The 72,089-nt window shown below is 34.6% G+C and overlaps 2 protein-coding genes across 33 annotated transcripts; both read left to right on the top strand.

Moving 5' to 3' along the window:
• The first annotated feature begins 33,714 nt into the window (after positions 1–33,714).
• Positions 33,715–37,186, top strand: LOC141667358 (uncharacterized). Of its 22 annotated transcripts, none has more exons than XM_074473804.1 (7): positions 33,715–33,986; positions 34,171–34,206; positions 34,705–34,765; positions 34,919–35,105; positions 35,496–35,654; positions 35,998–36,073; positions 36,848–37,182. In XM_074473804.1, exons 4-7 carry the CDS (start codon positions 34,982–34,984, stop codon positions 36,903–36,905), a joined length of 417 nt encoding a protein of 138 aa, XP_074329905.1. In that variant the 5' UTR covers positions 33,715–33,986; positions 34,171–34,206; positions 34,705–34,765; positions 34,919–34,981; the 3' UTR covers positions 36,906–37,182. The 22 variants fall into 22 exon arrangements, 8 of the variants coding, with proteins under 8 accessions (XP_074329905.1, XP_074329906.1, XP_074329904.1 ...); XM_074473805.1 differs by having other exon boundaries at positions 34,171–34,223; XR_012552602.1 differs by lacking the exon at positions 34,705–34,765 and adding an exon at positions 36,639–36,763 and having other exon boundaries at positions 33,715–34,206; positions 35,496–35,603; positions 36,848–37,186.
• Positions 37,187–51,031: 13,845 nt separating this feature from the next.
• LOC141664019 (CAAX prenyl protease 1 homolog) lies at positions 51,032–55,387 on the top strand. 11 transcript variants are annotated; one of them, XM_074469882.1, is made up of 8 exons: positions 51,032–51,254; positions 51,433–51,525; positions 51,913–52,083; positions 52,439–52,489; positions 52,583–52,648; positions 54,635–54,672; positions 54,850–54,962; positions 55,137–55,387. In XM_074469882.1, the coding sequence occupies exons 2-6, from the start codon at positions 51,502–51,504 to the stop codon at positions 54,647–54,649; spliced, it is 327 nt and encodes a 108-aa protein (XP_074325983.1). In that variant the 5' UTR covers positions 51,032–51,254; positions 51,433–51,501; the 3' UTR covers positions 54,650–54,672; positions 54,850–54,962; positions 55,137–55,387. The 11 variants fall into 11 exon arrangements, 5 of the variants coding, with proteins under 5 accessions (XP_074325983.1, XP_074325982.1, XP_074325980.1 ...); XM_074469881.1 differs by having other exon boundaries at positions 54,635–54,962; XM_074469879.1 differs by having other exon boundaries at positions 52,583–54,672.
• The last annotated feature ends 16,702 nt before the right edge of the window (positions 55,388–72,089 follow it).

Genomic DNA, 72,089 nt, shown 5'->3' with positions numbered 1-72,089 from the left:
ATCCTTTCCGAATACTACTTGAACTACCACCGTTCAAGGTATAAATAGTTCATAACATATATGGAGCTACAAGGCATAACTTGTATATAATCAATCTTTGAAATATCATTAAAAAGAAATGAAGTTACGAGATACTTCATTTGATGGAAACATCATTTTGAAAACTCGACCCTGCCAACACTCAACAATCGCCCAGCCGTAGCCTTTCTATCGAAGTGCTTTGGGTAGTGTTGCAGAAATATCCAACTGGATGATGAACTCATTACGGGAGTTTACCGCGCCAGGAAGACCACTTACGATGATCAGTCGTAGTAGTGCAACCCCACCATTTTCTACATGTAGAGGAGAACCTGTCGGATTTACTTGTCAACCGAACACTGGACTCCTAAGGAATGGACCGTCTTAGCGGAACTTCCAGGCCATTTGGGCCAATATAATTAGGCTGGGCCGGCGCCACTCGACCACTTATGTCACTCCTAGTTCAGATGAAATCCATGACTCTGAAATATAAAGCTCATCCCCCATTTCCCCAAGTAGAAACTTGTTGATACGGCTCCACCAAGAAGTCGTATCTAGATGGAAAAGAAAACTCACCGATATTTCCCAGGCGATGCCTGTTAATGGATTAACTTGTTCCAAGAATTTTATTTCCTGAGTGTTGGGTAAGTAATCAAAAACTCTTTTATCAAAATAGCAACCTTGTTGCGAATATAAAATACGCCACAGAGCTGGATCCCTCAGGTTTTGAGCGAGTATTTAAATCCCCTTCGAAAGGAGGATCTTAAATATAAAAATGAGTTTTAGGATCCGCCCTAACCTTTAAAATCATTTTGAAGACTCGAAAACGTTTTTAAGAATGTTTGGAGTGATGCTGATTTAATAAAATAAATCAGTCCCAATATATTAGAAAATATCTGAATATTATTATTTAAATAATATTCCCATAAAGAATAATCTTTATAAAAATAATTGAAGTAGAAGTTTTAAAACTTATACTTGAAATGAATATTAAATAACCAAAGATATACTTATACGAAAGTACTATCTTTATTTGAATAATCAAAAGTGAGTTTGATTATCGACACATTATTCTTTAATAAAATAAAGAATATTAATTAGTAAATAATCGGAGTCATAAGTCCTCGAATGAATATTCAAATAATAATATTCATTAAATAAAATAAACGGAGTCATAAGCCCTCGAATGAATATTCAAAATAATATTCATTAATAAAATAAACGGAGTCATAAGCCCTCGAATGAATATTCAAAATAATATTCATTAATAAAATAAAGTTATCGAATAAACCTTATTCGATTCATAGTTTTGAAAACTATATCTATATATATATAAATATATATAATATACTCGGGAACATCGACTCCCGGTTTTAGAAAATGTTCACCTTTGGGTCCCCTATACTAAGGGTATACGCAACTACTGCTTATCTCTAGCATAGATATTATGCAACTTATAAGCAATTGAATCAACAATATATATCAAGATTACGAAATAGACATGCATATATACCATATCACATGCTCCAATATATCGCAAGATTTGCTAATTAACCACCATGCATCTATCACAAGATAATGCATATACATATGTATACATCACAACAACAGTATAACAGTTAGAAAACTTGCCGGAGCGACTGGGGATGATAAATGGCTTGGGACGAGTCCGGTAACCTATAAATAACATATAAGTTGGAATTAAACCAAAGTCGCTTATGAATCTATACTTTAACCAATTAGACCCTAACGTTCGCTTTTGTACTTAACGATTCACTTAAGTCTCCCGAGTACCCTCGGCTCCATCATTTTTAATAAATTAACCACTAAGGTTTTTAAGGCGATTCTTTCGCGAGTACCCTACCAACTGCCTAATACACTTAAAATAATTGTTTCATACCCCAATTATTCATTTAAAGTCCTTAACCAAGGTTTCAAAGTAAGGCGAGGGGTAAGGGTTCGGTCGCGAAACGCCGTTACTTAAAACGGTCGTTTCTCCTAAACCGTACATCGGATTCAAGCGAACCACATATCAAAACGAAGCTCGTAACATGAAATATCTAATCATGGCAATGGTCAAAACCTAACAGTGAGTTCTCGGGTCCTGATGTTATGAACAAAAACAGTCTAGGATAATCGGACATTACGACGGCTATGTTTACGCGATTACCAAATTTGTACAACTCCAAATCAATCCACAATCAACCCACAATCAATATTATAACCCAAAATCCCTCCAAACCTCACCACATCAGTCCATTACTTCATGTTTTAACCAACTCATTCAATCACAACAAAAGCTACTAACCATATTAAGGTTCATTAACTAATAACCAAGATTCAACCATCAAAATCTCTACAAACCCAACCAAACTTTAAACAAACAAGCATCATGCTTCACATATACTATATCAATCATAACCATTCCTAAATACTCAAAACTAATGCTAGGGTTTGGAGTTTATACCTTCTTGAAGCTTCTTAACACAACACAAGAGCTTTGAATGCCTAAAGAACCTTGATCCTTGCTTGTATAACCTTAAACTTTCATAAAAATTCAAGAAAACTAAAGTTATTTTTTGAAAGTTACTATTCACCATCTTCTTCCTTGAATTATTAGAAGAGATTGTGAAGGAATTTGGAGCTTAAACTCCTAGGATAGCCATAACTAATCATAAGGAACCTGGGATAATTACCTTGCAATTTAACAATGGTTAGATCTTGGATTTTGAAATTTTCCTCTTTAAAAAAGAAGAAAAGCCGAGAGCTTCTCTTGAATAATGAGAGTCAACTTTGTTTTTGTGTTTTTTGATTTGTTTGCCTTGGTTGATCCACTTTTGTTTTGATTTATTACCTTTTAACTATGGTGAATTTTGTGTGGTTTATAATCAACCAACCTTCCTTCCTTTTTGGTCATGCTTAGGTCATCATTCTTATGTCATCTTCCCATGCTTGTCCTCTTCTTATTGGTTTGATGACATCATCCTCACTAACCTCTTTGATTAGCTCCTAATTACTTGGCTAATGACCGCTGATCTGTTATACGGTTCGCTTAACTTTCGTTTTCGTTTATCGTTTGAGGGATCATACCCGGGATCTTATTACTTGGGTTCCCTTAACCTTTCTCAATACATTATATTCCTTTTATGATCCTTTCTTATAATCCTTGAATTTAAATCCTTTTTATACTGTTCCCTTATACTCAATTCTTTCGGTATCTGGTGGATTTTCGGGAAAAATCAAAGTGTTCGAATTTGGATTCTGACGATCTTTACATACACTTATATCCCATATAAAGTACTAATAAGATCTCAGAATAACAATAGAAGAACCCCTATATAGTGGGGCATGGAAAGTTTTCTTATTCAACATAATCAACAAAACACTATTAATAAGGGTTACTAAAAGTTCAAAAATTTTGGGGTTATTACAGTCTCCCCTCCTTAAAAGGATTATGTCCTGGAATCGGGAAAAAAAAGAATAAGGATACTTTCTTAGCATTGCACTTTCTAACTCTCAAGTCAATCTTCCCACATTGTGGTTCTACCATCAAACTCTGACTAGTTTGATAGCCCTTCTCCTAAGCACTTGTTCCTTTTTAATCTATAACCCTTCCTGGTTGCTCCATATAGGTTACACCGGGTTGCATGTCTATGCGCTCATATGCCCCTATTTGTCTGGCATCCGAATTATACTTCCTTAATATTGATACGTGGAACACGTTATGAACTTGCTACATGTTCGGGGGTAGGGCTAGCTCATATGCTAACTTCCCAATACGTCTTAATACCTCAAAGGGTCCAACAATTCCTGGGCTTAGCTTTCCTTTCTTTCCGAACCTCATCCATCATTTCCAAGGGATACCTTTAACATTACTAGGTCCCCTATTTCCTATTCCTTGTCCTTTCGTGTCAGATCAACATACTTTTTATGTCCACCTTGGGCTACTACCAGCCGTCCTCTGATTAGATCTATTATATCCTTGGTCCTTTGGACCACTACTGGTCTGAGCATCTTGCGCTCTATAACATCATCCTATCATAAGGGAGATCGACATTGTCTTCCCTCAAGGATCTCATAAGGCGATATCTCAATACTGACATATGATCTATTGTCGTAAGAAAACTCAATCCGTGTTAAGTGGTCATTTCAAATTCTTTCAAGTCTATTGCACAGACTCTCATCATAGCTTATAGAATTATAGCTTTTGCTTCCCAATACCCATTATAGCATTATAATATTGTGAATGCTGATTTTCACATCTTTCAAGACTTTCTTATATCTAGTGAGATTGGGTTTGCTCTCACAGCTCCACCCACAATCTCTAGTGACCAGGTGTTTGCTATCTAGAAGACTGGAGTCTATGATGATGGATGAGCTAATGGGTCTTCAGTCCTTGTATTTGAATTTGATAATAAGACAAGGACTATAAATTCTCAAACTGTAAGGAATGCATTGCAGTTTCCTACTCATACCCCCTATACTAGATTTATGCGAGATAGTGAAATGAAGAGATTCTTTACTGAGATAGGCTATGACAAAGATTTGAAGAACCCTGGTCAATTAAAAAGGAATGGGCTCCGGAAGGAATGAAATTTCTTCTCTGACTGCATCACGAAGGTCTTCAACAATAAATCTTCGAATTTTGATGCATTGCCCATCATGACACAACATATAGGGTACTCTCTAATTCATGGTTCAAATTATGATTATGGTAGAGTAGTCTTGTCTTTTATAGGTGATAGGATAAATGATGATAGATATATAGTATATTATGCTTGATTTTGTCAGTTAATTTTCAATGTTTGTTTTCCTGATACCCCTATCCCCTTTAATCAAATAGTGTCAGTGTTTAAATTGAGAAAAAGGGCTTTTTCTGACTTAATTTCACAAGATGAAAAGCGGTTGAATTTAGTTCCTTTGAGATTGCCATTGGTTGCTAGGAACTTGCTCTTAGCAAGGCTCCCTGAGACATATGTTTTGCTTAACAGCCAGAGTGCTAAGCTGCAGGAAATTACCATGGGAAACCCCCCTGTAGCTCACCTTAGCACAATAAACTACACACAAACCCAAACACAAACTCAACCACCACAAAAATCTCAAACGGAATCCCCCTCAGGTGTCTCACAAAAGACACTTGTTGTAAAGAAAATAAAGATTTGTCTAAGAGAGCTACAAATCCTATTGTAGCTAAGTCAAAAGTAGAAACATCTCAAGCATTCTTCGAAACCTTCAAAATTTATCAAGAGGAAACTTGTACTTATTGGATTAGAATCAGATTTAGATGAGGACAATTGTGACGGCCTCAACCCCGGGGTCAGGAGTTGACGTCACTAAACACAATTACCAAAAATATAAACAACAGAATTATTATTAAAATATAATAACTTGACCCCAAATCAAGATCCGATCCAGGTTCAAGTATAATTCAGGTTCTCAATACTACAAACTCTTTATTCAACATCTAACACATTCTAACTTTATTCAGCAACTCCTCAGACCTTATGACTGATCTTCTAGGCATCTGCGAAATATAAATAACAGTTTGCAAGGGTGAGCATAATCGCTCAGCAGTACCAAGATATGAATAACAGAATAAAAAAAACTGGAATGTAACAATAAAAAGAACAGTACTGTAACCATGATATAAACATTTCATAATAAAAATCAAAGGTAACTGGATATCACTATTTAGCATGCTTTGTTAAAACATTATAGCAGTGTGTTGTGTAATACCAGAGTCCAATTTTAGCATGCCAATCATTTTACAAAACCGTTGTATCAACCAATTATACTCTTATATAATTCACAAATCCCAATCAGATACATAGCGGATATGTGAAGACAGCTGATCAGGCTATCAACACCAGACGGTTCTAACTGCCATCCCATTTACCTGTTCCGGAACTCAGAGACTAACTAGGTCTCTGACCTGCTGGACTAATCGGTTTTATAGTGCGCGCAACCGAATTAGCCTCTTACGCCACCTCAATAGGCCTACTCTGGCCCCAATGTATCCCATATCTGACCGTTTTATCCAGTTTTCAAAACACTTGTACCTATCTCATTTTCAAAATCATTTAGTTAACCAGCACACATATAAAATCCCTTTCGCAAATCATTCCATTCGAGATAGGTACCTTTTGAAGTTACTTTTCCCCAAAAACAATTTGAAAACAGTGAATTATAACTACAGGGGATACGTAACTTAAAACGTTTCTGTTCCATTACGAGAATAAAACATTTAGCTATTCATATGCACTGAACCATAAAAGAATGGTCAGGGGTACTTGCCTTGCAATGCTTTACAAAACCCTAAGTAGCTTTCACGCTGACTTTCCTGGAATAACTCGACTGGGATCTACAATTACAGAATACCCTAATTAGTTATACCGACATGCTTAATATCCTCATATTTTTTTATTACCCCCAATCCGATAGCCCGACTCGTATTATTAATATACCTATAATCACGTAATCACATATCCCGAGCATAAATAGGGGTAACACGTAGAATATAATTATGTACGTTTATAAAATATATTTTTAGAAAATTTTGGTAGCAACTTCTTTATTTATAAGACTACCCGTCGATTATAATCGACATCAAAATCACAACAATCCACAACATTATTCCACCATTTATATAACGTACATCCCAACACCAATCAAAATTAGTTATTTAAATTCAAACATATCTTACATAATTATTTTATTTTATTATTTATAGAATTTAGGACTCAGAACATCGTTATCATCGTCCACCGTCCGCTCGTAAAAGTCATCGCGGACGGCGGCAAAATTTCAGGGGTACCCGATAAATTCTCGGGTTTCCAACGCGAAACTTCACCGATTAATTAAAAAATTTCCCGCACATTCGATAATTTATATCATGAAATTACTCAAATAAAATCTTGCAGAAAATTAATTAAATAATGTCAAATTAACCCAACAGCCACGCGCCACACGTGCAAACAGAGAAGAACAAACAGCAACACAGGCGAACCGGAATAAGAAAGGCGGCCGGAAGTTAATTACCGGAAAACAACAGCGGCGGCTGTAAAAGAAAGAGAAAGAAAGGACAGCAACTGCAGCCAAGCCGAAGAAGACGGGAATAACAGAAGGGAAGAATCGAATGAAGGGAAAAGAAAGAAAGAGGAGATCGAGAGTGAGAGACTGTCAGATTAAACCGGGGCACCGAGATGAACTGGAGAGGGAGTAATAATAAAAAAAATATTTTATTTCCTTAACAGGTGTAGCAACTGGACACAGGGCACAAACACGTGTCCCTAACTTTATGTATAAACGTACACGTAGCTGCAAGGATAAATATAAACTTTCTAAAGTCCGGGTTGCCCCGAATTTAAAATTAACGGACCGAGGTGCACGCAAAACAATTCCCGAAAATTACGAAAATAATATCAAAATGTCATAAATATCCCAAAATTTACAAAGACATAATTTTTGAAATTTTGAAAACACTTTTTAAGGTGCTCGTTGTACCTGCTTTTTAACAAATAACGAAACGACGGTCGGGTGAAATGATTCCTGAAAATTTCTAAAATAATTTAAAAATTCTCAGAATAATACGATCTTATAAGTTCCATAATTTTTAAATATTCCCATAATTAAATATGGATTTTAGCATTTAACACACTCAGAAAAATCATTTAAAAATGAATAATTAACGAAATATTGATTTCTCAATTTTATAAAGTCCTAAAAATAATTATTGAAATTATAAAATTAGAAAACCAATTTTAAAGACAACCCAAATATTTATGGAATTAAAATTACAACAAAATCACTTTTATAAACGAAATAAAATCATATAACTCACCAATAAATCACATAATTCAAATCCCACATATCAACAAATCATAAATAATTAAATAACAATCAGTAACCGCTGCCAAAATCAATACACCCCTTTTATTTATTTACTTAAACTTTTATTACACTTCCAAATATTAGAAATAAAATAAAAATACATGAGTCGTTATATCCTTTCCCCCTTAAAAAGATTCTGTCCCAGAATCTGACTTAATTAAACAGATGAGAATATTTATCAAGCATGTCTGACTCTAATTCCCAAGTAGACTCTTCTACTCGAGGATTTCTGCACAAAACTTTTACTGTAGGAATCGATTTATTCCTAAGGACTCGTTCCTTATGATCTAAGATTTGGACCGGTTGTTCCACATAGGACAAATCTGGTTAAATCTCAATCAGTTCGTATTCTATGACTTGATTCGAATTAGGGACATAGGGCTTCAACATAGACACGTGGAACACATTATGAATGTGTTGCCACTGCGGTGGTAACGCTATCTCGTAAGCGACCTTTCCCACTTTCTTCAAAACCTCAAAGGGTCCTATGAATCTAGGGCTAAGTTTACCCTTCTGACCAAATCATACTAACCCTTTCCAAGGTGATACTTTTAGTAACACCAGAGCCCCTATCTCAAAGTCCATATCTTTCCTATGCAAATCTGCGTATTTTCTTTGTCTATCTTGAGCTGCTTCCAACCTTTTCTGAATCAACACTATGGCATCTTTGGTCTGCTGAACCAACTCAGGACCTAACACTTTCTTTTCTCCTACCTCATCCCAGTACAACGGGGACCTACACTTTCGTCCATACAAAGCTTCGTAAGGTGGCATCCCTATACTGGCATGGTAGCTGTTATTGTACGAGAACTCAATCAAAGGTAGGTGCTCATCCCAATTACCTTTAAAATCTAGAACACAGACTCTCAACATATCCTCTATGGTCTGAATCGTCCTCTCACTTTGGTCATCCATCTGAGGATGATAAGCGGTTCTCATATTCAATTTCGTTCCTAGGCACTCTTGGAATTTAGTCCAGAACCTGGAATTAAATCTAGGGTCTCGATCCGATACTATAGAAACAGGAACTCCATGTTTGGAAACTATCTCATCCAAGTATAACTTAATTAGCCTTTCCAATGAATACCTTTCATTAATCGGAAGGAAATGCGTCGATTTAGTTAACCTATCAATGACTACCCAAATAACATCATGATTCGCTCTCGTCTTTGGCAATCCCACTATGAAATCCATAGCAATCTCTTCCCATTTCCACTGGGGAATCTCCAAAGGTTGTAACAATCCACTCGGTCGTTGATGCTCTGCTTTCACCGTTTGACATACGTAACACTTACTTACCCAATTGGCAATATTCTTCTTCATTCCTGGCCACCAAAAATTTCTCTTCAAATCCTGGTACATCTTGGTACTACCAGGGTGGATAGAAAACCTTGAGTTATGTGCTTCCTACAATACTTCGTTCTTCAACTCTGTTACATTAGGAATCCAAACTCTGGACGAAAATCTATATAAACCTTGACTATCTTTTCGAGTATACAACTCTTCTCCTGTCAAAGTATCCAACTCTTGTTCCCTAACTCCTTCCTGACATCTTTTGATCTTTTCCATCAATGCCGGCTGGAAAGTAATTTCATATATTTGCTCCTGACTTCCGTTAGATACTCGAACTTCAATTTCCATTCTTTCCAAGTCTTGTGCCAATTCCTCCACAATCTTAACCATATTCAACCTTTCCTTCCTACTTAAGGCATCAACCACTATATTGGCTTTACCTGGGTGATAATTAATCGAACAATCATAATCTTTAATCAACTCCAACCACCTTCTCTGTCTCATGTTCAGATCTTTCTGCGTGAATATGTACTTCAGGCTCTTATGGTCTGTATAAATGTCGCATTTCTCGCCATACAAATAGTGACGCCATAACTTTAAAGCAAATACTATAGCTGCCAATTCAAGGTCATGAACTGGATATTTCTGCTTGTGAGGCTTTAGCTGTCTGGAGGCATACGCAATCACTTTGTCATGCTGCATTAGCACACATCCCAATCCTTTCAAAGAAGCATCACTATAAATTACAAAGTTTTCCGTCTCATCTGGTAATGCTAACACTGGAGTCGTCACTAGTCTTCATTTTAACTCCTGGAAACTCTCTTCACACTTTTCCGTCCAAACGAACTTCTCATTCTTCCTGGTCAACTTAGTTAGTGGGGATGCAATCTTTGAGAAATCTTTCACAAACCTTCGATAATACCCTGCTAATCCAAGAAAACTTCTTATTTCCGTTGGTGTCTTCGGTTGCTCCCACTTTGATACAGCTTCGATTTTTACCGGGTCTACTTTGATACCTTCCTTACTCACCACATGTCCAAGAAACTGTACTTCCGTCAACCAAAACTCACACTTGGAAAACTTGGCATACAATTGCTTTTCTCTTAACTTTTGAAGGGCAATCTGCAGATGCACTGCGTGATCTTCTGGATTCTTCGAATATATGAGGATGTCATCAATAAATACAATAACAAACTTATCCAAATACTCCTTATATACCCTATTCATCAAATTCATAAAAGCCGCTGGCGCATTCGTCAATCCAAACGACATTACTAGAAACTCGTAATGGCCATACCTTGTTCTAAATGCGGTTTTGGGGATATCTTCAGGCTTTATCTTCAGTTGGTGGTAGCCAGATCTTAAGTCAATCTTTGAGAAGTAACATGCTCCCTTAAGCTGATCGAACAAATCGTTGATTCATGGCAAGGGATACTTATTCTTTATTGTCAACTTGTTCAACTCTCTATAATCAATGCACAATCTCATGCTTCCATCCTTTTTCTTCACAAATAACACTGGAGCACCCCACGGGGAAATACTGGGTCGAATAACTCCTTTATCCAATAATTCCTGAAGTTGCTTAGCCAATTCTTTCATTTCCATCGGGGCCATTCTGTATGGAGCCTTAGAAACTGGTTCAGCTTCAGGTATCAAATCAATGGAAAACTCTATCTCACGATCAGGTGGAAATCCTGGTAATTCTTCTGGGAAAACGTCAGGGAATTCTCTTACTATAGGGATCTCATCCAAAATAGGGGTCTCTTTCTTCGTATCCACTACATGAGCCAAGTACGCTTCACATCCTTGTCTCAGCAATCTTCTTGCTTGTATCACTGAGAGGAACTTCCTATCTTGCCTCTGCCATTGGTAACTGATCCTTTTATTATCTAGGGTGTACATAACAACTCTCTTTTTCTTACAATCAATATTTGCCCTATATCGAGACAACCAATCCATACCTAAAATAACATCAAAGTGTCATAAATATCCCGAAATTTACAAAGACATAATTTTTGAAATTTTTAAAACACTTTTTAAGGTGCTCGTTGTACCTGTTTTTTAACAAATAACGAAACGACGGTCGGGTGAAACGATTCCCGAAAATTTCCAAACTAATTTTAAAATTCTCAGAATAATACGATCTTAATAAAATATAAGTTCCATAATTTTTAAAGATTCCCATAATTAAATATGGATTTTAGCATTTAACACACTCAGAAACATCATTTAAAAATGAATAATTAAAGAAATATTGATTTCTCAATTTTATAAAGTCCTAAAAATAATTATTGAAATTATAAAATTAGAAAACCAATTTTAAAGACAACCCAAATATTTATGGAATTAAAATTACAATAAAATCACTTTTACAAGCGAAATAAAATCATATAACTCACCAATAAATCAAATAATTCAAATCCCACATATCAACAAATCATAAATAATTAAATAACAATCACTAATCGCTGCCAAAATCAATACACCCCTTTTATTTATTTACTTAAACTTTTATTACACTTCCAAATATTAGAAATAAAATAAAAATACACGAGTCGTTATAACAATGCTACCTTATCTTCCCGATTTCCAAACCTTTCATCTAGTTGTTCTCCAAGACTAGTTGTTCTCCCAACTGAAGAGAGCACAACTGCCGATGCTGGTACAAGCCCCAGGCCAAAGAAAAGAAAACTAGAAAAGCATATTACAATCACCACTTGCACAAGATTAAACAAGAAATTGATGAGAAGACACATAGTGCATCTAATCCAAATCCTGAGTTCCAGACAACTGCTGAGGCACCTATAGTGTAATATCTGGGATATATCGTGTAATTATTTTTGCTAATAAATAAATATTATGCATGTTCAGTATTTATTCTGTGAATTATGTGTTAAGTGGTATATGTGTTTGGATGTTTAAAATTGATATAATTTGAGTATTTTAATTTTTATATGTCCAAAATAAAATATAGATAATTGTCGTATCTTCCTATTTATTTTTATGTTGATTTGTGATTTTATAGGAAATTTTTGGATTTAATACATTCTTTTTCCGAGTATTTATAAAATAATTTATATAATTAGGTCCCTGATATTCAGAGCATTTTCCATGTTTTGACTTTTTCGATCCGGCATACGGTTTGTCCTGTGCGGGTCCCTGCGCAATATTTTCTATACAAAATTCGTTACGGTAAGTCAATAAAACTCGTATTTTCGATAAACGGGATCTTTTTATTAAACTATTATAATTATCACCTCGTAATATGTTTAACCAGGTGCTGAGACCAAGACCGCAGTATAAATTGTACAGATTTGGATATTATCCCGAAACCGGTACCGTTTTGGATCTGTTTTTATAAATAAACGTACTATTTTATATCCGGAATGATCCAAGGGGATACTATTTTTCTGTAAATATAAATAGCCCTTACCGTAATTATTTCCGTACCGAAAATCATTTGCAAACCAGTAAAATCTTTATAAAACAGAGAAAATACTATATTTATATTTCGTTCTTCGTAATCCAACTCTAATTCGGAGGTGTTATCGATATCGGATTTTGGCGTGCATATACTCAAAACAAAGCTATTGATTTGTACTTTCAGAATCATCTATTAGAATCACTGCAGAATCAAAGGTTAATTTCCTATAAACTGATTTATATTCGAATTTCTGGGAATTAAAATTTGGGTTTTGAGTTCGAGCAACTGTTTGTATGATTTGATGATTGCATGTTATAGCTCTTCTTTTCCTGATGATTTTGGTATATCATATGATCAATTTGGAGTTCAATAACATGTTTAAATTAGGGTTTGATTCTCGAATTATATAATTAGGGTTTATACTCGTTTGAATGTTCTTGATTAAATATGGGGGTTTCTTATTTAGGGATTTGTAGACGTTCTAGAGGGGTGGGTTTTGTTCCCCTTGAAATTTGCAATCGATTCATATATAGCTTGCTAATCGATGTTGCTCGTAAAGACCGTGGTTTTGATTTGAAAGTTCGTCGGTGTTCTTGGGAGTTTTGGCCGGATTTCTATTTCAAGCTATTGTTTAGTTCGATTGTTGCTTGATTTGAACTCTAGGAGCAATTTGGAATGAAAACCCCGTCTGAATCACACGAAACCATGCTATTTTTGCTCAGATAGGGGCTCGCCGGAGTTGTTTTCCGGTCGCCGGATTCTGGGTTCATGAAGAACCCGTTTTAGTTCTTGGCGACCCGAAATCCAACCCGGTTTGACCCGGTTTTGATCCAAATTTTTGCAAAATCAATTCCTAATTCATGTTTTTACAGTTTAGTCGCCCAGGGTTTTCAAACTTTGCAAAAACTTGATTTCTGTTTCAGAAACTTTTAAAATCAGATTTCTTTTATAAATTCATTTCCGAAATTGATTTTTATTTTATAAAATTCCAAAAATCATTTATTTTAATTCCAAAATTCTTTTTTAATTCAAAAATAAATCTAAATTACTTAATTAATTAATTTTAATTAATAATAATTGATTAATCGATCAATTGATTTATATATTAATTGATTAATTAGTTTAATTATTTATTTATTGATTTTAATTGATTATTTAATTAGATTTAATAATTTTAAAATGATTTAAAAATCCTGAAAAATAGTTTCGAGCTTTAAAATATTATTTTAAATTAGTTTCAAGGCTTGATAATTAATATAAAATTATTTTAAAGTCATATTTGAGTAATTAGACTCTGTTTATTACCCGAAATTGATCCAACGACCCATTTTGACTCCGAAAAATATTTTAAAAATCATATTAAATACCTGAAAGAGTGTTTATGACCTGAGACCTCTTTATAAATGGAATTTCATTAGTTTTTTGACGTGCTATGTATTATACATGACTTGTTTGTTGGACTATTGATCTATATGTTCGGTGTTGACTTGTTTCTAGCATAACTTTCAATCCGTTAGTCGGATTTGGCTAAAACGAAGGGTAGATAGAAGTGTATACCGAATAGAATCATATGAGTTGAGTATTGATAGATATTTATGATATATGAGCAGAAGAGGCAAGGCATAGGAAAGGGAAACAAGTAGTCGGGGAGTAGGAGATTGTGATTGGAAATTAGTGAAGTATAGCAAGCTACTACCAGGCAAGTGTTCTGAACTTTCTCGAGATATATTATGAATAGCTGATAGTTTTGTCTTATATTGCAAGTGTTTTGAAGCACCGAACCCTAAACCTTGATTTCAGTTTTTGATCTTTGAACCGTAAACCTTATTCTTTCTGAACCGTAGATTACCGAATACCCGAATACAAACCACAAATATATGAAACTACTCCACAAATACATACAAACTAAATAGCGAACACTGAACCAAGATTTGCTTATATTCTCAAACCATTATACCGTATACATTGAAAGACCAAATCCTTTTAACCTTGAAACTTTGATTCTTTTGTTATCCGATTCTTTCACCAGCTGATAGCCATTCTTTAAAATTGCTATTTTGTTTCCTTGTGAAGATTAAAACCCATCTCATGATTGAAATATCCCATATTGATTATGATTTTGTTTATTGCTTTACATTTTTTATTATGTTATTGTGATAGAATTGGATTGTTTTATAAAATTGTGGACCAGATTTCTGGTCAGACCAGATTCGTGGTCAAGTTAGGCCAATGTGTGCCTTGGATCTAGTAATTAGAGCAAAGCTGTATGCCTTGCTCGAGGTTAGTACGTGACTGATCAGCTGCCTAACCTTGGTTTTTAAAATGAAAATTTAATATCCAATTTTGAATCATTATCCATTATTCTCTTGACACCTCAAATCATTTTACTTGATCATTGTTTATTCTCAGTATTGTCAATGTGACTTGCTGAGCTAGTTAGCTCATTTGTGCGATTTTGTTTATGTTTTTTTCCAGTTAAGAAGGAACCTGTTGGTAGCGAGGATCGCCAATCCACTGCGAGAGCTAGGGGTCCAGGTTGATCGAGTTAAGCTAGATGACAGCTTTTGAGATAGTTTAAGTTTGTAAAGTTTGTACTGATGTTTAATATTCAGTTGTAAGTTTGAATAGTTGAGATTTGGGCATTTGTAATATAAGTGTGTGTGTGTAGCTTGCGTACATACTTTAACCTGTTACGGTCCGTGGTAGTTGGTAAGTAGGGTCACTGCATATTATTATTATCTTTATTATTGTTATAAGCATATTATCAATAAGTTGTGTATGTGTGGACCCCAAACTTCTGACCTGGGTTTGGAGGGCGCCATATGTAGAACTGTCTGATTCTCTGATAAAGCAATATCGCAAGAGAGCATGAAAAGTTTCTCATGAGCAAGTTGAAGCTAGTGTAAAGAGGCTGCAAGAGAAAGGTCTATTTCCTGATCCAATCCCACAAGCACCTGCACCTCAAAGTGGTGTAGCAGATATTGAAGAACAAGAGCCTCTAATTGAAAAGTCCATTCAACAATGGAATGATGAAGATCCTGCTCAGGTTTCTATTACTGGTATTATAGAGAATAGTACACAAGAACCTTGTTGTCAAAGTCATCCAGCAACTCCTGACTGTTCAGCTACACAAGAACCATTGCATCAAAGTTGCAATGAAGGCTTTACTCCAGTTGCAGTTACTCTAATTATAGACGTTGAAGGCATAATTTCACTACTAGAATTCTGTCAATAGACATCGGTCCTTAAACATCGGTTGCTTAGACGACTAATGTTAAAGTTTTTTTAGACATCGGTTATTTTAAAACCGATGTTACTGCTTAAATTAGAGGACCATCTTCGGATCCACGTCCTGTCGTCCCACCAGTGTTGGCTATTTTACCTCCACTTGTGTTGCACCCATACCACTGCAGGCTATCCTACCCCCAGGCATGAGGCCGCCTATCAGAGGACCCCCCACCTGCTGATTCAGATTCCACTGGGCATTCAGTTACGGGTGCCCCATTTCAGTCTACATTGTATCTTGTTCCTTATTACCAGTATGAGGCTCTTCTACTAGAGCGTGATTTCTTGTTGGTACAGATCCAAGAGCTGTAGCATATCATCAGGACTACAGATATTGATCGTGGTGTGAGGGAGCTTCGAGAGGAGATTCATGTGACACGGAGGGTTGTTGAGGATAAATTGCATGGAGCTACATTAGGTGGCCCTGATGTATTTATGGGTGAGGTGATGGAGGATCTTGAGAGGCTAGGCGGACCAGAGTTTCTTTGGAGTTAGAGCCAGAGATGCAGAGATGGAGATGTTGATCAGTGTATTGTGGTTGTTTATTATGTACAGTAGTGTGTAGTGTGTATCCGTAGACTTTTGGGTTGTATTTATAGACTAGATCTGCTGACTAGTGAGTAGGTTTGTTGTACCCTTTTGCTTTTTCTTTTGAAGCGTTTTTACGCTTGTACTACCTAAAATTTTTGATTTATATATATTAGTACCTTTTTCTTTCCAGCATTGTCATTTCCATTATTGCACCTATTTTACTTTACTCTACTTATTGCACCAGGTATACCACCTGTGATACCATGTACCCTATCCCCTTAACTGTTTACATTCTGTAAAGAAGCATGCAATTTACTTAGTTCAACTGTTATAACTGTTTTCCAAAAGAGAGATATTTCTGTTGTACAAAACTTTTGTTTTATACAAAGAATTTGATTTAAAGGCTAAATAAGTTGTTTGATTCTTTACAGAAATTGCCTCCCAGAAGAAATACCTGCACCAACACCTAGAATGAAGAAACCAACAATAACAACAACCAAGATAATACCAACCAGAATGCAAACCCAGGAACCATAGACCCAGCAGTAGCCCAGATTCTTTAAATCTTGGCTCAACAAACAGTTCACCTGACTCAACAGCAACAAAGACAGACCAACCCCCAGGTAACTTTCAAAACTTTCCAGGCGGTGAACCCACCAGAATTCAAGGGTTTGTTAGATCCAATTGAAGCGAATGTTTGGCTAAAGGAAATAGAGAAATCATTTGCTTTAGTTAAGGTAAAAGTAGAATAGAAGGTCGAGTTTGTAAGTTATTATTTGAAGAATGAGGGCACCTATTGGTGGGAAACTGTGAAGATATTGGAAGGTACAGATGTTATTACTTGGGATAGGTTCAAGGAATTGTTTTTAGAAAAATATTTTCTCCAGTTTGTTCAGGACCAGACGGAGCTGAAGTTTTTAAAGCTAAAGCAAGGAAATATGTCGGTAGCTGATTATGAAAGTAAGTTTGAAGAGTTGTCGAGGTATGTGCCATCATATGTGGACACTGACAGTAAGAAAGCCAAGCGGTTCCAGCAAGGTCTGAAGCCATGGATCAGAGGGAAGGTAGCCATATTTGAATTGGATACCTCTGTAGGAGTTGTACAGAAAGCTATGATTGAAGAAACTGAGAGTGAGATGTCATAAAAAGAGAAGGAAAGTAAGAAGAGAAAGTTCGAAGGGAATGAAGGACAATCACAACCAGGGAAGTTTTCATGTTTTAGGAAGGGCAAGTTTCAGGAAGGAAGGAATTTTAATTTTAAGAAGCAAAATACAGGCGACGGAGGTCAAGGCAACCGTCCAGTCAATGTGAACCAGCCGAATCAGTTGAGGCTAACTTTTCCAGATTGTCAGGTATGTGGGAAGAAACACAGAGGAGTTTGTAATAAGTTGAACGTGGTTTGTTTCAAGTGTAATCAGAAAGGGAACTATTCGAGAGAGTGCCGCAACCAGCTAGCAAGAGAGCAAGTGAGCAAGGATCAGCCTACCAGGACTCCAGCAATTAAGGTTCCAGCTATTGGATTTATATGCTTTAAATGTGGAAAGCCCGGACACATAGCCAGGAATTGCAAGACACCAGCCCCAGTCAGTAATGCATTGAGAATTATGGGTTCTATTCCAGCAGTGAATGAGACTCCAAGGGCTAGAGTTTTTGATATGTCTGTGAAGGACGCTATCCAGGATACTGTTGTCTTGGCAGATATGCTTAATGTGAATTCTTTATGTGCCAAAGTGTTAATAGATTCAGGAGCAACTCGATCATTTATTTCTCAAGATTTTGTTAGTAAGTTAAATTGTCCATTTGAGTATTTAAATGAAATAATGACTGTCAAATTAGCAAATCAAGAACGTATATCTGTTAATCAAGTTTGTGGGAATTGTGAGATTGAGATTTCTGGTAATAAGTTCTGTGTGGATTTGATACCATTTAAGCTAGGAGAGTTTGACGTTATCTTAGAAATGGATTGGTTATCTAAGCACGATGCCTAGATAGATTGTCGAAATAAGAAGGTAATGGTGAAGATGCCAGACGAAAGGATAGTAACGTTTAAGGGCCAGAAGCAAGCAAAGAAGTTCTTAACGATGATTCAAGCCAAAAGGTTACTACGACAAGGATACGAGCATTTTATTGCATATATAATTGACAAAAGTCAGGAGCCCGCAAAACTCGAAGATATTCCAGTAGTCAATGAATTTCCAGACATATTTCCCGATGAGTTACCAGGACTTCCTCCAGATAGAGAAATTGAGTTTGCGATCGACTTAACACCTGGAACGGAACCAGTATCTAAGGCCCCGTATAGAATGGCGCCCGTCGAGATGAAGGAACTAGCAAAGCAATTGCAAGAGTTGTTAGAGAAAAGAGTAATTAGACCTAGTGTATCCCCGTGGGGTGCACCGGTACTATTTGTCAAGAAAAAGGATGGGAGCATGAGACTGTGCATCGACTATCGAGAACTCAACAAGCTTACAATCAAGAACAAGTATCCGTTGCCTAGAATTGATGATTTGTTTGACCAATTGAAAGGAGCCAAGTACTTCCCCAAGATTGATTTGAGAACGGGATATCACCAACTAAAGATTAAGCCAGAGGATATACCAAAGACAGCTTTCAGAACAAGGTATGGACATTATGAATTTTTAGTGATGTCTTTTGGATTAACCACTGCCCCGACAGCATTCATGGACCTGATGAATAGAATTTTCAAGGAATACTTGGACAAGTTTGTTATTGTGTTTATAGATGATATTTTGATCTATTCAAAGACAGAAGAGGATCATGCAGAACATTTGAGGATGGCTTTGGAGATTTTGAGGAAGAAAAAGTTATATGTTAAATTCTCGAAGTGTGAATTTTGGCTACAGGAAGTTCAGTTCTTAGGACACATAGTCAGTAATGAAGGGATCAAAGTGGACCCAGTAAAGATTGAAGCAATTACAAATTGGGAAAGGCTGAAAACACCGACAGAAGTAAGAAGTTTCTTGGGATTAACGGGATATTAACGGTGATTTGTTCAAAACTTCTCAAGGATTACAACACCATTGACAAAACTTACACGGAAGAATGAAAAGTTTATATGAAACGACAAATATGAAGAAAGTTTTCAGGAATTGAAGCCAAGATTAATTACAACACCTGTTTTGTAACTTCCAGATAACCAAGGGAATTTCGTAATCTATAGCGATGCTTCTCATAAAGGACTAGGATGTGTTCTGATGCAACACGATAAGGTTATTGCGTATGCATCAAGGAAACTGAAACCACATAAAAAAAAGTATCATACTCATGATTTGGAGCTAGCAGCCATAGTATTCGCTTTGAAGATTTGGAGACATTATCTATATGGAGAAAAATGCGAGATTCATACCGACCACAAAAGCTTGAAGTACATATTCACACAAAAGGAGCTTAATATGAGACATAGAAGATGGTTAGAGAAGATAAGGAAGTGACAAGAGGAGATAATGGATCAGGACCTTAATCGTTTGGTAGGTGAGGAGTTGTGTACGCAAAAAGACAATCAAGGTATTCTTAGGTTTTCTTCTAGAATTTGGATTCCACAGTAACGGAGTTGAAGAATGAAATTTTACAGAAAGCTCATAATTTAAGATATTCAATCCACCCAGGGAGTACCAAGATGTACAGAGATTTAAAGGAAAATTATTGGTGGCCAGATATGAAGAGGGAGATTGCAGAATGGATTAACAGATGTTATACATGTCAGAGAGTTAAAGTAGATCATCAGAGACCAAGTGGATTGTTGCAGCCATTAGAGATTCAAGAGTGGAAGTGGGAGCACATTGCCATGGATTTCATAGTCGGATTACCAATGAAAAAAGCCAATCACGATGCCATTTGGGTTATAGTAGACAGACTTACCAAATTAGGTCATTTCTTGCCTACAAATGAAAGATTTTCATTAGACAAGCTAGTCCATATGTACCTAAAAGCAATCGTAGTTCGTCATGGAGTTCCTGTGTTTATCGTATCCGATTGAGATCCGAGATTTAATTCAAGATTTTGGAAAAGTTTTCAAGAATGTTTAGGAATGAGACTGAATATGAGTACGGCTTACCATCTGCAGACGGACGGCCAAAGTGAACGAACAATTCAGACAATTGAAGACATGTTACGCGTTTATGCTATTAATTTCAAAGGAAATTGGGACGAGCATTTACCATTGGTAGAATTTGCTTACAACAACAGTTATCATGCCAGTATTGGGATGCCACCTTATGAAGCTCTTTATGGACGCAAATGTCGATCTCCCGTATATTGGGATGAAGTAGGAGAATACAAAATACTTGGACCTGAATTAGTGTAACAGACGAAAGAAGTTGTTGAAGTGATCCAGAAGAGATTAATAGCAGCACAAGACCGTCAGAGGAAGTATGCAGATTAATCAAGGAAAGATATGGAATTCGAAGAAGGAATTCTAGTATTACTGAAAGTATCGCCGTGGAAGGGATTGACAAGATTTGGGAAGAAAGGAAAACTGAGCCCTAGATATGTCGGACCTTTTGAGATTCTAAAGCGTGTTGGCAAAGTAGCTTACGAGTTGGCATTACCCCCGCACATGGAGCACATTCACAATGTTTTTCACGTATCGATGCTTAAGAAGTATAATCCAGACTCCAGGCATGTAATCGAATACGAGCCAATAGAACTTCAAGCAGATTTGTCATATATAGAGAGTCCGATAGAGATTCCAGAAGAAAGAGAGAAAGTGTTAAGAAATAAAGTGGTAACGTTAGTAAGAGTACTTTGAAGAAACCCAAAGGTTGAAGAATCAACTTGGGAATTAGAAAGTGATATAAGAGAAAAGTACCATCATTTATTTTCTTAGGAGATTCTGAGGACAAAATCCTTTTAAGGGGGGAAGGATGTAATATCTAGGATATATCGTGTAATTATTTTTGCTAATAAATAAATATTATGCATGTTCAGTATTTATTCTATGAATTATGTGTTAAGTGGTATATGTGTTTGGATGTTTAAAATTGATATAATTTTGAGTATTTTAATTTTTATATGTCCAAAATAAAATATAGATAATTGTCATATCTTCCTATTTATTTTTATGTTGATTTGTGATTTTATAGAAAGTTTATGGATTTAATACATTCTTTTTCCGAGAGCTACAAATCTTGTTGTAGCTAAGTCAAAAGTAGAAACATCTCAAGCATTCTTCGAAACCTTCAAAATTTATCAAGAGGAAACTTGTACTTGTAAGTCATATGTCATAGCCTATTTGTATATTCGAGGATTCAACTCAACTCAAATAAGAATGTAATAAGTAAATAGTGGATCGACCGTCAGAGAGATCTCGCAAAGTAATATCTGTCAAAGGATTCAGAAACAAGGTTCATCTACAGACTTGAGGAGGTAATTCACTGGAAGAAGTTCAAGAAGTTGATCATGCCTCAGTGATATAAATCAAGATCGTGGATTTAATCAAGTGACAGAGATCTCGTCAGAGTATCATTAATTACAAGGATTTAATCTGAAGAAAATCAAAGCGTCAAAGTCAAGACATGAAGAAACATCACGGAAGTTAGTCACTCATGAACCAGACAGTACATCGAGTGTCAACATTGAAGTGGTGGAATTGATTCATATATCTCAGTGTTTTTCAGAAGATTTGCAGAAGATTGGATGCTGCTCAAGGTTAGTATTAATTCTCTATTAATTAATTAAGTCATATAATTTAATTAAGAAAATAAATTATATCTGCAAAGATTAATTTATTGATTAATTAAATTAATTGATTAATTAATTCAGAATTAATATTAAGGATTTTCAGGTTTTTAATTGGTTTAAAAATCTATTTAAATTGAAACAAGGCAAACTGATTGTATTAGTATGACAATCGGTATGACAATCAATAGTCATACCGAAAGTCATGCTAATTCATTTAATTGTCTTGTTAGAATTTTTATTAGATTAAAAATCTGTTATTAATCTTTGCAAGACAATCTGAATTGTACTTATGTGACAATCGGTATGACAATCAATTGTCATACCGAAAGTCATGCCAGTTCAAATAGATTGTCCTGCCGATTGTCATGCAAGCTTACAGGATTGTCATTGCAGTTCATTTGCATTCGGCTGTTTACTTAAAAAGAAAAAGAAGCAGCAAAAGTTCATAATCCAGAACACAAAAGTCAAGAACAAGAACACAGCAGCCGCAGCAAATATTTCATTTTCATCTGCTTTATTCAAGATCAATTTCTAGATTGTAAAGTTAAATCCAATCAACTAGAAATCTTTATCTTGTTCTTGTGTAACAATCTAGCGGATCAAAATCCCTAGAACTTAATCTCAAATCGCGTTTAGCATTTGATTCTAATTATTGCAAAAATAGAAAAAGTTCATGTCGAATTTATTCTAAATTTGTGATAATTAATTTGAGATTAATTCCTTGTAATCGATACAGTTGTTGTAACACCTTTCAAGTTTAATAATATTTTTATTTAACTTGAATTTTGTTTCACATTTTTTATTCCGCATTTAATTCGATTATTCGGTGCTGTTTGTATTCAACCCCCCCTTCTACAAACACATTGGGACCTAACAATTGGTATCAGAGCCTTCTGATTAACGAACAAATCAAGATCCTAGACTTTTGTGATTTTTCAACTCCTTGAATTTTTATTTATTCAAAAATTCATAATGACTTCACATAAAGTTGGAACCGTTAAAATTCCACAATTTGATAAAGAGAATTATATCATGTGGAAGAAGAAGATGCTATTATTTTTACAAGTTGCAAATCCCAAATATTCAAACTTGTTAAAGAAGGGTATAAAAACTCCGATGGTTATTGAACCGGAGGTAATAATAGATGGTGTGGTGACTACTGAAGCTAGAACCTATCCAAAAGAGCCTGAAGATTTTACTCCTGCTGAGAAGGAAGAAGCCTCCTTGGATGCCAGCCTTCAATTAATATTAATTGATTCCCTTGATCCCTTGATGAATAGACATGTGATGAACTGTAAAAATTCCAAACACATGTGGGAAACTATTGAGGTGATTAATGAAGGCACAGAGGAAGTTAGGGAGAACAAGTTGGAAATCCTAACCTCTGAATATGAACATTTCAAATCAAATCCAGGAGAAGGAATTACTGAAGTGTTTGAGAGGTACAATGCGTTGATCAACAACCTGAACATCAATGGAAAGTATTATTCAATCAGGGAGGTCAACAAAAAGTTCCTTTTAACACTGCCAGCTCATCTTGAACATAGAATCACTGCCATTAGAGAAGCTAGAGATCTGAGTGAGATTTCTTTGGACAGGCTCTATGGAGTGTTAAAAACCTATGAGTTGGAGCAGATTCAACAGAAGGAAGTCTACGGGAAGGATAGAATGGTCAGCACATCTACTGCACTTGTAGCTGAAGGTCAACAACAACAACAATCTCAACAGTTAGAAAGAATGGTACAGTTTTCCAAGGGTGAGGAAAATGAGTTAGTAGCAGAATATGATCCTCCTACTACAAATCAATCAAGTGATGATTTTTATTCCTTGGAAGAGCTGGAGCAATTGGAAGATGAATCAATGGCCCAAATTGTCAAGAGATTCTCCCATGTCAGATTCAGGAGGAATCCCAAGCTTAAGTACAAGTCCAACTACAACAAATTCCAGAAAGGTGGATCTTCATCCTCTAACACCAGCAGTGGTGGGTACAAAACAGGGATGGTTGATCGAAGCACCATTAGATGCTATAACTGCAATGAGTTGGGACACTTTGCCACAGAATGTAGGAAGCCAAAGCAAGTAAGAAAGAACTCTGAAAGGGCTTATCTGGCAAAGGGAAGAAGCTGGGATGATACTGACAGTGAAGATGAAGATGAAGGAAATCTTGCTCTTATGGCTATTGATGGAAAAGCTTCATCGTCAAGAATAGAGGTAAAACTTTCTGATGCTGAAATGGTTTATCATCTAAGAGGTAACTTAGATTGTGCACGTCGTGATAATGAACTGTTAAGTTTACAGATCACAGACCTTGAGAAAGAGGTCAATGAATTAAGACTTGTGCACATTAATCAAGACAGATTAAAAGAACAGGTATCTTTTCTAGAGAATAGAGTTGACTGTTATAGAAAACTCGAAACTATTCTCAAAGATAAGATCACCGGTCTTGAGACTAAGGTTAGAGCCTACTTCAATTCTTGTTCGAAGGCTAAAGAGTTCTACAGTAAGCAAGCTGTTAATCAAACATCTGGAATAGGTTATGATTACAATGCTGCTATTGGAGAATTAGGCATAAACTCCCCTCCTCATGTCTGTGGTAAAGGGAGGGAAGTACCACATGTGCTTAAGGGTGTTGATGAACCCCTCTATAAAGCATCAATTGCTGAACCATTTGATGTGACCTCTTCTGTTATTCAAGAAGAAATACGTGCTGAAGATCTTGCTAATGAGAAGGTTGTTTCCAAGTCAAGTGTGTCGAAAGTTCCAGTCAAAGTTGTGAAAGCAACTGAGACTAACTCAGACACACATGAGTTGGATAACAATAATGCCATGTCTACCATGCATAAATTACCTGCTGTTAATCACTCTCATAAAGCATGTAGTGTTGCTAATTGTATGTCTTGTGCTTTTAATATGATGTATGCTTATTTTAATGGTAAGCATGTGTCTAATGATAAGACTACTCCTCGTCAGCATGTGAATAACAAGAAGCATGATAGGTCTAAGACTGCTAGTCCTTCTAAGGCTAGAAAGGAGACATTTGTGCCTAAGCTTAAACAGAAATTTGTTAACGCTGTTTACAAGGTCAAATGTTCAGTCATTGAGAAAGTTGAGGCAATTAAAATTAAAAATGTTGTTTTGCCTGACAAAGGACAGTTCTACAAGTATGCCGGGCCCAACCAAGTTTGGGTTCCGAAGAAGGTCTAATCCATTTGAAGTGCAGGGCAGTATACAGGTGTAACCGGTAGTGTGGATTCTTGACAAGTGGATCATCAAGACATATGACCGGAGATAGAGCCCTGCTATCAAATGTGGTTGAGAAAGCTGGCCCCATGGTTACCTTTGGAGATAACAGCAAAGGTTTATCTGAGGGATATGGCTGTTTGCAAGCTGGGAATGTTATCATTGTAATTTTGTATATTGTGCTAGGTTATTATCAGGAAGCAGTATCCAACATATAGCACCAGTGACGAGACTTGAGAATATTACGACATATCAAGCACCTGCTGCACATTACACTTGGAATTGTACTCTAGTAAGATGTGTACAAGTGTACTCCTGGTTGGTAAGTCAAAAGAGGAAGTCAATGCACCACAGTTCATGGACTTTGCAGCTGCAGATCTATTGGACTATGCAATTTCTTCTTCACAATCTCACTTCAGGTTGGTATGAACTAGTGTACTACTCAAGCAATCGTCAAGAACATGGTATGGCACTCTAACTGAAGTTATAATGTTATATGAATAAGTAGAGTCGTCATACTAATAACTATCTTATCACTAAGCACAATCATAGTGTTTTATATGTGCAGTGGTATATTGATTATGCAACATAACAATTAGTATCTAAAGTACTTGACAAGTATCGGTCAATGATATCTTGTTAACATTATATTGCAGATATTTGTAAGCTTTTGACATGAATGAGAATTACTTAGACTTTACCCTAAGTGATCAATGTTTTATCAAAAACTCATTCATATTGAAAAACAAAAATTAAACTTCTTTCTACATTAGTGATTTCTTATTTCATGTAAAATCTTTTGAAATCACTATTGTAAATCATTTTCTCTCTATTACCATATGTTCTATGATACAGGTTCAGTCTCCAATGACTTTCTTTCATTGACAGTCATGAGGTTGAAAACCCACAACGTCTATCCCAGACTGTAAAGACAAACACAAAAACAGAACCAACCAACACTCTCTTACCACTAAATGTAGTATGAATGAGCGTGAGGGAGATAGTGCCTTAGTGCACCACATAAGGAAGGTTCTGTAGTCAACCCAGTAGCTCTGTCTCCTACATAGATGAGTAGTATTTAAACCGAGACAACTGCTAGCCCCCATACATCTTCTCAAAAAGATGTAATGGCTGAAAAGGCTCAAAAACAGTTACTAGATTCATTCTCTCAACAGGGTGAGTCTATTGAATTTTGCCTGTCGGCCAAGGTATCCGATGTAGTGTCACCACTTCAAACATAATCAATTCTTGATGCACAAGGAGAGGTTACACACACAAAGGATGAGTTGACGGAAACAAGAGTTTCGACCATTTTAAGGTCAGATTCGATTGTTCAAGGTTCGTTAGTGGACCAATTGCCTTTACAGGTGTTAGGAGAGGATACTGATCCAAAAGCCATATGTCAGTGGTCAGTGTCTACCTCCCCAGGCTTAAATCCCCTGGATGCATCTGCGGATAGTGGATCTGACATAGGTGCAGATCGGCAACTTGTTGACAATGATTCAGATATTACCTGATAAGTCACAAGGAAATGTCTTCACAGACATTAGAAGGGAACTTTGATCTTTATGCTAAATTCTTTGGATCATTGTTTACCTTCCCAGAATTCAAATCTGGAACCCTAAAAGGGAAACTAGCAACTTGTAAATTATGACTCAGATTCATCTGACGAGTTTAACAAGGATGGGGATTTGTGAACTCCCATTGCACCACCTGTGACCTCCTTTAAGGATGGCTAAGGTGATTTTCCTTGCAGGTACAGCTGGATTATGGAGCTATGAGAGAAGAGTGATACACTTGTGAGAATGAGTGTAAACACGAGTGGAGAGAAGAGTGAAACACATGTGAGGTACACTAAACAGAATCACACACTCACAGTGAGGTAGAAAGAGAAACTACTTGTTATTTCTTTTCCAACCAAGTGAAATATGAGAACTCCTTCAGACGACGGCATACATTCCTTCTTTAAGGGGGAGATAAAAGCTTAAGAAATAGTTTGGAGGATTCCTCAACTAAGGGGGAGAAATAGCAGGGAGGAAGAAAAAGATCCTAAAAATGTACACTACACCACACCATTGTTGTTTCTAACTACGGATCCTATTGTACGGGTGAGGTGGTAAACACAAGGTGATTTCCTAGTAAGGGAAGAAGCTGTTAGGGGAGTACCATTGGTTTTTATCTGCGGATCCTATTGTACGGGAGAGGTGGTAAAACGAAGGTGATCTTCTTTAATCAGTTGATTCTCATAGGGGGAGAAGCAAGAGATATGGGCTTCTCAACAGGAAATGTGGTTGTACAAATGAAGATGGAACTACTTGAAGATATGTTCAGTCTAGAGGAACATCTACTTGAAATCTGGAAAATGTTAAATCTAGTCCAGAACTTTTCTACTATTTACTTTGCATGTATGTTTATATCTTTTTCTTATTTGTTAGTTGAGTTATCCTCTAGGTATTTGTGTGTTATTGTCTAACAAACAAATAGGGGGAGATTGTAAGTCATATGTCATAGCCTATTTGTATATTCGAGGATTCAACTCAACTCAAATAAGAATGTAATAAGTAAATAGTGGATCGACCGTCAGAGAGATCTCGCAAAGTAATATCTGTCAAAGGATTCAGAAACAAGGTTCATCTACAGACTTGAGGAGGTAATTCACTGGAAGAAGTTCAAGAAGTTGATCATGCCTCAGTGATATAAATCAAGATCGTGGATTTAATCAAGTGACAGAGATCTCGTCAGAGTATCATTAATTACAAGGATTTAATCTGAAGAAAATCAAAGCGTCAAAGTCAAGACATGAAGAAACATCACGGAAGTTAGTCACTCATGAACCAGACAGTACATCGAGTGTCAACATTGAAGTGGTGGAATTGATTCATATATCTCAGTGTTTTTCAGAAGATTTGCAGAAGATTGGATGCTGCTCAAGGTTAGTATTAATTCTCTATTAATTAATTAAGTCATATAATTTAATTAAGAAAATAAATTATATCTGCAAAGATTAATTTATTGATTAATTAAATTAATTGATTAATTAATTCAGAATTAATATTAAGGATTTTCAGGTTTTTAATTGGTTTAAAAATCTATTTAAATTGAAACAAGGCAAACTGATTGTATTAGTATGACAATCGGTATGACAATCAATAGTCATACCGAAAGTCATGCTAATTCATTTAATTGTCTTGTTAGAATTTTTATTAGATTAAAAATCTGTTATTAATCTTTGCAAGACAATCTGAATTGTACTTATGTGACAATCGGTATGACAATCAATTGTCATACCGAAAGTCATGCCAGTTCAAATAGATTGTCCTGCCGATTGTCATGCAAGCTTACAGGATTGTCATTGCAGTTCATTTGCATTCGGCTGTTTACTTAAAAAGAAAAAGAAGCAGCAGAAGTTCATAATCCAGAACACAAAAGTCAAGAACAAGAACACAGCAGCCGCAACAAATATTTCATTTTCATCTGCTTTATTCAAGATCAATTTCTAGATTGTAAAGTTAAATCCAATCAACTAGAAATCTTTATCTTGTTCTTGTGTAACAATCTAGCGGATCAAAATCCCTAGAACTTAATCTCAAATCGCGTTTAGCATTTGATTCTAATTATTGCAAAAATAGAAAAAGTTCATGTCGAATTTATTCTAAATTTGTGATAATTAATTTGAGATTAATTCCTTGTAATCGATACAGTTGTTGTAACACCTTTCAAGTTTAATAATATTTTTATTTAACTTGAATTTTGTTTCACATTTTTTATTCCGCATTTAATTCGATTATTCGGTGCTGTTTGTATTCAACCCCCCCTTCTACAAACACATTGGGACCTAACAGTACTTATTGGATTAGAATCAGATTTACAATGCTACCTTATCTTCCCGATTTCCAAACCTTTTATCTGGTTGTTCTCCCAACTGAAGAGAGCACAACTGCTGATGCTGGTACAAGCCCCAGGCCAAAGAAAAGAAAACTGGAAAAGCATATTATAGTCACCACTTGCTCAAGATTAAACAAAAAATTGATGAGGAGACACATAGTGCATCTAATCCAAATCCTGAGTTCTAGACAACTGCTGAGGCACCTGTAGTGTTATATATGGGATATATCGTGTAATTAATTTGCTAACAAATAAATATTATGCATGTTCAGTATTTATTCTGTGAATTATGTGTTACGTGGTATATGTGTTTGGATGTTTAAAATTGATATAATTTGAGTATTTTAATTTTTATATGTCCAAAATAAAATATAGATAATTGTCATATCTTCCTATTTATTTTTATATTGATTTGTGATTTTATAGGAAATTTATGGATTTAATACATTCTTTTTCGGAGTATTTATAAACTAATTTATATAATTGGGAACCAGCAGACTTCACCCGTTTTTACGTTTTTATAACCCGAAACTCTTCCAAGAACTCCTACCTAACCTAATTGCAATATTTCGGGCATTTTTCATATTTTGACTTTTTCGATCCGGCGTACGGTTTGTCCTGTGCGGGTCCTCGTGCAATATTTTCGATACAAAATTCGTTTCGGTAAATCAATAAAACTCGTATTTTCAATAAACAGGATCTTTTTATTAAACTATTATAATTATCACCTAGTAATACGTATAACCAGGCGCTGAGACCAAGACCGCAATACAAATTGTACATATTTGGATAATTATCCCGAAACTGGTACCGTTTTGGATACGTTTTTATAAATAAATGTACTATTTTATATCCGGAGTGATCCAACAGGATACTATTTTTCCGTAAATATAAATAGCCCTTACCATATTTATTTCCGTACCGAAAATCATTTGCAAACCAGTAAAATCTTGATAAAACAGAGAAAATACTATATTTATATTTCGTTCTTCGTAATCCAACTCAAATTCGGAGGTGTTATCGATATCGGATTTTAGCGTGCATATACTCAAAATAAAGCTATTGATTTGTACTTTCAGAATCATCCATCATAATCACTATAGAATCAAAGGTTAATTTCCTATAAACTGATTTATATTCGAATTTCTTGGAATTAAAATTTGGGTTTTGAGTTCGAGCAACTGTTTGTATGATTTGATGATTGCATGTTATAACTCTTCTTTTCCAGATGATTTTGGTATATCATATGATCAATTTGGAGTTCAATAACATGTTTAAATTAGGGTTTGATTCTCGAATTTTATAATTCGGGTTTATACTCGTTTGAATGTTCTTGATTAAATTTGGGGGTTTCTTATTTAGGGATTTGTAGACATTCTAGAGGGGTGGGTTTTGTTCCCCTTGAAATTTGAAATCGATTCATATATAGCTTCCTAATCGATGTTGCTCGTAGTGACCGTGGTTTTAATTTGAAAGTTCGTCGGTGTTCTTGGGAGTTTTGGCCGGATTTCTATTTCCAGCTATTGTTTGGTTTGATTGTTGCTTGATTTGAATTCTGGGAGCGATTTGGAATGAAAACCCCGTCTGAATCACACGAAAACATGTTGTTTTTGATCAGATCGGGGCTCGCTGGAGTTGTTTTCCGGTCGCCGGATTCTGGGTTCATGAAGAACCCGTTTCTGTTCTTGGCGACCCGAAATCCAACCCGGTTTGACCCAGTTTTGATCAATTTTTTATAAAATCAATTCCTAATTCCTGTTTTTATAGTTTAGTCCCCCAGGGTTTTCAAACTTTGCAAAAACTTGAATTCTGTTTCAGAAACTTTTAAAAATCAGATTTCTTTTATAAATTCATTTCCAAAATTGATTTTTATTTTCTAAAATTCCAAAAATCATTTATTTTAATTCCAAAATTCGTTTTTAATTCAAAAATAAATCTAAAATACTTAATTATCAATTTTAATTAATAATTAATTGATTAATTGATCAATTAATTTAAATATTAATTTATTAATTAGTTCAATTATTTATTAATTGATTTTAATTGATTATTTAATTCGATTTAATTATTTTAAAATGATTTAGAAATCCAGAAAAATAGTTTTGAGCTTTAAAATATTATTTTAAATTATTTTCAAGGCTCGATAATTAATATAAAATTATTTTAGAGTAAGATTTGAATAATCAGACTCCGTTTATTACCCGAAATTGATCCAATGACCCGTTTTGATCCCGAATAATGTTTTAAAAATCATATTAAATAATTGAAAGAGTGTTTATGACCCGAGACCTCTTTATAGATGGAATTTCATTAGTTGTTTGACATGCTATGTGTTATACGTGACTTGTTTGTTGGACTATTGATCTATATATTCGGTGTTTACTTGTTTCTAGCATAACTTTCAATCCGTTAGTCCGATTTGGGTAAAACGAAGGATAGATAGAAGTGTATACCAAATAGAATCATATGAGTTGAGTCTTGATAGATACTTATGATATGTGAGTAGAAGAGGAAAGGTGTAGGAAAGGGAAACAGGTAGTCGAGGAGTAGGAGATTGTGATTGGAAATTGGTGAAGTATAGCAAGCTAGTACCAGGCAAGTGTTATGAACTTTCTCGAGATATATTGTAAATAGATGATAGTTTTTTCTTATATTGCAAGTGCTTTGAAGCACTGAACCCTAAATCTTGATTCCAGTTATTGATCTTTGAACCGTAAACCTTATTCTTTCTGAACCATTGATTACTGAATACCCGAATACGAACCACAAATAAATGAAACTACTCCACAAATACATAAATACTAAATACCGAACACTGAACCTAGATTTGCTTATATACTCAAACCATTATACCTTATACATTGAAAGACCAAATCCTTTTAACCTTGAAACTTTGATTCTTTTGTTATCCGATTCTTTCACCAGCTGATAGCCAGTCTTTGAAATTGCTATTTTGTTTCCTTGTGAAGATTAAAACCCATCCCATGATTGAAATATCCCATGTTGATTATGATTTTGTTTATTGCTTTACATTATTTATTCTGTTATTGTGATAGAATTGGATTATTTTATAAAATTATGGACCAGATTCGTGGTCAGACCAGATTGGTGGTCAAGTTAGGCCAATGTGTGCCTTGGATCCAATAATTAGAGCAAACCTGTGTGCCTTAATCGAGGTTAGTGCGTGACTGATCATCAGCCTAACCTTGGTTTTTAAAATGAAAATTTAATATCCAATTCTCAATTATTATCCATTGTTCTCTTGACACCTCAAATCATTTCACTTGATCATTATTTATTCTCAGTATTGTCAATGTGACTTGCTGAGCTTGTTAGCTCATTTATGCGATTTTGTTTATGTTTTATTTTTCCAATTAAGAAGGAACCTGTTGGTAGAGAGGATCCCCAATCCAATGCGAGAGCTAGGGGTCCAGGTTGATCGAGTTAAGCTAGCTGACATCTTTTGAGATAGTTTAAGTTTGTAAAGTTTGTAATGATGTTTAATATTCAGTTGTAAGTTTGAATAGTTGGGATTTGGGCGTTTGTAATATAAGTGTGTGTGTGTGGCTTGTGTACATACTTTAACCTGTTGCGGTCCATGGTAGTTGGTCAGTAGGGTCACTGCATATTATTATCTTTATTATTGTTATAAGAAGGTTATCAATAAGGTGTGTGTGTGGACCCAAACTTCTGACCCGGGTTTGGAGGGCGCCACATGTAGAACTGTCTGATTTTATGATAAAGCAATATCGCAAGAGAGCAAGAAAAGTTTCTCATGAGCAAGTTGAAGCTAGTGTAAAGAGACTGCAAGAGAAAGGTCTCTTTCCTGATCCAATCCCATAAGCATCTGCACCTCAAAGTTGTGTAGCAGATTTTGAAGAACAAGAGCCTCTAATTGAAAAGTCCATTCAACAATATAATGATGAAGATCCTGCTCAGGTTTCTATTACTGGGATTATAGAGAAGAGTACACAAGAACCTTGTTGTCAAAGTCATCCAGCAACTCCTGACTCTTCAGCTACACAAGAACCATTGCATCAAAGTTGAAATGAAGGCTTTACTCCAGTTGCAGTTACTCTAATTATAGACGCTGAAGGCATAATTTCACTACTAGAATTCTATCAATAAACATCGGTCCTTAAACATCGGTTGCTCAGATGACCGATGTTAAAGTTCTTTTAGACATCGATTATTTTAAAACCGATGTTACTGCTTAAATTAGACATCGATCGAGAAAATAACCGTTGTCTATAGTTATTTTTCAAAAATGAGAAATGTTATTTAGACATCGATTTTTTATATAACTCATGTCTTTATTTTATTGACATCAGTTGTATTTTACAACCGTTGTCGATGATTAACTTAAAAAATTTTAAAAAAACACGCGGAAACTTTTACCCCTTTATTCCCAAAATATTCCCCCCTTAACCAAAAAAAAACCAGTTTCCCCCATAATTCTTTTTCCGGTCTCTCTCTCACTCTTACTCTCTCTGCTCTCTCTCACGACTAAATTATGTTCCCCTTTCACACTCCTCTCCTCTCTTTCTCTCTTGCTCATACATCTGTCTCCCGTCTGTCTCTCTCTGTCTCTCATTCTCTTCCATCTCTCTCTTCTCTCTCTCCATATCCGTAATTAAACTATAATTATCTCATATTGTAACTAAATTAGGGTTCCAATTATACCCCAAATTCAAGAACACTTTCAATTAATCAAATTCCAGTTACGAGGAACCCTAATCTCTCGACCGACTTTTTAGTTTATTGTTGATTTGATTTCTGTTATATATATGGTTTCTGTTATATATCATTTTACTTCTTGTAAAATTTGAGTCGAGCTATTGTTGATTGGCAGCCCGCTCATTTTTCTAGAACCTTGACTAACTATTTTGTTTTCTCGTATTCAGCTTCTTTGGAATCCGGAAAAATAAATTCACTACAAGGTAATACGGAAGCCTTGGTATGCTTCAGTTTCCTTGTGCTGATTTGGGAATCTCTGCGTGTATTTGTATGTGTAATATATGTGTGTGTCTGTTTTGATTTAGTAAATTAGCTAGCTGTTTTCTCTCTAGAAAACTGCTCATTAGCACTGATTATATATTATATATGTTTATGACTGTTTTTGTGTAATGTTTACTCAGTTTTGTGCTTCAATCGTGCATTATTAATTAAGTAGTAAATGTATTTATCAATTAATGAGGCCGAGTTATGTTTTTGTTATTTTTTGATCTTCATCCAAAGATATGTATAGATAGGTGTGTGTTTTTGTTTTTGCTTAATTTGCGTATTTCATGTTTTTGTGTGTGTATTCATTATTGGCTTGCAAGCTTTATTTATAGATGAACATTTATGATTTATGGTGTATGGAGTATAAAGTTGTTTGTTTTAATAAATATATCATGTATGTATGTATTTGATTGGATTGCACGCTTTGTTTGTAGATGAAGTCTGCTTATGAAGATCATTATATGGTTAAAACAACCGAGATAAGTTAGATATCTTGTATGAACACAATCATGCTTCTATAAATTTCGGGTGATTAATATCTTTGGGGCTGTGTGTTTTTCATCCAAGTATAGTGACTTAATTCAGTGAAATATAAAACAAGTTTCATTTTTTATTAGTACTGACTGTTTTTTTCCATCTCTCTCTAAGGTATGAAGCTCGCAACTTCTTTACACAAAGCATACTGGTTACATTTGAATCCTCTGCTGGGGTATGCAGCGCAATGTATTGAAATTTGAAACTATAAGCAAAAATGATTTCCAAAGTTGCTTGACAATCGGGTATAACAACATACAAAGATGTCCTCCTGCTTCAGAGGCTAGCTCTGCTAATGCTGGTTGTTTTCTCAGATACGTCGATGTCTCATTTTTTAGAGCTGCATGCATCTTAATTAAAGTGTCTCGCTTTGACCCACTTTACTTGTATTGCCATGTCAACCCCCCATTTCAACTTTAATGCAGACTCCCCATCTTCAACTCAGCCACATGTAAATGTTCTGGTGCACTATATATAGCTCTGCATTTCTCTGATAATTAGTTCAAACCACTGTCAATAGTTAATATACATAAAGAGTTGTGGCAAGTTACACTTTAGCTACCAAGAAAGTCATGAAATCTTTACATTTTACATTTTTTTTCCTTCGCTCTGTGTTTTCATCAATCTTTAACTACTCCTGCTCATGTAGTATATATTTCACTAATATGACAACAATTGATATGCTTCACAGGTTTTCAAGCAAGAGGGATAAATAGCAGATCGTATCCTAGAAGGGCACTGATACATTCAACATTTATCGAATCACCAGCACCGACACCGATACTAGGACCAACATCAGGTCTGATACGGACCAATTATGGTTTATGTGGAGTTTGTTCTTGCCCAGAAGGTGGGCTATATTGGTGTTGTCAGCAATAAATTATCTTCTATTATTAGTCAAAGGCCTACAACGTGTTGAGTTTAGCGGAGGACTGTGTCGACTACAGTTGTAGTCCTACTGATAGAATGTTTGTACAACAAAATGCACTAGAAAAATGAATTGATCAAGTAATTAGCTGAATAATCTGTTGAAAGCAGTTAATTTATATATATTTACTCATCTAAAATTCATGAGCGCCTATGTTTATAGAAGTACAAAGAGTTTAGTTTGGCCAAGTAAGCTTTCATATATTTTAATTTTTTGCAGTTTCTGCGTATGGTTAGATTCAATTATTTGGTACTATCTTGAACAGGTGTTTTCTGTGTAGATTTTTCAAGGATTCGAGTGAAGAAGAAAGAAACCATGCTGAAAAATTTATGGAGTATCAGGTACTTGTATTGTATTTTCTTTTTTGTCTTATTGATCTTGTCCACATGTTTAATTATTTTACTTAATTGGTTAGGTAAATTAGGTGGTAAAAACTTTGGTATTCTTCCTTGTTTACTTGCTAGTTCAAGCTTAACGTAGAGTCGATACAAGCTCATTAAGTGTATTAATATATGCTATAAAAAATTAATTTACTATTAAAGTGACGAGCCATTATAAAATAGATATTGTCCAATAATATAGATAATAACAATAGTAGTGATTAAAGCAAATCATGTTCAACAGAGCTAGTAAATGTCCTGGGTGACCGTTTTTTGTGTGCCCCTATCTTTCAGATGTGTATGATGTTTAAACAACTTGTCTTTAATCTTCTTTTAACACTTAACTTTTATCAGTGCACTGTCTCCTAAGCATCCCATGGCCATGGCTCTTTGACTCGGTCTATAATACTAAAGCTTCAACCTCCCTCTATAAAATCAAAGATAACAACCTGTCCCACTAACTTTTGGTCTATTCTTATGAAATTTGCATTAGCTAGTACATTGCTAACTATGTAGTCAGTAGTAGGTGGTTTATGAGAAAAAGGGCCAATATATGATATTTTGGAATGAGTTTGACAAATCAATAAAACTTGGATTAATTGAGGATGCGGCAAACAGAAACCGCCTGGCCAAACTCCTTATATTTGAGAGGTATTTGTATTGTAGTTTGTATGAATCCACAATGCAGCTTCACTCTAGGTTGTGTCTAATTGTCAAATTTATTACTTTTTGCAGCACAAAGTGGAACAGAAAACTAACTTCACTTGATCAGTATACCTTATGCAATACCTAATGGATTATGAAGACAAGAACTGCCAGAATGTTTCCTAGGAGCTGATAGTTCCAAGGAGGATGACAGACATCAAGGATGAGTTGTAGAATTCTACATCTTTGAACTATATATTTTAATTTATAATTTTTTTTCTTTTCCCTAGTTTAAGCAGGGTACCCCAAAAAGTTGCAGTCTGTACTAATTGGCTGTGAGGTTATGGAAATGAATTTTTTTTACAGTTATGAGATGACACTACTAGAAATACATAAAATATGATTTGATTCAATTTGTGTTTTAATTTTTAGGTTGTTTTAGAACCGATGTTAAAAACCACAAATATACATTAGTTTACACATATGAAAGCAATATCTTAAAATCATAAAGACATCAGTAAAAATAAAATATTCGATATTAATAAAGGGATATTAGTACATGAAAACAGGGCAATAACCTTGATTCAAAAATAAACACCCGATGTCTATTTATCATATTAACATCGGTTATTTAGAAAATGATCGATGTCTATTTTCAACATTGACATCGAGTACTTAGAATACAATCGATGTCTATTGTTCAAATTAACATCGGTTCTTTATAAATGACCGATGTCTAATAGGTATGAGACATCGGGTTTTTTATTTTTAAACGATGTTAATTTATAAATATTATTTATGTGTTATAGTTTTAAATAGGCCTAATCGTCCTAATATTACATTTCTGAACTTGACACTACACAATTAAATAACAAGAATGCGAATTAGACATCAGAAATTTTCCAGAAACGATGTGTAATATTACTTAGACATCAGTTTTTAACCGATGTCTATGAGAAAATATCTTTAACATCAGTCGCGAAAACATCATACATTATTTATATAACCGATGTCTAAGGTCTTTTTTCTAGTAGTGTTTATCCATCTCTAATGTCTACTGATGTTTTATCAGTACCACCACTGAATATCTGCAAAAAAGCTAAATCTTCAGATTCACAAGGTATAAATACTATTTTTTTCTTTATAAACATTTATTGTAAATATTAATGTGGTATTTTTAGCATTTATTATGGATGTTATAAATCCTGTTGGTATGATTATTACTAGACCTTATTCAAGGACTACCTCTAGTTGTATGACCACATATCACCCTTCTTTAACCACCTCTTATTTCTGTAGGACACATTATCTGAGCTTTTTCAATGAGTTGTGTGAAAAGATTTAGAGAAAAAGAGAATTAAAGAGAGGCAGGATCTTTCCTGGCAAAAGGTGGGGTAGATGAGAGATATGATTTAGTAATCCTTGTGAGGAAACTCTGACTTTTAAAAGTCATGAGCTGTGTGGTGTGAGGAATAATGAGAGTACTTTAAAAGAATATAAATATTAAGTGTTAATTGTTATATTTTGCAGGTGCACAAAGTACACACGATACAACTGCTGACCAACAGTCTGTTGACACTTTGATAAACTATGATGTACCAAGTGCTACTAATCTCCTGGAAGGTCTAAGTACTAATAATTTCTTGAAGTCCATTCAATCTACTATTCCACCACATGAAAAAATCCTTATTTTTGCTGATAAACAGTTTATTCACTATACTATTTCACCACATGACGTAATCCAGTTCATTTATCTAAAATTCTTGAAGATGTGACGTTAACTACTGATTTTAAAGCTTCTGAAGCTGTTGGATCACATACTGTACCAATTTCTGATTTTATCTTACATGCTGAACCTGGTGAGGAAGTTTAGCAGATAGTTCAAAATCCAGTTGCAAAGGGAGAATCTGATGATTGTGAAAAACCTAATATTGCTAATGTTCTTATAGATCCTGAGGATGATCTTTTTTTACCTGAAGATATACCTACTCATGTAAGGCAATAGAAACTGAAAAAGTTAGATGTCAAGAAGAAGCATGATTATTTTGATGCTATCTGGAATGCTAAATGGAAAGATGATGCATATCCTATTTCTAGAACAAATGCTGCTGAACATCTGCAAACAGATGAACAGAGAATTCAAAATCCTGATATGCTGACTCATCTGAAAACATCTACTCTGGTTGTCAAATCCTTATATACAGCTCAAAAAGAAACTACTTCTCAAATCAATCAGATCAAAGAATCACTGATTTCTTCAAGGATGACTACTCATTAGGAAATTTAGAATTAAATTGCACCAATTATTGCCAGACTGACTACAATTGAAGCTAATGAAGCTAGATTAAAAGCTAAGCAAGTTCAAATGTCTGATCAACTTACAGAGGTACAAAATTTAATGGATCTGATTCTTTCTCTACTTCTTAGTGATGATGCCAAAAAGGGGGATATAATTATTCAATCTAAATGCAAGCAATTGACATTGACAAATACTGATGATGAAAATCCTGATGGAGGTAATAATGGGGATAGAAGGATAATGAAAGGAGAAGAGGTGAAGAACTAGTTGGAATTAGTGGTCCATCAAAAGCAATCACTAGATCCCAATCTAGCCAAGTTGGAGATAGTAAGAGAAGTAAAAGAAGAGTTAGAGAACTGACTATGAATACAACAACTCAACAAATGTTACATGTCACAATTGCCGATGAAGACTAGGGTATTTTGGAGATAGAAGCTGGTACAGAAGCAAGTCAGTATCTTCAAACTTTGAAAGTAAAAGGTAGAAAGACAACTCTATTCTACAAGGATCCAAAGATTCAAGAATTTGACTCTGAGGTGAGTAGAAGAATCTTTGAAAGACAAAATCCTAGAGTTGATCTAGAACAACTAAGGCAAATGAAGGAAGACTTCAGGAAATCTATGAAGACAACAAATACTAATACTGCTGTTATTTCTCAAGATCTTTATGAAGATGATCCTTCTAACATACCAACCAAATGTGTAGTCATAAGTGAGGTAAGTCAGACAGAGGGTGAAAGATCTCTCAGATCTCAGGCTATCTTAACTGCTAACAGGAAACATAAAGTGAAGTCAAAGCTTTCAAAGCCTAAAGCCAAAGTTGTTGCAAAGAAGAAATCAGTATATAAGGCAACTAAATTACAAATACTGATAGGTCCAATCTATACAGTTGCTCAATATTTTGATATAGATGAAATTGCTGAAGAAGAAGAAGTCAGTCAAGCTCAGCAAAGAAGGAAAATTTATGAAGCTGACTGGGCTGAAAAATTGAAATTCACCTCTGACATTGCTCAAGTTAATAAAGAAGAAGCTATTATTCAACCAATCACAACCTCTGATTCTACTTATGTTGTTGATTTCTCAAATCCAATTCAAGCTAATTTATCAAATCCTGATTCTAAAGACATAGTCTCTAATAAGCCAAAACTTACTTTTGGAAAAAAGAAGAAGCTACTACGGGGAAGTAAGAAACCAACACCTAGAAGAGATTTTTCTGAAACATTAAAGAAGATTTATAGTGGAAGTTCTCACTCTAAAAAACCTGGAATCACAAGTGGTCTTGGAAGATTAAGTGTTGATCCATTTGTAGGATAGACTTTAAGAAAGTATTCTAATTTGACAAAAAATGGAGACAGTGTGATGCTCAAAGACTTATAGAAGATCATATTAGTCTAAATTGTTATTGATCGTGTTGAAGAGAAAATGATTTATTTTCTGGAGTCTTGGAAAAACTTAAGGTTGAATCAAGAACAGTTAAGAGACAAACCATGGCGGGAATTGGAACTTATTGCTACAATTCTCAAGGTACCTAATTCTGTAACTGCCAGATGGTCTGCATTCATAAAGAACCTGATACAGTTAAAGATGAGATGAATGCCTTACAAATCTAACTACATTCCAAAGTACATTGATCAAACTGAATATGCTGTTGATATGCCTATTGGAAGAGCCAAGTTAGAAATGAGTCTAGGGACTAAAGTTTTACCTTTAATCCTGATGGAAAGAAAGTTGGATTTCTGGAGCTGGATGATCTATCTCTAGGAAATTCAAAGTTACATAATCTCAGGGCTGCCATCTATCAGAATGATGAATCAGTAGATGAACTGAAAGAACATAAACAAAGGATACAATGGTATTTGAATGTAATGGAAGAAAAATTGGTGAGGAAGTTTCTTGAAGATTTTCCAGACTGTGTTAAAGTTCAAAATGAAGTGTAAAGTCTGATATTAACTGAAGTAAGAATAAATGTGTTTACTTGATTATTGTATTTAGATACTTTTGACCTCATCAATTGGAACTTGTACATATTTTTATAATGCACAAGTTGGGGAGATTGTTAGATATAATTAATGATATCTGGAAAGAAACTATCAGAAGTTCTTACCAGAACTTATATCAGCATTTACTGAAGAGTGACGTCATCAGCACTTATATCAGTAATTATTGATCAGTAGATGATGTCATCAGGATTTATCACTTCAGTAGATATTCGAGAAGGAAATGGAAAGCAGGAATTTAAGGCGGTGAAGGACTTTATCTCAGAAGCAATCATACATGGATAGGTTTTCTTATTATAATATAATAAGATTCCTTATTTGATTCTGTAGCCGTGCTCTATATAAAGCATATATTAGTTTCATGCTATAAGTATTGTAAACATTGTTATATCATTCGCATAACCTAGAATCTCTCAAGGATATTTGTTTAACCTTTTGAGAGAGTATGTTTGTAATAAGTTTTTATCTGTTAATATAAAATTGTTGATTCTGTTTAAGCTTTGTCGAATTATTTGCATAAACTGTATTCACCCCCCTCTACAGTTGATTATGAACCTAACAGTTGTTGAAGATAACGACTATGAAGATTTCTTTAATGGGGATGATCTTGAGGTTATCAGTGAAAATTTTCAAAATAAGAAGAAGAAAAATGTAGAAGGCGCTCCCCTCTATGAAAATTTTGGTAATGTCAATTGTTTCATCAAATTCATAGAAATCTTGTATGATGTTACCTTAAAAGTACAGGGCTCCAACTTCCAATATATTTTTTATTGAGCTTGTAAAGGTTCTAGAGGCCATTATAAGATTATGTTCAAGTGAAGATATATTGATGAGAGATATGGCTAAAAGGAGGAAGGATAAGTACGAAAGTTATTGGGATAATATGAATAATACAGATTTCTTGTTGTATGTGGCAGTTTTGTTAGATCCGAGATATAAAATGAGTTATATAGATTTTTGGTTTGCCAAAATTTATGGGAAATGATCCACTAAAAATTTTCTAATGCATGAAAAAGTATTGAAGTCTTTTCAAGAACCTTTTGACTATTACATGAACTCGAAGGGTCATGCAAATTCTTCTTCTAAACATAAAAAAAATCAACCAAATTTCTCGTGGCAAGATGAATTTGAAAAGTATATGGAAGATTCGGATGAAGGAGGGATACGAAAATCAAAACTTGATATGTACTTGTTTGATGCAAAGGAAAAGAAAAGATGAGGGATTTGACATATTAGCATGAAGGAAGGTGAATTCTACGAGATTCCCGATACTTTTATAAATAGATAAGCACACGTTGGGTATGTCGGTTTCTTCCGTTGCCTCGGAAGCCGCTTTTAGCACCGGTGGAAAAACTATCGATGCCTATCGAAGTTCCTCTTCACCAAAGACGGCTGAAGCGTTAGTTTGTAGCCAAGATTGGCTAAGAAATTCTAAGAATGTCACTGACCTTAGAGCAGAACCAAAGGAGTATTTGCAGCATGAGAAACTTGAAAATTGTGAATCGGCTAATTTTAATGTGCTACTGTTTTTCTCTTCTTATTTATATGTTGTGCTCGACTTTATTTCTACCAAATGTAAATTGGTGTTAATAATCTATTTTCTGTTATTCCCTGCCCAGTTTTTGCTGCTAAATTCAGTCTGCTAATTTATGAAAATTGTCCAGTATGATATTTTCACCTCCGCTGTTTTCTGCAAACTGTCAAATCTACTATATATTGAATTATTTTCTACTATAAACTCTCTAATTTTCTATATATTTATTGAATATATCTTATCTATATTTGCTAATTGAGTTTATGTGTTTAAATTATTACATAAGAGGTGAAAGTTATTTCAAACTTATTTAACTACTTGGACATCGATGACTAGATGAGGTAAAAAATTTCACTACATCACCTTTTAATCTTTAGGTGTGTTTATGTTAATTTTAAAATTCTCTGATTCTACTGATCTCTATCACTATCACTCTGAAATTGTATTCACAGTACTCTTTTTTATATATCTGATAATGGCAGCTCAACATTATACTAAATGCTTAAATGAGATTTAACTTTAAGGTCTGGATTCTAAAGGATCATTGTTGTCCAGGTAACTCATTTTAGAGATTGTTGTCCATGAAAAATATTTAGGAAAATATGTTAAATTACAAAACTGGAACCTTGAAAACCCATGTTTATGCAATATATAATTCAGTTACAAAGTTGTCTATTTTAATTGGGGGATGTCATTCACATTACAAACACAATTGCATAGGATAGTTAATCATTAAAGAAAAAATCATAATATCCTGTAAACATCTGATTTGACATCAAGCTTTGGGAATACAAGTGAATGAATACTTTCACATTAAATTTCTATATTCACCAAATGTACATAATAATAATAATAATAATAACAATAATAATAATAATAATAACAATAATAATAATAATAATAATAATAATAATAATAATTCAACTAAACTATCAAACGTCTTCTTTTGATATAAATGGTAAATCATGAAGCGGGACCAAGATTTAAGATTCCAAGTAGATGGACTGTTGCTAGGGATTGTCTTAAAATATATGGAGAAGATTTAGTAAACTTGAAAACGAGTTGGGCTTTTCAAAGAGTTTCTTTCGCTACAAAATATTAATTATAAGTGCCTAACGGCTCATTGGAGTAATGATGATTGGAAGACGTGCAGAAGAATTCTAAACTTTTCTCAAATTGGAAGCCATAAAACCTCAAACCACCTTATAAACATTCCTGAACTTTGAAGTGTTCTACTGTACTCTGCAATGATTATACAATTCTTTAGAAGCGTTCTTAAGCCAGTCCCGTCCAAAAAGAGTCCTTGAAAAAGACACGGTATCCATTGATAAAATCTGGAGCGCAAAAGTTACTCTATTGTCAAGAAATTTCATTATTCTGGTGAAATTTATACCAGAAATGTTTGTAGTAAATTGTTCCATATTTTTTCCGCACTTTTTTGTCCAGGTGCCATGCCTTATTATAATTCCCATGTTCCATGCATATGTAAGTTGTACCAATTAGGCGACATTTATACAATTATGTGACATTTTTCAAGGATTAGTTGATTAAATTAAATTAAGACTTCATGTATCTTTTCATAGCATTTTAGTTAAGTTATACCAATTTCATTTCATATTTGACTATATGTTTTCTCAATGGTTTTATATTATTCATAGTATTATAGGAGAAGCAGTACTACATTTATTGATCATCAATTACTTGCTGCTTTTGGGTTGCTAGTCATGGTTTCTACTGCTGGCTTGCTCCTTTAAAAAATTATTTTAAAATTTATAAAATTTTCAATATTCAGGAATTAATTTAGATTGTTGTAATTTATTATGAATTTGTATTCGTATTTCGGAACAAATATACTGTGTATTTGTACTTTGAATGCTTTAAAGTTTTACTACTTGTATTTATTTTATTAATTTTATTGCCCTATCTGATAAAAACCAAACGAGGTTTTTATAAACGAAACCGAACCGGTGGTTTCGGTTATGGATTCAATTTTAAATTTTAAAACCGAGGGTTAGCAGTTTCGATTTTATCCAAAATCCGCCCTAATCCATCCCGCACTCTCCCCTAATATCAGGAACTTACTTAAACGATTTGGTTATGATAATATCAAGTGAAAAGCAACAGCTAGGAGTGCTATCAACAAGCTGACAACCGATGGAAAAGGTAAAGATGTTGATATTCAGACTTATAGAGGTATGATTGGAATTTTATTATATGTTACCGCCTCTAGACCTGATTATGTAGAGTTTTTATATGTGTAAGGTTCCAAGCTAAACCTAAAGATTCTCATTTTAATGTTGTTAAGAGAATATTCAAATATTTGAGTGGAACTATTACTCTTGGCTTATTATATCCTATCACAAATGTATTTGATATTGTTGGGTATCGTAATGCAGATTATGTAGATTGTCAAACTAACTGAAAGAGTACAAGTGGTGTTTGTGCTTACTTAGGAAAAAGTTTGGTTTCATGGTTAAGCAAGAAGCAAAAGTCTGTTGCATTATCTACGGTTTAAGAAGAATATTTAGTAGCTGGGAGTTGTTACTCATAAATGCTTTGGATGAGACAACAACTTAAAGATTTTGGAAATTCTTGTGGTCAAACTCTTATTTATTGTTACAACACAAGTTCTATCAATAATTCTGAAAATCCAGTAAATCACTCAAGGACCAAGTATATTGATGTTAGGCATTATTTCTTGAGAGATAATGTTGCGAAAGGGAATGTCAAGTTGCTCTTTGTTGCTACCAATGGTCAAATTGTTGATATTTTTACAAAACTTCTGTCTGCAGAGCATTTCAACATGCTAAAAAGAGAATTAAGCATGCATGATATGCAAACAACAAGATGACAAGTTTAAATCATTTATTATCAACTTACTGTTATACATTGTTAATCTATAATTTTGCTATTCAATTATATTTATTTATATGATTTTTATATAAATATGTTATGCAATATGTTTTATGTTCATGATTATACATGTTTATCTAAATTTTATTAATATGATATCATATAAATACCTTTTTTATTAATAAGGGGGATAAAATTCAGGATTAAAGTTGTTTTTCTAGGGGGAGGTTTTTATCATTTTTAATTATGCTTATTACTTTCAACTTTTCGAACCTTAATGCTTATATGGTGTCACAATTGCGTATTTAATGCTTAGATAATTTCATAAGATTATGATTAACTGGTTGTGTAGAATGCTAATCATTTTGCAAGGGAAACATAAATTTAGGGGGAGTATTTAGCTCTTGGATCTTTGCGTGTATTCATAAAAAAGGTGGACAATTAAAGCCTATTGGTTTTGATGATGACACATTATAGCAAGATGATAGCTTATAACTGAATATATTTTAGCCTGCGATTTGTATTGTTATTGACTTTATCTTGCAAGATGCTTAATTGAGGGGGAACAATTACCTCAATATCAAGTTCAAATGTGATAATAAAAAAATGAGATTGTTACAGTACTAATTTTGATAATAACATACGGCAAGTTAAGAAGGCTAATTTGACTATATCAGCAAGCTATTAAGTTAGAAGTGATACATATTATAGAAAGCTTCTTGTGCATGTTTCCAACTCGTTTTGAAGGATTTACTTTATGTATATCACTAACACTATGTCATTAATATTAATTGTATGAAAACAGAGCTTCTAAGTAAGCTAACAGTATGGAAGCAGAGTATGTCAGCAAGCTAACAGTTAGATGCAGCGCAGAGTCTATCAGCAAGCTGCGAGCCTCCGCCCAAAAGTTGTTGGAGATAAAGTCAAAGTCCGTTTTTCAAGGAGATTTCATTAGACTTCACTTGTAATGAACTCTTATTAGCAATCATAATGAATACAATTTAAGAAATTCGTAAAAAATATTAGAAACAATGGAGAGAATCTCATACTTTATTTTCAAATTATTTACTTATGAATTTACTTTTTAAATTAAAAATTATCATTCCAAGATTTAAATATGTTTTAAAAATAAATATTATTGACAAAATCTTCAATTAAAAAATAATATGAAACATGTAGAGAATCTTGTAACTATGAATACATGATATTTTAGAAAATCTGTTAAGTGGCATATAAGTGATCTCCAGGTACTCGATCAATTGTGGAAATTTATTATCAAATAATATTTTCCTGTTATGATTTTGTGTCGTTTCCAGGCTATCTAGATTTTATGTCGTTTCTAGGCCATCTAGATTTTGCGAACTTGTGTTTTTTCAGGCTACAGCATTGCATATCGAGTGTCATCTGCATTGCATATGACATCATATCTACTTGTTATCTACTTGCTGTTATTTAATATATGCATTGCATATCAGGTGTCATCAGGCGTGCTGACAGCATATCCCTACGCTATAGATGGCTTTCTGCAACACACGAATAGTGCAGCCACAAGTCAAAAAAATTACCGTAGGGCCAAAAGTAGCTACGATAATATTTCCTGCATATTTTTTTGGTTGTCGCCTTTGGTCTCAAAGGCAACATATACTTCTTAGCTATAGCAACATGCAAGAAAATGTTGGCATAGAAGGCTTTGGCAACATCGTCATATCCGTACAACAACATTAAATTTATGTTTCAGAAAGAATTACATTCCAAAAAAATGGGTGCCCCATATGTGGGTCTCACATTTGGGGTCATACTAGTAACCATATGAATAATACATTTCTTCTATGACAAATACAACTCGATAATTAAAATTTACTTTTCATTTGACCGACATTGTCACTAATTGTAATACTCCAGTCTCACAACGAGGAGATTTGTGACTTCTGTTCAGTTTATAAAGCAAAGTACTACTAATATGTGCACCAACAAATCATGATCTTTTGGGGGCCTATGGTGGGCTTGTCATAACCCAAGTTGGATGCACTTGGGACAGTATGCTTCGGCTTATTTCAGACTCGTAATCAGGACTTGACATGGTTTTCAAAAAAGGCTCAGGATTTGACACGTGTTGTCACAAATGGTATCAGAGCAGACTCTCGAAAGCTTGATGCGTCAAGTTATCGGAGGTGGGGACACGAAGACTGGTGGTATTATCCCATAATGGCAAGAGGTCCAGAGGTGGGGACACGAAGCAAGCCGATATTGTCCCACAATGGCTAGAGAGGCAACGATCCGAACCTATGGGCTGTTAGTTCTGGCCTGACGAGAAAGTCAGGAGTTTAGGTGAGGGAGTTTGTAATACCCCAGTCCCACATCAACGAGATTTGGGGCTTTTGTTCAGTTTATGAAGCAAAGTACTACTAGTATGTGTACCATCAAATCATGATCTTTTAGGGCCTTTGGTGGACTTGTCGTAACCCAAGTTGGCTGCACAGTATGCTTCGGTTTATTTCAGACTTGTAATGAGGACTTGACCCGATTTTTTAAAAAGGCTTGGGATTTGACCCGGATTGTCACAATCATCTTAACTAATATTCTCAGTTTCCTATCCTACCGAGCTCCCCCGCTAGATTTAACTTCATTTCACCAGACACTTGCCGCATATGTAGGCTTGTTTGATAAACAAATCCTAGAGGACGAGGAGGAAGAGTCCGGTGGAATGAAGTTAAAATAGTAGTTGGCGATTTTCATGAGATCGGAAACTCAGAATATAAGTAAAGTTGATGTAATATTGTTGTATTTTTGCCTTAATTTGTACAAAATATAAAAGCATTAATACATATATAATGGGAGTTATAAAATTTATGTGTTAAGTGTAATGAATTATGAGTTATATGCATGCATTAAAGTAGTATATCAATATAATTTATTTGGATATTAAAATGTGTGGATAGGAGGAACTGAATTTTTAGCCTAGATATCAAACAAATATTTTACTCAACATAATTTTCTCTGTGATATTAAAACCTTTTGGAATATTTATGAATGGGTATTATTTCACTTTTTGCTAGCCTTGGTTATAGTTTGGTCTTTCCCGTGGATCTATTCTTTGTTTGGTTCACTTTATCCATCTATTAACACCCATTACTATAAAGTTTTTATTATCTTATCCTGTAAAGATGTTATCATCTTATGTTTCTCGTGATGATTTACTTTATTTCCATTCTATTTTTTTGGCATAGTCAATTATTATACATATGGTGAATGCATTATTTTTGTTTTATAAAATATTGAAATGCACCAAGTTTACCGTAAATTTTGGGTGTGATAAATGTTCGTTTATTTAAATAAAAAGAAGTATCTATTTGAAATGGCTAGCAAAAAAATAAAAAGGGGGGAGACTTTGCTCATTTGGTTACAGGAAATGGCTTTCATCCACGTTCAGAAAAGACCCAAGTTAAAATTGGTTAGGAAATAGGTGTATTGAAAATTTTTGGTTAAAAGCAAGTTTTTAAATAGGAAAATGTAAAGGGTATAAAATTAGTTCGAGAAATAGTTACAAATGTCATTTGTAAGATGTTAATTATTGGCTAAATATAAATGGACTTTAAGATTCACAATAATAGCACTAATTAAATTATTTCAGATTTTCATATCACTCATGCTTCCTTCTGTAACAATTTTTTGTAATTTTTTTTGTGCCTCTAGTATTATTCTTTTAAATATAACGAAGATTTTCAATAATAAATTTCCATTATAATTGAAAATATTAAATGTATTCATGATAATTATATTAAAGTATAATGATCAACTCAAACAACTAATGTATTCCAAAATATCCATTTATGATGCAATGAATCTAGATTTCTTGCGGCCAACCATCCAGTGGATTGGAATATGGTACATGTAGTACCCACATTTTATTCTCATTTTGACATTTTAAAGTCGAATATAGTTTTTGACTAAGAATTAAAAGATATTCAAGAATCATTTTATTAGTATTTAATTTAATCCTTATGTTAAAATAAAGAAAGCACAAACAAAGAGTAAATATTTTTTGAAACTATATAATTTTTCTAATCTATATAACTTGTTTGTCAAAAATCATGTATCATATCTTATGTATCATATCTTGCAACTCTCGAAATTGTATTTGATTAATTTTTTTTATGTAAATAATAATTTTTATATGACAATTAATTGGTGGATCACTGTGAGAGGTCTTGTATAACTGAATCTACTTGAATCTATTGTGGTAGTACTCATATTATTCTTAGTTGAGGCCAAGGCTAGTTGAAAATTTATATATCATCTTCTAAAATTAAATATAAAATTTAAGAAAAAATTAAATATAAAATTTAGTTAATATTTTTATACAATACTTACCACTTGATTTTTACAATCTTATTTTATTTACAAGAAAAAATAAATTAGGGTAACACTTCTTTCCATATAGGTTTGTAATATTGATCCAATTAATTTAAATGATACATGTAATTTACTTTGTTAAAAAATATTTGTTGTTAAAATAGAAAAATATTTTTTCTAAATAAGTAACAATAAATACATACTAATATCAAAAAATAGTTAAACTACTCATTGAAACCCATGATACATAATTGGGCTATGCAAAATAGGGGTGTATTTGATATTTTATATAAATTATAGGAAAACCCGTAATATAAGCCAAAACCTTATAAATAAGATGACTTGTACTGGATTATTTGTGTTTTTAATGAAATGGTGTTTTATTTGTATTTTTAATGAAATGGTGTTTTGATGTTGTAAGGTTAAACATATTTTGAAATGAATTGATGGAGAACTAAGAGCCCAAGATTTGGAGGTTCCCATAAAGAGGTTGTTTGACAAAGTTAAGGTAATAATTTACATTTTCTTGTTTCTTTTTTTTTTCTTTCTTCTTTATCTTATGTGTTTCTAGCATAATATATTTAAAAATTAAAACACCACAACAAGTTTGTCATTTTTCTTGTATATATGTATGTAGGTTGACATGAAATGTTAAGGTGGCTTTTATTTATTTTTACATGAACTCTAAGCCAAGAAGCATCAACCGAAAAAAAGAGATTATATTTTAAGGTAAAAAATATTTTCAATTATATTTATACTAACTTTTTTATCCTCATAAATTATCAAATAAATGATAAGATAAAAGATATATTTAAAGAAGGGCAATTTATGTATAGGAAGCCCACATATTATTTATGTTTTATTTTCATATTTGTTGAATTATATTATGAAATCTATTTATGGTTCTATATGACCTTATTGCACAAACATGTACACCAATGATCACTACAAATACTGTCTGCGACATCACCCATTTAACATGGGTTAGAAAGTTTTAACATGGGTGGCTTCAAAACCAATGTTAACATGGTTAACCAACCGATGTCTATAATCGTTTTTTATCGGTGGCTTCAAAACTAATGTTAAAGGTTAACCAACCGATGTCTATAATTGTTTTTAAAAAAAATAAAAAGGTCGGCTTCTTTCTTTCCCGTTAATACACCAAAAAATTCCCCCACTTAACCAAAATTTTATTTTATTCTCAGTTTTTCGTAACCAAAACTATTCCCTCCTCTCTCTCATTCTCTTTTCTCTCTTCTCTCTCAATGTCTCGTCTCTCTTCTCTCTTCTCCCTTCTCTCTCATCTCTCATTGTCTCTCTTCTCACCCACTCTCTCGAACCGAAAACCACTATTTGTACAAAACTATTTATATAAATTAAACTCGATTAATTCATAAATCGAGCTCGATTGGTGCTGAAGAGTCTTGAAAGAAGTCTGGACTACTTAATTATTGTGCGAAAAGTATGTTTCTTTCGAGTTTATTTTTAAATTTTAAATTTTGATTTTAATCGAGTTTATTTATAGGCCGGTTTCTTGAGATTTGTTAATCTTGAAGTTGGGTCATTGGAATTATAATTTTTTCTAGAAATATGTTTGTCAAAAAATGTCAAAATATTCTTTGACACTTGATGCTATGCAGTGCAAAGACGAGGAGGTAATTGTTGCTGTTATTGCCCATGAATTGGGTCATTGGAAGCTCAATCACACTATGTTTACATTTGTTGCTGTTCAAGTATGGTAAAAATACTATTTATTAAATCTATTGTGCTTTGCCATTGATTTATATTTTTTGTGCCTTTGTAAACACATCCAAAATATCTTGTACTATTCTTAGTTGTGTTATCCCAATGCAAGAAGGTGTCATTTGTTCAGTTAAAAGACCAACAACAATTTTTGGATTACATAATATATTTACTCTCATCGTTTAGATGTTTTCCCATTTCCCTCCAGTGTAATTAAATTGATATTTCCATATCTTAAAATTGGAGTAACATTTTTGCTGCATTAAATGTACACTGTTAGCAATCTAAGGGTTATGATTTGTTGTTTGCATATATCTTTTATGTTTGGTTTTCTGTTTCAGTAGAGTTAATTCTTAAATGAATGATTATGCTTGTAGTATCAATTTTGGAGGCATTCTATGACTGATCTTCTCACCATATACATGCCATTGCACATTCTCTCATTCTCACAGTTTGGAGGGTATACTCTTGTTATAAATTCTAAAGATCTATTTCAGAGCTTTGGTTTTGATACACGACCAGTGCTCATTGGGACCATCCTTTTTCAGGTAAAGTTTAATTGAATGACTGTAATTATGAGGGCATGAAAAGTTCAAGCATTAAGCTGGCTTGTTAAACTATTTAGTTTACCTCAACTAGTAACTCAATGTCTTGTCTGCAGCTTGTTCCTTCCTCTACTCTGCCCTTCTTCCAAATTCATTTTAAAATATTGTTTTTCTTCATGACTGTTCGATATATGAAAAGTGCATTAATCAAGCTTGAGCGTAGATATGCAATCCCTTTGATAAATATTCCGGATATATAATAATTGACCATTTTATGTCATGAAATAGGTGCCCCTCCATATAATATTTTAAAGCTTACATGTATTGTTTTTGACAACACACAATATTGCCTCTCCAGCATGTAGTAAACTTTGCTCTTAATCTTGTAAGCCGAGCTTTTGAGTTGCAGGTAATGTTATAATCTTGTAAATACAGTTGATGCTTAATGTTTCTTTCCAAATTATCACGCTACCAAATTCTAACTTGAAATCGTAAATTATAGGAGGATACTTTTACCAAGAGTCTTGGGTATTCCACCCCACTTCGAGCTGCCCTTGTAAAACTACAGGTATTTTCCATTGATCATCTACTTGATATCTCTCAGCCTATCTGTATCTTGCCTTTTTGCATTGCTAACATTATCACAATGCTCGGCGTTTGTTATTGAGGAGGAAAACTTATCAACTATGAATTCCAATGTAATCTATGTATTACTAGTAATGTATTAGTCATTAAGATAGTAATTGCCGAGAGTTATTATGAACATCTATATCAGTTGATTTTTTTTGAAATTGTTTGCAACATATGTTAATTTTATCGTTGAAGAATTTATAGCTGACCATGCTAATTCAAGCTTGCACTTACTATAGATTCCACTGTATCATCATATTAGTTTCCAAGTTTATGATTTTTTTAATTATTTTATGTTTAGGGCAGCCATTTGGATATGATATTTTTTTTTTGCTTTAACACTATTTAAAAGAATAAAGCTAATATTTCCCCCGGTTTTTAGAAAAGCACAGGACATGATTTCTGATAATAATAAAATATCATATTTTGTAAATTAATTGAAATGATATTGACTTGTGCATAAATCGGTACAAACAATATGTAGCATGGACTTCACTTCAAATTTATGTATACTAAAGTAGTGTAAACTGAAAAAGTGTATATCTTTGACCTTTGTTTGATCTATATCATACAGTTGTAACTCAGAGATTTTATGTAGTAGTATATTCAATTGTAGAAGTTGAATTATAGTTTAGTATCTGGTAATATTTTGGTCTTTCTAAACTGATTATGATGTTGGCACTCATTATGTGATTTAGCTAACAACTTTATTCTTTTTCACATAGAAAGCATTCCGTAAATTTATCGGACAGTCAGTCTCCGTGACTTACTCAACTTGAACAGTAAGTTACCAATATATGATGCTAATTGATACAAGTAAATGAAGACTAAAATTTTTTTTAGTACCGCTTGATCAGCATTTTAAATCTTAACAGGACTACAAGAGTGGCTAATCATAAAATGGACTTTGTATAATTGTATCGGCTACTTTTTTTGTCCATCTTACATGCAAAGTCTTGTATTGGCTCTCTAATATCGGATTGCTAACTTAGAAGTAGAATTGCTAGCTAAGGTGTGTGTGCTTTTTGTACTACCCGTTCATGTCTATACTATGCCTGAAAGGGGACAATGTATCTTGTAGCTGGATCTTATTCTAAGTTTATATTAAGTTCAGTTATGTTGAATATTTAAGTTTTCATTTAGTATCTCATACAATTTAATAACTGTAAATCATAACTTGTAAAAGTTGTTTTAGATTTCAGGATGAAACATGGTAAAACTCTATAAGATTGATTTCAATGTTTAGATGCACAGGACCTATTTGATCCGTGAAGTACTGGAAATATATTTTTGACAATGTCTACAAATAAATATTTTCTGTTAATATCCTTTTATATCACTTTGTTGGGCATATTTTTACCTGGCAACTTTAAGGTAAAGCCATGGAAATGTTGTTGAATAAAAAATGTTATTTAAATATTTTATGTGTACTTGGCTAATAAAATACGGACGATAATAAAAAATTAAACTTTCTGGGATACAAATGTTAGTATATAAGATGTGAAGCACACTCTTCTATGCATACCTTTTACAGCTCCTTTATAATGTTGGATTATGGATATTACTAATTCTTCCCATGTTCTACAATATTGCACAATTTTGGATTTGTAGTATATATCCATAACCCCAAGTTGGTTGGATCCACTAAGCTTCGCCAAAATCCTACTTGTAACCTTAGATATGATTTCTTCAAGTTTCCAATTGATCTATAAGATTCCCTTTAGAGCACATTATAATTATGAATACATCGTGGGAAGCCTAAATTATTTTTCGTTGAATTAATGCACGTCGGAAAATGTTATCCGACACCATTGCCTTGTAGTTCTCATCTTGTCTGATGTCAATCTGTTTGGATTTATATGGATGTTATTTTTACTGTGGCAAGATGCTGGAGTACATGCCCTATCTAATATTTTTCATGTAGATGTGGAGCGAATAAGTAAGAGGAAACCTGATGAACCAGTAAGTTTTAAATTGTCAAAATTTCTGCCCCACTTGATATTGTGTCCAGTGTCAAAAATTGTTCTGAATTCTTTCATGTATCTTATTGTTGTTATATATAAAATTCTTCTCAACAAATTAATAAGGTACCATCACATGAATTAATGCGTATTTCAAATGGTGATGCACAATCAACAGAACCATTGTTATTGACATCAATGTGTAAAGATTGTTTGTGAATAGATTTGACAGCTATATCCGAGCTATTGGAGAAGATTGGCTACAAGGACGATGCATAAATTTCCTATGAGGTATGTTTCCAGACAAACTTAAGATATTTATTCAATGCTATTTCAAAGTACTGGTTACTAAAGACAGTGTAACGTTAAAAGAACTTGTTATGAATGGTAGTCAATGAACTTCATGCATATAGCATTTTATTGGTGATATTAAGCTAATCTAAGTAACAACAATCTGGCTTGCAGCTATCTTTTCAAGTGTGGACAGATTTAATACACGAGATATTGCATTCAAAGAAGCAAGGAGATTCTGCATATAGATGGGTGGATTGGATTTTGGTTGTAGATATATGGATGTTGGTTGTTTGTTGGACGTCGGAATGGTTAGATGTTGGTTGTCGGAGAATGTGGTTGCATTTTGATTGTAGATATAGAAGTTAATTTAGTATATTTCTGGTTATTTATTAGATGTTGATTTAGTATTTTTTTTTCCTTTTGTCTGGATTTATGCACAAATGCACATGCTTATTTCTTTTAAAAAAGAACTCAAACATCGGTGCTTGTTATAAAACTGATGTGAAACAACTAAAAACACATCACCTGCTTAAACTAAAGATGATGTCTAAACTAACAAAATAAATCGAATTAAAGGAATGAAAACGATGTCTAAAATATTAAAATATATCACTTTATGCAAGTATATAAAAGTAAATCAAAAGAAAACTGATGTCTTCTAGAACAATGTACATCAGTTTAACTTACGCAACCTGTAATAACCCCAATTTTTGGGAAATTTTTGAAACCTTTATGAATAGTGTTTTTGCTAAATGAGAAAACTTTTCATGTCACACTATGTAGGGGTTCTGTTATGGATATTCTGAGATTTTATTAGTACTCTATATGGTATATGAGTGTATGTAAAGATCGCCAGAATCCAATTCCGAACACTTTGGTTTTTCCCGGAAATCCACTAGATATGGAAAGAATTGAGTATAAGGTAGCACGAGAAAAATGATTTAAATTAAAGGATTATAATAGAGGATCATAAAAAGGAATATAATGTATTGAGAAAGGTTAAGGGAACCTAAGTAATAAGATCCCGGGTATGATCCTTCGAACGATAAACGAAAACGAAAGTTAAGCGAACCGTATAGCAGATCAGCGGTCATTAGGCAAACAATTAGGAAGTTAATCAAAGGGATTAGAGAGAGTGATGTCACCCAACCAGTGAGAAGAGGACAAGGAGGGAAAGATGACATCACAACATGACATAGACATGACATGGGAAGGAAGGAGATGTGGTGGCTTTTTAACCACACAAAATCAAGGGCAACTAGGTAATTTACTAAAACAAAAACAAAATCAAACCAACCAAGCCAAGCAAATCATTTTCATCAAAACACAAAAATCAATTCCCTCATTCAAGCAAGTTAGCTCTCGGCTTTTTACTATTGCAAAGGGAGAGAAATTCAAAACTCAAGATCCAAGCTTCCTAAATTGGTGAGTTAATTCCCTAATCATCTTTATGCTTAGTTAGGGCTATATCATGAGTTTAAGCCATCAATTCCTTCTCAATCTTCTTCATTTAATCAATGAAGAAGACAATGAATAGTGTTTTCAAGTTTTTAACTTGAAATTTTTCTTGATTTCCTTGAAGATCCAAGCATTCCTAAGACTTCTCAAAGCTTCTTAAGGCTTCCTAGCTCTTCCCACCACTTCAAGGAAGGTATATCATCTCCAAACCCTAGATTCCTATGTATTATAAGATGATTTTGATTAGTAGGGTGATATTGTAGCTTAATGTTTGTGATTTAGAGTTTGGGATTGAAATGGTATTGAAATGGAATGGTAAATGTTGTTGTTTTGGTTAAAAGATTGTAGTATAGTTAAATTCAAGCTTAGGCATAAGTATGAATGTTAAAATTGAATTGGTTGGGGCTGATATGAGGTGATAAGGATGGATGTTGGTTGTATGTTTGATTTGAGGTTGAATTGGGTTGGTTTTGAATGGTTTTAAATTGGGAAATCGCGTAAACATAGCCGTCGTAACGTCCGATTTTCTTTAGACTGTTTCTGTGCATAACATTAGGACCCGAGAACCCCCTGCTAGATTATGATCATTACCATGTTTAGATAGATCATGTTACGAGCTTCGTTTTGATATGTATTTCGTTCAATTCCGATGCACGGTTTAGGAGAAACGACCGTTTCAAGTAACGGCGTTTCGCGAACAAAACTTTTCCCCTCGCCTTACTTTGAAATATAGGTTAAAGACCAAAAAGGGTTAATTAATGTATGAAACATTTATGGTAAGTGTGTTAGGCAATTGGTAACACACTCGAGAAGGAATCGCCTTAAAACTCGTAAAGGTTAAATTATTAAAAATGGTGGAGCCGAGGGTACTCGAGTGACTTAAGAGAATCAGTAAGCACAAAACGAGCGTTAGAGTTTGAGTTGGTTAGAGTATAGATTTACAAGTGACTTTGGTTTAATTCCAACTTACTTGTTGCTTATAGGTTACCAGACTCGTCCCGAGCCATTCGTAACCCCCAGTCGCTCAGGCAAGTTTTCTACCCGTATAACTGTTGTTGTGATGTATATGTGTATATGCATGATCTTGCGATAAATGCATATTTGTTATTAGCAAATTCTTGCGATATATTGGAGCATGTGATATGGTATATATGCATGCATGTTTCGTATTCTTGATTTATATATCTGTTGGTTCAAATGCTTATTAGTTGCATAATACCTATGCTAGAGATAAGCAGTAGTTGCGTATACCCTGAGTATAGGGGACCCAAAGGTGAACCCTTTTCTAAAATCGGGAGTAGATGTTCCCGAGTATATGATATATATATATATTTTTATATATATATATATATATTGATATGGTTTTTAAAAACTATTAATCTAATAAGGTTTATTCGATAACTTTATATTATTTAATGAATATTATTTCGAATATTCATCCGAGGACTTATGACTCCTTTATTTTATTATTGAATATTATTTCGAATATTCATTCGAGGGCTTATGACTTCTTTATTTTATTAAATGAATATTATTTCGAATATTATTCGAGGGCTTATGACTCTTTTATATTATTATTGGATATTACTTGGATATTCATTTGAGGATGTATGACTCCTTTATTTTATGAATATTATTTATAATATTCATTCGAGGTATTATGACTCCGCTTATTACTGCAATATATTCTTTATTTTATTAAAGAATAAGGTGTCAATAATCAAACTTATTTTTGATTATTCAAATAAAGATTGTACTTTCGTATAAGTATATCTTTGGTTATTTAATACTCGTTTCAAGTATACGTTTTAATACTTCTACTTCAATTATTTTTATAAAGATTATTCTTTATGGGAATATTATTTAAATAATAATATTCAGACATTTTCTAAATATACTGGGGACTGATTTACTTCATTAAATCAGCTTTACTCCAAACACTCTTTAAAGTGTTTTCGAGTCTTCAAAATGATTTTTAAAAGTTAGAGCGGATCCCAAAACTCATTTTTATATTTAAGATCTTCCTTTTTAAGGGGATTTAAATACTCGCTCAAAACCTGAGGGATCCGGCTCTGTGGTGTATTTTATATTCGCAACAAGGTTGCAGTTTTGGTAAATAAATTGATTACTTACCCAACGTTCGGGAAGTAAGTCCATTTATTGAGTCGGCATAAGCAACATGGGCTCAGTGGGCATCCATGATAGTGTAAGTGGCTCAGTGGGAGTCCATCAAATGCATAAGTGGCTGAGTGGCAGTCCAGCATAAGGTCCTATTGAGACCAGGGTGATGACCAGTGGGGAATTCGTCCATCTACTAGTGAAAAGGTTACTTATTGGTATCTTTGCCTGATCAGCGAGATACCTGGTTTATGCCAAAATTCTTTTCCTTTCCCAAAATTTATTGGATGTTTCAAACTCTGTTCATACTTTACATGACAGAGGTTTTCAGGAAATGTATAAAGAAGATGTATATGTGGATATATATATATATATCAGAACTTAATGAAGTATATCATAACTTCATTTCCTTCAAAATATTTCAAAGATTGAATCTATTCAAGTCTTATCTTGTAGTCTCATCCTTGTGATGAACTTTTGAAACTAATTATAACTTGAACGGTGGTAGTTCAAGTAGTATTTGGAAAAGATATAAGTATATTGGAGTATCTTGTAACTTCATCTTTTAAACTTATATCTAGTAAATGATTATCTTATGCATGACAAAGATTTTCAGAAAAACGTTGAGACAAGGTTAGATATATGTGATCACCTTGCAACAATATTTTTATACAGTTATAAACTGGAACTCTGTGTATATTATGCATGGAAGAGGACTTCCAATATTTTAAAAAGTATATATGTATATATATATATTGAATATTTTGCGACTTCATCGCATTAAGATATCAACTTGATTCATTTCTTTTGACCAAGACTTTCATGAGTACTATGAGAAGGCTCATATATTATTAATCATTATACAAATTATTTTGGTGGGCATGCTGCTCACCCTTGCTTTCTTCTTTCATCACACAACAACAGATAGAAAAGATGAACAGGACCAAGCTCCCGATTCGCAAGCGATTAGGAAACGTTCCGCAGTTTCCTATAGGCGTTGATGTCGCTGTAGCTGAGGTAGGAACTACCAATAGGCCAGGCTTTCAACTTTTGATGTACCAGACTTATGTATCTTTATCAATTGTAATAATGGCAAAGAAATGTAAATCTATTCAGAAACCTTTTTAAGGTGTATTGACATATAATTGTGGAATAAAACGACTTATGATTATTTTTGGATATTCATCTCTGAGACTATAACTTGTGGTGTGTGTGTTTATTGTGGGGTCACAGTACAGAGTAGTTGATTGTGTATTAAGATTGGGTGTTGTTAAGGGAAATGGAACTCGTGACAACCCGAATCCCCGACCCCGGATTTGGGGGTGTTACAGAAGTGGTATCAGAGCTAAGCGTTATAAACCTCAGAGATGATGTGACGTAAAGATAATAAGTTCACTAAGATAATAAGAACTCTTGCCAAGTTCATAGTCGGGCTACCTAACGTAGTAATGACAGTTAAAACCCTTACGGGAACCCTTATAAGTATCGTGATAGTAACATAGTTCGTTCTCGTATAGGGCAGCAGGGCACCGAACCCTGAGGTTCAGGAGCATCAGCATGAGAATGTTTTATTACAAGTTGGAGATCAAATTGTGAATCCGATAGAGTACCCCAATGAGGGACCGGATGAGGTTCAGATTGAGAATGTTGTGGTTGAGGATGTTATTCCGGAAAGGATTGTGGCTGAGGAGGATCTCATGGAGGATCCTGATGAGAATGAAGAGAGGACCGCTGAGGAATTGATGACCGTATTCAGGGCGACTACCAGAGCAAGAATGGCCGCGAGGGTGGCACTAGAGGATGAAGAGTTACCAAGGGCACAAAGGTTAATGAGGGCAGAAGGAGTGGGGCCTTCCACGACACCAATTATATCAGTATCAGACCCTCTTCCAGAGGTTTCTGTAGACATCCATGAGGTTCCACCAATTCCTGTTCCCTCCCCTGTACAGAGCCCAGCACATACTGAGGAAATGCCACCTTTATCTCCTGCACCATTGTCACCTGATACCGTGCTTGGTTATCCGTTTGGATCTCCTGGGACTGCACCACCTGCACCCCATGGACTGCTAGATACTACCACTCAGGCTTCTCTTATCGCTGATTATCATATGACTTTGGGTGGCCTGTCAGAGGCCCGGAATGTTAGGAGTGATCTGTTGGATCGACTTACTGCACCAAGGATTGAGGGTGGGATACTTCCGGCAGGATTAGCGTATAGCATGGAAAGGATTGAGGCTACCACCCGTGTTACAGCTAGAGGCCATCTTGAGGGTCAGGTTGATCCAACTCTACTTGCGACTATCTTAGACCTCATCACCTCTATGATGGAGCAGGTTAGGGATGTCGTGCGTGCTCGCATCTCTTAATCCATGGTAGTGTACAGAGCCAGAGCAATCAAACAAGGGTTTCATGTAGCACCGCTTTTGGAGGATTAGCCTAAGTTACGGATGATTAGTTTTAATGACTAGATGATTATCTATGATAATACCTTCGGGATAGAAGCGATCAGATCAAATGATGTAATTCTCTTTAATGTGTTCAGTTGTTGTACCCTCGAACAAATGGTTATGTATATATTCATTAATTTCAGTTCAGATCAGTTTATTGTGATAAGATCACATTGTTAAATGCTCTATTAACACTTAAGAGAGTGTCATGAAGTTTATAGAACTTGAGAATTCATAATTCGCAATCGTGCAAGGACTGAACGAGGGAAAGACTTAAGCAAAGTAAGTATGACAAATATCCAGAGATTCTCAAAAAAAAATTTCCAAGTAATATGCCCCCACAAGGAATAAGATTAGGGGCAAACCTTGAATGTGATAATCAGGGAGGTTGCAATTAAGATATAAAGAACCCGGAATGTAATAAAGTGGAAAATGAAGATTTAAATTAAAAGATGACCCCAATTATGGGGAGTAGGAAGAAATATTTAGACTAAGAAAGCAAAAGTCGAGCGAGATAAGGAGACCCGAGACGGTACTCCTATACGGAAATTCATGAACCTATCTAAACAGAACTTATATTTTATACCCAACCACCACCTTGAGGAAGCAATGTGGTGTGAAATTCTTTCAGGACCTTTAAGTCGCTAAGCTCTCAGAGTTCCAAGGAACAAGCTGACCCAGTCGAGGCAAGAGCCTGGCTAAAGGAAATATAGGAATCATTTGAGATTCTAAATGATTGACGAACCACAAAAGACTGTTTTTGTCACTTACCCTCCTAAGAGAGAGACCACCCGCTGGTGAAAGACCAAGAAAGGCACGGAGCCAGAGGTTAGAATAAACTGATTTAAGTTCAGTCAATTGTTTTCGGGAATGTAATTCCCAAAGATAAGGAGATAGTGTAAAAGCTTTGGAGCTAGAACAAAAGTGGATGAGTATGATGAATTATGAATCTAAGTTGTAAAAGTTATCAAGATTCGTTCTGAGGACACGAATCCAGAATGACGGGATGTTTGGAATCAATACTTATGTTGTGTTAGTTCATGAAATAATGATAAGAGAAAGGAAAATAAAAAGAAACTGAAGTGGAAAGGAATATAAAGGCAATAGAGTTTGAGGAATGATAAGGGAGTCGGGTATGAGGAAACCCTAAAGACTCGTAGCAATAGAAATAGAAAAGTATGTAATCGTCAGGATGAGGGTGATTCACCATGAGTTAAAGTTGATGATTGAAGGAATAAAAGATACACATATTTTATCCCCTGTAAGTTGGGGGGATTCAAGGAAACCTTTAAATGGTTAGAAGGATAAATAATAAGACGCGGATAGACTAAGGAGACAAGAAAGTAAGAAAGTAGGAAAATTGGATGAAGGAAGTGACCTTCAATAATGTGAAATGTAAGACCGGTGGCTCGATACCCAGAAAGGGAGATGCCAGGTATGAGAGGTATCCCAACATTGAGATGACTGTTGAGATAAACAACAAAAGTAAATAAGGAATTATTAAGAAGAAGTTCACGTTGAACATGACCAATATCTTCCAGAACATCCATGTTATCATTACCAAATCAGGAAAGAAAAGCGGATGACCATTGTTATCTTTTGGAGGCCATATGGATTGACCTCAATTTGAATAAGGATGCTATTATGAAGTTAGGTATAGACTATCGAGGTGGGAATGATGAATAAGATAATCTATCAAGGATATATGACTTGATTTATCCATGGATGGATGCAGGTACCTTTTAAAGGTGGAATTAAGGATAGAACATCGGTAACTTAAAATGAATCCTTGGGGAATGCATAAAGGTTGGCATTTTACCCTTAATAGGGACAGTATGAGTTTTGACAGTATGATTTGGAAAGGGTTAAGGTAACAACAACCTTTAAGAATCGGTGGAGAAATTTTTCAGAAGTATATAGACAATGGTTCTAGTAATGGTAAATGGTATTTTGATATGCCCTGTATCTAGGGAATACAGGAGGAACGATTGAAGGATAACCTTAGAGGTTTTACAAGGAGAAAGGTAATATTCAAAATTCTCAAGAATAGAAATGTTGATAAAGGAAATATGACGTAATTATAATGTTGCCAAGTGGGGCACGTGTTAAACCACGAGAAAGTATGGATCGAACCAGTAATGGTCGAAATTGTTCAGGGCAATTAGGACTTAAGATAAAAGATGTTCTAATTATGATTGAGAGTCAGTCATGACAGTGATTAACCTCTAAAGACTGAGGGGATAACTTATGGAAAAATGGTAATTTTTTTTTTACTCATCAGATTTTAAGGAAAGCATTTTCACATAAGCTGTGATTGAAATAAGGTAGAAAATTTATTTGGAGGTGGTTAAAATGACATTGACTGTAAGAAAATTTTACTATCAGGAAAGGCCAAAGAGGTGGCCGACACTTTAAAGGTAAGAGGATAATTATTGGCGCTTGTGCCAAAGGAATACAGTGATAATGGTTACAGCTATGAAGGTTGTATTATGGTTTGGAAGATTGACATTCCTCCTGATGACTGTGCAATATCCAACCGTAATAGTAGTTGGTAAAGGTTTAATTCGTGTAATCACCATGAGCGGGCTATCTATCTCAGAAGATACTATCTTGAGATAAGCCAGGACCATGTTTCAAAAAGGACTAGATGAACCCTTGAGTTAAGTCTTCTATTTAGGGCGTATGATTAAGAATGGTATTAACCTGCTATCATTGCTTTGATTGAAACTCTTCTGCACTTTTATCTGCTTCATGTCATGTATGTATGTCAGGATCCGGAGTGTTCTTCATGAATCATGAATGGTGATTATGTTACCTCCTTAGAAGGATTTGATACGACATGTATGGACTTCGTATGGTTAGATATTAAGATTTTATGGAAAAAGTGAATGACGACAGTAGGTCAGTGGTGGACCATAGTAATGCAGTAATGATTCCGTGAGTAATGAGTCGATTACAACCGCGAGAGTTGTATTGGAATGGGTGTTGAGATTGAGTACCACTAATCGGGTCGTGGTAGTGTATAAGTTATCATTGATAGAACATTGATAGACTAATTAAGTCGATTATCTACCTATGATATATTTATTCCTTCTTATCGATAAAGAGTAGTATTACCCATACAAAGAAGGTTGCGGTATAGAAATGGGTTCTAGTAACGATAAGGTCTAGAATGAGATCCCAGATTCGATTTTCGATATCGAGGGAGTTTCAAAGGTGATTGTGTATAAGCTCGAGGAAGAGCATGGGTCCATAGAATGATGGACGGGATAGCGAAAATATTTAGGCATGTGAAATACGATGCTATAATACTCGATGTTGATATAAATACATATATGTTTTGTTCTCCTATGACAAACCTCTATAGTTCAGAGGTAGATTCCAAGCCAGATATTTTATGGCAATATTTTTTTACATATATATACAATTCTCTTCAGTTCGCTCTTTTCTCTTCTTTTCATTTCATGTAAGCTGAGAAGAACAACCCTTCCAGAAGGGGAGGTATTGCCGAATGACTATTTATCTGTGTGATAGAAGCCTAGTAGGATACCATCTATTGTTTAATTGCTTGTCAAGTACTAAAGGCTGGCCACCTTCTGTACTAACTACGCGATATAACAAGTGTTCATGATCATAGTGATCTCTCAACAAATTCTTTTACTTCTATATGATTGATTAAGCTTCCAAAGATAGAAGCAGCTAAAAAAGGAGTAGTAAAGTTATGGTGGTATTCAGAATGGAAACACGTTCGTGATACTAAGGTTGACGTGGTTATTAAAAGGTTATAGAACGCTAACGAGCAAAAGTGTAACCAGTATAATATTATGTACGGAAGAGAGTAACGACTACGAACTGGAAAAGGATGGGTAGTGAGAAGCAAAAGATATAATGCTAGAAGCTATGACGAGAGCCGGTGCAATAGACTTGAAAGAATTTGGAATGATCACTTAACGCAAATTAAGTTATCTCACGATAATCGATCGTATGTTAGTATCGAGGTATCTCCTTATGAGATCCTTGAGGGAAGACAATGTCGATCTCCCTTATGTTAGGATGAAGTTGTAGAGCGCAAGATGCTCGAACCCGCAGTAGTCCAAAGGACCAAGGATATAATAGATCTAATCAGAGGACGGCTGGTAGTAGCCCAAGATGGACATAAGAAGTATGTTGAATTGACACGAAAGGACAAAGAATAGGAAGTAGGGGACCTAGTGTTGTTATAGGTATTCCCTTGGAAAGGAAGGATGAGGTTCGGAAAAAAAAATAAAAGCTAAGTCCACGAATTGTTGGACCCTTGGATATATTAAGACATATTGGGAAGTTAGCATACGAGCTAGCCCTACCCCCGAACCTGTAGCAAGTTCATAACGTGTTCCACGTATCAATGTTAAGGAAAAGTAATTCGGATGCCAGACAAATAGGGGCATAAGAGCGCATAGACATGTAACCAGACGTAACCTATATGGAGCAACCAGGAAGGGTATAGATTAAGAAGGAACGAGTGCTTAGGAGAAGGGTTATCAAACTAGTAAGAGTTTGATGGTAGAACCACAATGTGGGAAAATTGACTTGAGAGTTAGAAAGTGCAATACTAAGAAAGTATCCCTATTCATTTCTATCTGATTCCGGGACGGAATCCTTTTAAGGAGGGGAGACTGTAATAACCCCAATTTTTGGGAAATTTTTGAAACCTTTATGAATAGTGTTTTTGCTGAATGAGAAAACTTTTCATGCCACACTATGTAGGGGTTCTGTTATGGATATTCTGAGATTTTATTAGTACTCTATATGGTATATGAGTGTATGTAAAGATCGCCAGAATCCAATTCCGAACACTTTGGTTTTTCCCGGAAATCCACTAGATACGGAAAGAATTGAGTATAAGGTAGCAGGATAAAAAGGATTTAAATTAAAGGATTATAATAGAGGATCATAAAAAGGAATATAATGTATTGAGAAAGGTTAAGGGAACCTAAGTAATAAGATCCCGGGTATGATCCTTCAAACGATAAACGAAAACGAAAGTTAAGCGAACAGTATAGCAGATCAACGGTCATTAGGCAAACAATTAGGAAGTTAATCAAAGGGATTAGAGAGAGTGATGTCACCCAACCAATGAGAAGAGGACAAGGAGGGAAAGATGACATCACAACATGACATAGGCATGACATGGGAAGGAAGGAGATGTGGTGGCTTTTTAACCACACAAAATCAAGGGCAACTAGGTAATTTACTAAAACAAAAACAAAATCAAACCAACCAAGCCAAGCAAATCATTTTCATCAAAACACAAAAATCAATTCCCTCATTCAAGCAAGTTAGCTCTCGGCTTTTTACTATTGCAAAGGGAGAGAAATTCAAAACTCAAGATCCAAGCTTCCTAAATTGGTGAGGTAATTCCCTAATCATCTTTATGCTTAGTTAGGGCTATATCATGAGTTTAAGCCTTCAATTCCTTCTCAATCTTCTTCATTTAATCAATGAAGAAGACAATGAATAGTGTTTTCAAGTTTTTAACTTGAAATTTTTCTTGATTTCCTTGAAGATCCAAGCATTCCTAAGACTTCTCAAAGCTTCTTAAGGCTTCCTAGCTCCTCCCACCACTTCAAGGAAGGTATATCATCTCCAAACCCTAGATTCCTATGTATTATAAGATGATTTTGATTAGTAGGGTGATATTGTAGCTTAATGTTTGTGATTTAGAGTTTGGGATTGAAATGGTATTGAAATGGAATGGTAAATGTTGTTGTTTTGGTTAAAAGATTGTAGTATAGTTAAATTCAAGCTTAGGCATAAGTATGAATGTTAAAATTGAATTGGTTGGGGCTGATATGAGGTGATAAGGATGGATGTTTGTTGTATGTTTGATTTGAGGTTGAATTGGGTTGGTTTTGAATGGTTTTAAATTGGGAAATCGCGTAAACATAGCCGTCGTAACGTCCGATTTTCTTTAGACTGTTTTTGTGCATAACATTAGGACCCGAGAACCCCCTGCTAGATTATGATCATTGCCATGTTTAGATAGCTCATGTTACGAGCTTCGTTTTGATATGTAGTTCGTTCGATTCCGATGCACGATTTAGGAGAAACGACCGTTTCAAGTAACGGCTTTTCGCGATCGAAACTTTTCCCCTCGCCTTACTTTGAAACATAGGTTAAAGACCAAAAAGGGTTAATTAATGTATGAAACATTTATGGTAAGTGTGTTAGGCAGTTGGTAAGACACTCGCGAAGGAATCGCCTTAAAACTCATAAAGGTTAAATTATTAAAAATGGTGGAGCCGAGGGTACTCGAGTGACTTAAGAGAATCAGTAAGCACAAAATGAGCGTTAGAGTCTGAGTTGGTTAGAGTATAGATTTACAAGTGACTTTGGTTTTAATTCCAACTTACTTGTTGCTTATAGGTTACCAGACTCGTCCCGAGCCATTCGTAACCCCCAGTCGCTCAGGCAAGTTTTCTACCCGTATAACTGTTGTTGTGATGTATATGTGTATATGCATGATCTTGTGATAAATGCATATTTTTTATTAGCAAATTCTTGCGATATATTGGAGCATGTGATATGGTATATATGCATGCCTGTTTCGTATTCTTGATTTATATATCTGTTGGTTCAAATGCTTATTAGTTGCATAATACCTATGTTAGAGATAATCAGTAGTTGCGTATACCCTGAGTATAGGGGACCCAAAGGTGAACCCTTTTCTAAAATCGGGAGTAGATGTTCCCGAGTATATGATATATATATATATATATTTATATATATATATATATATTGATATGGTTTTTAAAAACTATTAATCGAATAAGGTTTATTCGATAACTTTATATTATTTAATGAATATTATTTCGAATATTCATCCGAGGACTTATGACTGCTTTATTTTATTATTGAATATTATTTCAAATATTCATCTGAGGGCTTATGACTTCTTTATTTTATTAAATGAATATTATTTCGAATATTATTCGAGGGCTTATGACTCTTTTATATTATTATTGGATATTACTTGGATATTCATTTGAGGATGTATGACTCCTTTATTTTATGAATATTATTTATAATATTCATTCGAGGTATTATGACTCCGCTTATTACTGCAATATATTCTTTATTTTATTAAAGAATAAAGTGTCAATAATCAAACTTATTTTCGATTATTCAAATAAAGATAGTACTTTCGTATAAGTATATCTTTGGTTATTTAATACTCGTTTCAAGTATAAGTTTTAATACTTCTACTTCAATTATTTTTATAAAGATTATTCTTTATGGGAATATTATTTAAATAATAATATTCAGACATTTTCTAAATATACTGGGGACTGATTTACTTCATTAAATCAGCTTTACTCCAAACACTCTTTAAAGTGTTTTCGAGTCTTCAAAATGATTTTTAAAAGTTAGAGCGGATCCCAAAACTCATTTTTATATTTAAGATCTTCCTTTTTAAGGGGATTTAAATACTCGCTCAAAACCTGAGGGATCCGGCTCTGTGGTGTATTTTATATTCGCAACAAGGTTGCAGTTTTGGTAAATGAATTGATTACTTACCCAACGTTCGGGAAGTAAGTCCATCTATTGAGTCGGCATAAGCAACATGGGCTCAGTGGGCGTCCATGATAGTGTAAGTGGCTCAGTGGGAGTCCATCAAATGCATAAGTGGCTGAGTGGCAGTCCAGCATAAGGTCCTATTGAGACCAGGGTGATGACCAGTGGGGAATTCGTCCATCTACTAGTAGAAAAGGTTACTTATTGGTATCTTTGCCTGATCAACGAGATACCTGGTTTATGCCAAAATTCTTTTCCTTTCCCAAAATTTATTGGATGTTTCAAACTCTGTTCATACTTTACATGACAGAGGTTTTCAGGAAATATATAAAAAAGATGTATATGTGGATATATATATATATATATATCAGAACTTAATGAAGTATATCATAACTTCATTTCCTTCAAAATATTTCAAAGATTGAATCTATTCAAGTCTTATCTTGTATTCTCATCCGTGTGATGAACTTTTGAAACTAATTATAACTTGAACGGTGGTAGTTCAAGTAGTATTTGGAAAAGATATAAGTATATTGGAGTATCTTGTAACTTCATCTTTTAAACTTATATCTAGTAATGATTATCTTATGCATGACAAAGATTTTCAGAAAAACGTTGAGACAAGGTTAGATATATGTGATCACCTTGCAACGATATTTTTATACAGTTATAAACTGGAACTCTGTGTATATTATGCATGGAAAAGGACTTCCAATATTTTGAAAAGTATATATGTATATATATATACTGAATATTTTGCGACTTCATCGCATTAAGATATCAACTTGGTTCATTTCTTTTGACCAAGACATCCATGAGTACTATGAGAAGGCTCATATATTATTAATCATTATACAAATTATTTTGGTGGGCTTGCTGCTCACCCTTGCTTTCTTCTTTCATCACACAACAACAGATAGAAAAGATGAACAGGACCAAGCTCCCGATTCGCAAGCGATTAGGAAACGTTCCGCAGTTTCCTATAGGCGTTGATGTCGCTGTAGCTGAGGTAGGAACTTCCAATAGGCTAGGCTTTCAACTTTTGATGTACCAGACTTATGTATCTTTATCAATTGTAATAATGGCAAAGAAATGTAAATCTATTCAGAAACCTTTTTAAGGTGTATTGACATATAATTGTGGAATAAAATGACTTGTGATTATTTTTGGATATTCATCTCTGAGACTATAACTTGTGGTGTGTGTGTTTATTGTGGGGTCACAGTACAGAGTAGTTGATTGTGTATTAAGAATGGGTGTTGTTAAGGGAAATGGAACTCGTGACAACCCGGATCCCCGACCCCGGATTTGGGGGTGTTACAGAAGTGGTATCAGAGCTAAGCGTTATAAACCTCAGAGATGATGTGACGTAAAGATAATAAGTTCACTAAGATAATAAGAACTCTTGCCAAGTTCATAGTCGGGCTACCTAACGTAGTACTGACAGTTAAAACCCTTACGGGAACCCTTATAAGTATCGTGATAGTAATATAGTTCGTTCTCGTATAGGGCAGCGGGGCACCGAACCCTGAGGTTTAGGAGCATCAGCATGAGGATGTTTTATTACAAGTTGGAGATCAAATTGTGAATCCGATAGAGTACCCCAATGAGGGACCGGATGAGGTTCAGATTGAGAATGTTGTGGCTGAGGATTTTATTCCGGAAAGGATTGTGGCTGGGGAGGATCTCATGGAGGATCCTGATGAGAATGAAGAGAGGACCGCTGAGGAATTGATGACCGTAGTCAGGGTGACTACCAGAGCAAGAATGGCCGCGAGGGTGGCACTAGAGGATGAAGAGTTACCAAGGGCACAAAGGTTAATGAGGGCAGAAGGAGTGGGGCCTTCCACGACACCAATTATATCAGTATCAGACCCTCTTCTAGAGGTTTCTGTAGACATCCATGAGGTTCCACCAATTCCTGTTCCCTCCCCTGTACAGAGCCCAGCACATACTGAGGAAATGCCACCTTTATCTCCTGCACCATTGTCACCTGATACCGTGCTTGGTTATCCGTTTGGATCTCCTGGGACTGCACCACCTGCACCCCATGGACTGCTAGATACTACCACTCAGGCTTCTCTTATCGCTGATTATCATATGACTTTGGGTGGCCTGTCAGAGGCCCAGAATGTTAGGAGTGATCTGTTGGATCGACTTACTGCACCAAGGATTGAGGGTGGGATACTTCCGGCAGGATTAGCGTATAGCATGGAAAGGATTGAGGCTACCACCCGTGTTACAGCTAGAGGCCATCTTGAGGGTCACGTTGATCCAGCTCTACTTGCGACTATCTTAGACCTCATCACCTCTGTGATGGAGCAGGTTAGGGATGTCGTGCGTGCTCGCATCTCTTAATCCATGGTAGTGTACAGAGCCAGAGCAATCAAATAAGGGTTTCATGTAGCACCGCTTTTGGAGGATTAGCCTAAGTTACGGATGATTAGTTTTAATGACTAGATGATTATCTATGATAATACCTTCGGGATAGAAGCGATCAGATCAAATGATGTAATTCTCTTTAATGTGTTCAGTTGTTGTACTCTCGAACAAATGGTTATGTATATATTCATTAATTTCAGTTCAGATCAGTTTGTTGTGATAAGATCACATTGTTAATTGCTCTATTAACACTTAAGAGAGTGTCATGAAGTTTATAGAACTTGAGAATTCATAATTCGCAATCGTGCAAGGACTGAACGAGGGAAAGACTTAAGCAAAGTAAGTAAGACAAATATCCAGAGATTCTCAAAAAAAAATTTCCAAGTAATATGCCCCCACAAGGAATAAGATTAGGGGCAAACCTTGAATGTGATAATCAGGGAGGTCGTAATTAAGATATAAAGAACCCGGAATGTAATAAAGTGGAAAATGAAGATTTAAATTAAAAGATGACCCCAATTATGGGGAGTAGGAAGAAATATTTAGACTAAGAAAGCAAAAGTCGAGCGAGATAAGGAGACCCGAGACGGTACTCCTATACGGAAATTCATCGACCTGTCTAAACAGAACTTATATTTTATTCCCAACCACCACCTTGAGGAAGCAATGTGGTGTGAAATTGTTTCAGGACCTTTAAGTCGCTAAGCTCTCAGAGTTCCAAGGAACAAGCTGGCCCAGTCGAGGCAAGAGCCTGGCTAAAGGAAATATATGAATCATTTGAGATTCTAAATGATTAACGAACCACAAAAGACTGTTTTTGTCACTTACCCTCCTAAGAGAGAGACCACCCGCTGGTGAAAGACCAAGAAAGGCACGGAGCCAGAGGTTAGAATAAACTGATTTAAGTTCAGTCAATTGTTTTCGGGAAAGTAATTCCCAAAGATAAGGAGATAGTGTAAAAGCTTTGGAGCTAGAACAAAAGTGGATGAGTATGATGAATTATGAATCTAAGTTGTAAAAGTTATCAAGATTCGTTCTGAGGACACGAATCCAGAATGACGGGATGTTTGGAATCAATACTTATGTTGTGTTAGTTCATGAAATAATGATAAGAGAAAGGAAAATAAAAAGAAACTGAAGTGGAAAGGAATATAAAGGCAATAGA

The sequence above is a fragment of the Apium graveolens genome, chromosome 6, assembly GCF_009905375.1.
Source record: "Apium graveolens cultivar Ventura chromosome 6, ASM990537v1, whole genome shotgun sequence".
NCBI classification, from domain to species: domain Eukaryota; kingdom Viridiplantae; phylum Streptophyta; class Magnoliopsida; order Apiales; family Apiaceae; genus Apium; species Apium graveolens.
Note: the sequence above shows the minus strand (reverse complement) of the source record. Positions and strands in the feature narration are given on the sequence as shown.

Coding starts and splice junctions, on each gene's coding strand:
- LOC141667358 (XM_074473803.1), top strand. CDS start 34,982: ATGCAGCGCAATGTATTGAAATTTGAAACTATAAGCAAAAATGATTTC. Junction 35,655..35,997: donor AGTTTGTTCTTGCCCAGAAG/GTGGGCTATATT, acceptor TATCTTGAACAG/GTGTTTTCTGTGTAGATTTT. Junction 36,074..36,847: donor AAAAATTTATGGAGTATCAG/GTACTTGTATTG, acceptor TACTTTTTGCAG/CACAAAGTGGAACAGAAAAC.
- LOC141664019 (XM_074469879.1), top strand. CDS start 51,502: ATGTTTACATTTGTTGCTGTTCAA. Junction 51,526..51,912: donor TTACATTTGTTGCTGTTCAA/GTATGGTAAAAA, acceptor TTATGCTTGTAG/TATCAATTTTGGAGGCATTC. Junction 52,490..52,582: donor GCCGAGCTTTTGAGTTGCAG/GTAATGTTATAA, acceptor CGTAAATTATAG/GAGGATACTTTTACCAAGAG.